Source organism: Aegilops tauschii, chromosome 4 (genome assembly GCF_002575655.3).
Source record: "Aegilops tauschii subsp. strangulata cultivar AL8/78 chromosome 4, Aet v6.0, whole genome shotgun sequence".
NCBI classification, from domain to species: Eukaryota; Viridiplantae; Streptophyta; class Magnoliopsida; order Poales; family Poaceae; genus Aegilops; species Aegilops tauschii.
Genome location: NC_053038.3, coordinates 397,893,617 through 397,965,705, shown reverse-complemented (window position 1 = coordinate 397,965,705; position 72,089 = coordinate 397,893,617). Strand labels below are relative to the sequence as shown.

At 45.2% G+C, this 72,089-nt stretch overlaps 2 protein-coding genes and 1 non-coding gene across 3 annotated transcripts; all 3 read right to left on the bottom strand.

The window, feature by feature from the left end:
• Window positions 1–39,836: 39,836 nt before the first annotated feature.
• Window positions 39,837–39,910, bottom strand: TRNAV-AAC (transfer RNA valine (anticodon AAC)). The gene has a single exon. It is a non-coding gene; the product is annotated as a tRNA-Val (tRNA).
• A 1,713-nt stretch (window positions 39,911–41,623) lies between these two features.
• LOC109737364 (cyclin-J18-like) lies at window positions 41,624–44,325 on the bottom strand. The gene is made up of 9 exons (XM_020296511.4): window positions 44,233–44,325; window positions 44,076–44,152; window positions 43,873–43,990; window positions 43,682–43,780; window positions 43,586–43,603; window positions 43,424–43,494; window positions 42,731–42,857; window positions 42,570–42,630; window positions 41,624–42,260 (listed from the first exon to the last, which is right to left on the bottom strand). Exons 1-9 carry the CDS (start codon window positions 44,323–44,325, stop codon window positions 42,142–42,144), a joined length of 783 nt encoding a protein of 260 aa, XP_020152100.2. The 3' UTR covers window positions 41,624–42,141.
• An 18,060-nt stretch (window positions 44,326–62,385) lies between these two features.
• On the bottom strand, window positions 62,386–63,290 carry LOC109737365 (uncharacterized). Its single transcript, XM_020296512.4, has one exon. It carries the CDS (start codon window positions 63,149–63,151, stop codon window positions 62,483–62,485), a length of 669 nt encoding a protein of 222 aa, XP_020152101.1. The 5' UTR covers window positions 63,152–63,290; the 3' UTR covers window positions 62,386–62,482.
• Between the last annotated feature and the right edge of the window lie 8,799 nt (window positions 63,291–72,089).

The following is a 72,089-nucleotide window of genomic DNA, read 5'->3' as shown; positions in this document are numbered from 1 at the left end:
TAATACAATTCTAGCATGAATAATAAACATTTACCATGATATAAGGAAATATAAATAACAACTTTATTATTGCCTCTAGGGCATATTTCCTTCAGTCTCCCACTTGCACTAGAGTCAATAATCTAGATTACATAGTAATGATTCTAACACCCATGGAGTCTTGGTGCTGATCATGTTTTGCTCGTGGAAGAGGCTTAGTCAACGGGTCTGCAACATTCCAATCCGTATGTATTTTGGAAATCTCTATGTCTCCCTCCTTGACTTGATCGCGGATGGAATTGAAGCGTCTCTTGATGTGTTTGGTTTTCTTGTGAAATCTGGATTCCTTCGCCAAGGCAATTTCTCCATTATTGTCACAAAAGATTTTCATTGGACCCGATGCACTGGGTATTACACCTAGATCGGATATGAACTCCTTCATCCAGACTCCTTCATTTGCTGCTTCCGAAGCAACTATGTACTCCGCTTCACACATAGATCTCGCCACGACGCTTTGCTTGGAACTGCACCAACTGACAGCTCCACCATTCAATATAAATATGTATCCAGTTTGTGACTTAGAGTAATCAGGATCAGTGTCAAAGCTTGCATCGACGTAACCATTTACGATGAGCTCTTTATCACCTCCATAAATGAGAAACATATCCTTAGTCCTTTTCAGGTATTTCATGATGTACTTGACCGCTGTCCAGTGATCCACTCCTGGATTACTTTGGTACCTCCCTACTAAACTTATAGCAACGCACACATCAGGTCTGGTACACAACATTGCGTACGTGATAGAACCTATGGCTGAGGCACAGGGAATGACTTTCATTTTGTCTCTATCTTCTGCAGTGTCGGGCATTGAGCCTGACTCAACTTCACACCTTGTAACACAGGCAAGAACCCTTTCTTTGAGTGATCCATTTTGAACCTTTTCAAAACTTTATCAAGGTATGTGCTTTGTGAAAGTCTAATTAAGCATATTGATCTATCTCTATAGATCTTGATGCCCAATATATAAGCAGCTTCACCGAGGTCTTTCATTGAAAAATTCTTATTCAAGTATCCTTTTATGCTATCCAGAAATTCTGTATTATTTCCAATCAACAATATGTCATCCACGTATAATATTAGAAATGTTACAGAGCTCCCACTCACTTTCTTGTAAATACAGGCTTCTCCAAAAGTATGTATAGAACCATATGATTTGATCACACTATCAAAGCGTATATTCCAACTCTGAGAGGCTTGCACCAGTCCAGAAATGGATCGTTGGAGCTTGCACACTTTGTTAGCACCTTTAGGATCGACAAAACCTTCTGGTTGCATCATATACAACTCTTCTTTAAGATATCCATTAAGGAATATAGTTTTGACATCCATTTGCCAAATTTCATAATCATAAAATGCGGCAATTGCTAACATGATTCGGACAGACTTAAGCATCGCTACGGTTGAGAAGGTCTCATCGTAGTCAACTCCTTGAACTTGTCGAAAACCTTTCGCAACAAGTCGAGCTTTGTAGGCAGTAACATTACCGTCAGCGTCAGTCTTCTTCTTGAAGATCCATTTATTCTCTATGGCTTGCCGATCATCGGGCAAGTCAACCAAAGTCCACACTTTGTTCTCATACATGGATCCCATCTCAGATTTCATGGCCTCAAGCCATTTCGCGGAATCTGGGCTCATCATCGCTTCCTCACAGTTCGTAGGTTCGTCACGGTCAAGTAACATGACCTCCAGAACAGGATTACCGTACCACTCTGGTGCGGATCGTACTCTGGTTGACCTACGAGGTTCGATAGTAACTTGATCTGAAGTTTCATGATCATCATCATTAGCTTCCTCACTAATTGGTGTAGGAATCATTGGAATTGATTTCTGTGATGTACTTCATCAAGTTCTACTTTCCTCCCACTCACTTCTTTCGAGAGAAACTCCTTCTCTAGAAAGGATCCATTCTTAGCAACGAATATCTTGCCTTCGGATCTGTGATAGAAGGTGTACCCAACAGTCTCCTTTGGATATCCTATGAAGACACATTTCTCCGATTTGGGTTCGAGCTTATCAGGTTGAAGCTTTTTCACAGAAGCATCGCAGCCCCAAACTTTAAGAAACGACAACTTAGGTTTCTTGCCAAACCACAGTTCATATGGTGTCGTCTCAATGGATTTAGATGGTGCCCTATTTAACGTGAATGCAGCCCTCTCTAAATCATAACCCCAAAACGATAGCGGTAAATCAGTAAGAGACATCATAGATTGCACCATATCTAATAAAGTACGGTTACGATGTTCGGACACACCATTACGTTGTGGTGTTCAAGGTGGCGTTAGTTGCGAAACTATTCCGCATTGTTTCAAATGAAGACCAAACTCATAACTCAAATATTCACCTCCACGATCAGATCGTAGTAACTTTATTTACTTGTTACAATGATTTTCCACTTCACTCTGAAATTCTTTGAACTTTTCAAATGTTTCAGACTTATGTTTCATCAAGTAGATATACCCATATCTGCTCAAATCATCTGTGAAGGTCAGAAAATAACGATACCCGCCGCGAGCCTCAACACTCATTTGTCCGCATACATCAGTATGTATTATTTCCAATAAGTCAGTTGCTTGCTCCATTGTTCCGGAGAACGGAGTCTTAGTCATCTTGCCCATGAGGCATGGTTCGCAAGCATCAAGTGATTCATAATCAAGTGATTCCAAAAGCCCATCAGCATGGAGTTTCTTCATGCGCTTTACACCAATATGACCTAAACGGCAGTGCCACAAATAAGTTGCACTATCATTATTAACCTTATATCTTTTGGCTTCAGTATTATGAATATGTGTGTTACTACAATCGAGATTCAACAGAAATAGACCACTCATCAAGGGTGCATGACCATAAAAGATATTACTCATATAAATAGAACAACCATTATTCTCCGATTTAAATGAATAACCGTCTCGCATTAAACAAGATCCAGATATAATGTTCATGCTCAACGCTGGCACCAAATAACAATTATTTATGTCTAAAACTAATCCGGACGGTAGATGTAGAGGTAGCGTGCCAACGGCGATCACATCGACTTTGGAACCATTTCCCACGCGCATCGTCACCTCGTCCTGAGCCAATCTTCGTTTAATCCGTAGCCCATGTTTCGAGTTGCAAATATGAGCAACATAACCAGTATCAAATACCCAGGCGCTACTACGAGCATTAGTAAGGTACACATCAATAACATGTATATCAAATATAACTTTCACTTTGCCATCCTTCTTATCCGCCAAATACTTGGGGCAGGTCCGCTTCCACTGACCAGTCCCTTTGCAGTAGAAGCACTCAGTCTCAGGCTTAGGTCCAGACTTGGGCTTCTTCACTTGAGCAGCAACTTGCTTGTTGTTCTTCTTGAAGTTCCCCTTCTTCCCTTTGCCCTTTTTTCTTGAAACTAGTGGTCTTGTTAACCATCAACACTTGATGCTCCTTCTTGATTTCTACCTCTGCAGCCTTTAGCATCGCGAAGAGCTCAGGAATTGTCTTTTCCATCCCTTGCATATTATAGTTCATCACGAAGCCTTTATAGCTTGGTGGCAGTGATTGAAGAACTCTGTCAATGATACTATCATCAGGAAGATTAACTCCCAGCTGAGTCAAGTGGTTGTGGTACCCAGACATTCTGAGTATGTGTTCACTGAGAGAACTATTCTCCACCAATTTGCAGCTATAGAACTTGTTGGAGACTTCATATCTCTCAACTCGGGCATTTGCTTGAAATATTAACTTCAACTCTTGGAACATCTCATATGCTCCATGACGTTCAAAACGTCTTTGAAGTCCCGATTCTAAGCCATAAAGCATGGCACACTGAACTATCGAGTAGTCATCAGCTTTGCTCTGCCAGACGTTCATAACGTCTGGAGTTGCTCCTGCAGCGGGTCTTGCACCTAGCGGTGCTTCCAGGACGTAATTATTCTATGCAGCAATGAGGATAATCCCCAAGTTACGGACCCAGTACATGTAATTGCTACCATCATCTTTCAACTTAGCTTTCTCTGGGAACGCATTAAAATTCAAGGGAACGGTAGCACAGGCCATTGATCTACAACAACATAGACATGCAAAAACTATCAGGTACTAAGTTCATGATAAATTTAAGTTCAATTAATCATATTACATAAGAACTCCTACTTAGATAGACATCCCTCTAGTCATCTAAATGATCACGTGATCCATATCAACTAAACCATGTACGATCATCACGTGACATGGAGTAGTTTTCAATGGTGAACATCTCTATGTTGATCATATCTACTATATGATTCACGTTCGACCTTTCGGTCTCGGTGTTCCGAGGCCATATCTGCATATGCTAGGCTCGTCAAGTTTAACCCGAGTATTCTGCACGTCCAAAACTGGCTTGCACACGCTGTATGTGAACGTAGAGCTTATCACACCCGATCATCACGTGGTGTCTCTGCATGACAAACTGTAGCAACTGTGCATACTCAGGGAGAACACTTATACCTTGAAATTTAGTGAGGGGTCATCTTATAACACTGGTGCGCGTCGGTCCTAAACAAACGGTTTAAAACCCCTTTCCGCGACGGCATTTGGAACCGTCGCCAAGTGAGTGTGTGCGATAGGGTGTCCTTCCCACACGACCCAGAAATCGTCGGGGATAGGCCCTCCTGGGACCCAGGCTGGGGCCATGTGCAATCGGGCGAGGCATCAAAACCCAATCATTTCCGTAGGTATGTACATCCCACACGGTGAATCCCAGAAATCATTTCCGTAGGTATGTACATCCTACACGGTGAATCCCAGAAATCATTTCCGTAGGTATGTACATCCCACACGGTGAATCCCAGAAAAACATTTCCGTTCGTATGTATATCACACACGGTCAATCCAAGGAATACGTTTCCGTTCTTATGTACATCCCACACAGTCAATTCAGGGAAAACGTTTCCGTTCGGATGTACATCCCACACGATTTTATGTATACGCTCGTGTGTGAAAGGTGTAACTATCACACACGCTCTGCCTTGGTTAACTGTTTGCTTTCATTAACTACATCACACACGATTTGATGTAGAAAATTGTGTGGCATTGGGCTATCCATCGCAAGCGCTTTTACTGCTAGAACCGTTTGCAAAGGTCCATGACCATCTGTTCTATTTTTATTTTTGCCTGTAATTTATTATTCTAATTGGAAATTTTGAAATACGAAACGTGCAATTCAAATTCTCAGCACAATGGTTCAACAACGAATCCATAAATAAAATTGCCAGTACAATATGTTCAATAACTACAGGATTAGGCAGCAATTAACTATGATGAACCGCAGTATTTAAAGGCGGTAAAGGTGAACAGACAAGTGTAAATCATTTTGACTGCCGACGGTATTGAAGAAGCGGAATGCCCATAATGTGACTTCCTGCATGCCATAGGCACGAACCACTTTTGTCCAACCCCTTGTGACGATCGCCCGCCCATCCTTCACCGCCTTTAGGAAGACTTCTAGAGCATTATCATGGTAGCATGAATTATATACTTTAACCTTAGTTGCCTCCACTCCAGTCATGTAGTTTGCAAGGTAATCATCAGTAAATAGCTTCGGAAGCCACTGAAAAGAGAAAAATGTCAGATACTGAGGTCTAATAGAGTAACTTGTTGTGGGCAGGGGGAAAAGGCAACACATTACTTACCATCCTAAAGTTCACTGTTGTCTTCGACAAAGTGTAAATAAAGAGCTTAATTTCAATCACCCGTTTCTTTCGCCTAACAATCTTTCTTAGTTTCCTCACTTGACGCTTGTTCATGAATATCTCATTCCCCCATACGCAAAAGGGATCAAAGTGTGGATCAGTACCCCTCATATATGTACCTACAAGCAACCAGTAAATGTTAGAAGCTAAACTGAGATTGCACAAATGATGTAAAATACAACTACCTATGTTCCTAAGTAGAAGTATTTTTTTTTTAGATTTCAATATGAACTACATACGGATGTATATAGAATTATAGATATAGTTTAGATTAGAATCTAGATTCACTCATTTTGCTCCTTATGTATTCTATATTGGAATCTCTAAAAATACTTATATTTAGGAATAGATGGTGTATAAGACATGGGATGCAGCTAACCTCGACGGCAAACAACAGCATCGCCCATTGTAGCCCTGTGTAAGTACATGGAAAGCCAATGTTAACTACAACAGGGTTAACATCCACCAAAAATAGCAAATGGTAATAAAACGACAGCATCTATAGTGGTATCTTCATTTCGAAAGAGTAGCACGGTAGCAAAGGGGCGGATTAAAAAATGGATACAACTGTTAATTGCAACAGGCTTAACAACATCCTAATTCATGTTTTGTAAGTTTGTAGCCAGTGAAATACAACTCTTTAAAAATGGATACAACTGTTAATTGCAACAGGCTTAATGGCCATTGAAACCGGTACTAATAAAAATGCAATTGGCAGAGTTAAACATCACAGGGCAGGTGCTGCCAGAGCAGATAATGGCCCAGTTGTCTATAAAAAGGTAGGGAAAATAGCACAAACATGTTAGGCATGTTTACTACAACATGCTTAATACATCGACAGTACAAAACATAGCCATTAATTGCAACTGGTATTGGTAAGATTGAACTGGTGGGTACATACTTGGTAAGTCCTGAGAGGTAGTTGCTGGGGCACTTCATCTTGGCCAGAGCTCGCCCAAAGTCAGCGGCGGCGGAGGCGAGCTGTTCCTCCGGGTCGAAGCGTGGATCGGTGCCACTGACATGTGTACCTACAGGCAACCAGTAAATTATAGAAGTTAAACTGAAATTGCACAAATGATGTGAAATACTGTAAGACATGGGATGCGGCTAACCTTGATGGCAAACAATAGCATCGGCCGTTATGACCCTGCGTAAGTAGATGGACAAGCATGTTAAGTACAACAGGGTTAGCATCCACCAAAAATAGCAAATGGGGCAGCATCTCTAGTATATCTTCATTGCGGAGAGTAGCATGGTAGCAAATGGACAGATTAAAAAATGGATCCAACTGTTAATTGCAACAGGCTTAACAACATCCTAAGTCATGTTTTGTAAGTTTGTAGCCATTGAAATGCAACTATTTAAAAATGGATTCAACTGTTAATTGCAACAGGCTTAATAGATATTGAAACCGGTACTGATAAAAATGCAATTGGCATAGTTAAACATCACAAGGCAGGTGCTGCCAGAGTAGAGAATGGCCCAAATGTCTATAAAAAGGTAGGGATAGTAGCAAAAATGTGTTAGGCATGTTTACTAGAACATGCTTAATTAATACATCGACCGTACAGAACATAGCCATTAATTGCAACTGGTATTGGTAAGATTGAACTAGTGAGTACATACTTGGTAAATCCTGAGAGGTAGTTGCTGGGGCACTTCATCTTGGCCAGAGCTCGCCCAAAGTCAGCGACGGCGGAGGCGAGCTGTTCCTCCGGGTCGAAGCGTGGATCAGTGCCACTAACATGTGTACCTACAGGCAACCAGTAAATGGGTAGAAGTTAAACTGCAATTGCACAAATTATGTGAAATACTGTAAGACATGGGATGCAGCTCACCTCGACGGCAAAGAAAAGCATCGGTTGTTATGACCCTGCGTAAGTACATGGACATGCATGTTAAGTGCAACAGGGTTAGCATCCACTAAAAATAGCAAATGGGCAGGATCTCTAGTGATATCCTAAGTCATGTATTGTAAGTTTTTTGCTAGTATTGGTGAAATTGAGATGGACACGGTAATATTTGAACATAACACAGTGTGTAGTACTGAAATAAACAAGGCACGAACATGCTTAATACATCAACCGTACAAATCATAGCCGTTGCAAGTGGTATTGGTAAGATTTAGCTGGTCAGATCTTACCTGTTAAGTCCTGGGGGGGTAGTCGTTGGGGGACTTCATCTGGGCCAGAGCCTGCACCATGTCGGCGGCGGCGGCGGAGGCGAGGTGTTCCTCCGGGTCAACACGCACAGCGGCCATCGCGCCATGGACCGCCATCAGCTCCTGGCGGGGGGTATTTGGAGGCATGAGGATGTTTCGCAGGCACCATTTAAGCAATCAGGCTGGGGACGTGATAGAGATCGGTGGGTTACCTGACTGGATCCGAGCAGAAGGTAGATGTGGTTGAAGCTGTGGTTGCAGCGGCGGCAGTTTGAGATGCCGGTAGGGGGAGGCACGAGGGAGGGGGATACTGAGGGGAAGGGGATGTGGTTGGAGGAATAAATTCTGAAATCGCGCGCCTAATGAAAATTTCGGTGCAAAATTTGAAACTTGGGTGGGGGAAACACGCCGCAGACGAAGCGCGTAAAATACTCGTGTGCGAGAAAAAAGAAAGTTGGCAGATCTCGTCTCCAAAAAATGTACACGTGTACTTGATTTTTTCGATCAATGGTACGCCTGGTTTATTAGGAAATATTGCACAGGTAACTGACTTATGGGTCATTAACGCAAAAAAACACAGACATGTACGGCATAGAAACCGTGTGTTTTGTGATCTTCTAATGATTAACGCAAAAAAATGCACACGGGCACACATGCTAATCAACGCTCAAAGCCCTCAAAGGATGCTCTTACCGACATTGTACGTTAATACTACAAACTTAAAGTACTACTGGTAATTTGCTCTAATACTACAAACTTAAACTACTTCTCACATGCTGCCATCAGGGCATGCTGGCCAGACGTTGGCGTTCTCTTTCCCGGCCTTGTAGGCGGCAGCCCACCGTGCTTCGATCAACACCAAGCTCTCCTCACCACGGCGTGCGGCCTCTTTTTTCTTGCGGCGGCGGGACTCTCTTTTCTTGACTGCTTTCTGCCTTTTCCGCTCCTTCTGTGTGGCTTTGGCCGCCTCTAGATCCACCGCCCATTCGGCCATGGCAGCCTCAAAGTTCGCCCATGTAACTGTCTGGGCGCCGGCGGCGATGAACTCGGCGCGGCGAGATGCCATCGTTTCCTTACCATGTGCGCGGTCGCGGGTGGCGAGGAACGCAGCGCGGCGGGATGCCATCGCTTCCTTACTAATTACTGTGCGCCGCGGTGCCATGGACGACGCCTGGAGAGAGCTCTGGGACAGAGGGGCTGGGCAGCCGTACAGTGCGGTGGTATTCAAGAGCTCAACCACAAACGACAACAGAAATTTGGCTTCCCTTACAATTTTGCTCGTTCATTATCGCACACGGTTCATCTCCGTCGCTTCCGGAAACAGTGTGCGCTGAGCCTATTGTGTGTTGTGTTATGATTGGCCGGAACCCCAGCCACGCGGATCGCGCGTGTGCACCGTTGGATGCGCCGCGATCAAACGGCAATCCACGTCCCTCACATCACACCCGTGCACCTGTAGCTGGATTGGATTTATATGCGCTAAATGCCTAGAAAATGCACATAATCCCCTAAATATGGTAAATGAGCCCGGAAAAATGCCAAATTTGAACACGGTGATTTCCAGGGTGTATGTTCATCGTAGAAAAAAAGTCCAGGGCAAAGAACGAAGAAAATTTGGATTCCCCTTCAATCTTGAGGATTTCCCTTTTGAAAGCATGGAACTTCCTCGGTGATGGTTCGATTTATGAAGGGCGTGCATGAAAACATAAGCCAAACCTTCTCAAATTTTTACCAAGGCATGGTGAGGTCATACTATAGCACCATGCCAGGCGTCATGTTTTTTAAGCATTTATTTCATTTTTTATAGTTGAAAATCCAACAAACAGACATCTATGGTTGACTATTGCCACACATTTCATCGAAATATCTGTCCATTCCTTGTAAAAGGCATGAGAATTTACTAAATGGCACAAGCATGGTTTTCTAGGCCCGTTCTTGTGGATCCTTCCATGCATCGATTGTTTGAACTTGAATTATGCGCATTAATGCCTAGGAAATGCACATAATCCCCTAAATATGGAACCCGGAAAAGTGCCAAATTTGAACACGGTTATTTGAAGGTTGTATGTTCATCGTAGAAAAAACTCATGGACAAAGAAGAAAGGAAATTTGGACCCCCCCTTCAATCTTGGTGATTTCCCCCTTGAAACCATGAAACTTCCTCGATGATGGTTCGATTTATGAAAGGCGCGCATCACGACATAAGGAAAACATTCTCCAATTTTTACCAAGGCATGGTGAGGCCATACCATGGCACCAAGCCAAGCGTCATGTTTTCCAACCATGTGTTTCATTTTTTGTATAGTTGTTAACCGAGTAAACGACGCATTTATGGTTGACTATTGCCACACATTTCCTTGAAATATCTGCCCATTCCTTGTAAAAGGCATGAGAATGTGCTAAATAACACGTGCATGGTTTTCTAGACCATTCTTGTGCACCTTTTCATGCACCGATTGTTCGAATTCGAATTATGTCCATTAATGCCTAGAAAATGCAAATAATCCCCTAAATATGGTAAATGAGCCCGGAAAAATGCCAAATTTGAACACGGTGATTTGCAGGGTGTATGTTCGTCGTAGGAAAAAACTCCAGGGCAAAGAACGAAGAAAATTTGGATTCCCTTCAATCTTGAGGATTTCCCTTTCGAAAGCATGGAACTTCCTCGGTGATGGTTCGATTTATGAAGGGCGTGCATGACAACATAAGCCAAACCTTCTCAAATTTTTACCAAGGCATGGTGAGGTCACACCATGGCACCATGCTAGGCGTCATGTTTTTTAAGAATTTATTTCATTTTTTATAGTTGAAAACCCAACAAATAGACATTTGTGGTTGACTATTGCCACACATTTCATTGAAATATCTGTCCATTCCTTGTAAAAGGCTTGAGAATTTACTAAATGCACGAGCATGGTTTCCTAGGCTGTTCTTGTGGACCCTTTCATGCATCGATTGTTTGAACTTGAATTATGCGCATTAATGCCTAGGAAATGCACCTAATCCCCTAAATATGGCAAATGAACCCGGAAAAGTGCCAAATTTGAACTCGGTGATTTCAGGTTGTATGTTCATCGTAGAAAAAACTCGTGGACAAAGGACAAAGGAAATTTGGACCCCCCCCCTTCAATCTTGGTGATTCCCCCCTTGAAACCATGAAACTTCCTTGGTGATGGTTCGATTTATGAAAGGCGCGCATCACGACATAAGGAAAACATTCTCCAATTTTTACCAAGGCATGGTGAGGCCATACCATGGCACCAAGCCAGGCGTCATGTTTTCCAACCATGTGTTTCATTTTTTGTATAGTTGTTAACCGAGTAAACGATGCGTTTATGGTTGACTATTGCCACACATTTCCTTGAAATATCTGCCCATTCCTTGTAAAAGGCATGAGAATGTGCTAAATAACACGAGCATGGTTTTCCAGACCGTTCTTGTGCACCTTTTCATGCACCGATTGTTCGAATTTGAATTAGGTCCATTAATGCCTAGAAAATGCACATAATCCCCTAAATATGGTAAATGAGCCCGGGAAAATGTCAAATTTGAACATGATGCATTTGAGGCGGTATGTTGATCGTTGGAAAAAACTGAATGACAAACTAGGACGGAAATTAGGATTCCCCTTCAATCTTGGGGATTTTCCCTCTCGAAAGCATGGAACTTCCTCGGTGATGGTTCAATTTATGAAGGGTGTGCATGACGACATAAGCCAAACCTTCTCAAATTTTTACCAGGGCATGGTGAGGTCATACCATGGCACCATGCCAAGCGTCATGTTTTTTAAGCATTTATTTCATTTTTTCTATAGTTGAAAACCCAACAAACAAACATTTGTGGTTGACTATTGCCACACATTTCATCGAAATATCTGTCCATTCCTTGTAAAAGGCATGAGAATTTACTAAATGGCACGAGCATGGTTTTCTAGGCCGTTCTTGTGGACCCTTTGATGCATCGATTGTTTGAACTTGAATTATGCGCATTAATGCCTAGGAAATGCACATAATCCCCTAAATATGGCAAATGAACCCAGAAAAGTGCCAAATTTGAACACGGTGATTGCAGGTTGTATGCTCATCGTAGAAAAAAAAACTCGTGGACAAAGGACAAAGGAAATTTGGATCCCCCTTCAATCTTGGTGATTTCCCCCTCGAAACCATGAAACTTCCTCGGATGATGGTTCATTTTATGAAAGGCACGCATCACGACATAAGCATAACATGATACATAGCTTAGTGCATGACAAACGACCTATAGCACCTTACTCGTTGTCTGAAAAGTCTGCAACATGATACATTGCAGCCCGAAAACGGGTCAGCACATGGAATACGCTGGCAATATAACACAGTAGAGCAATGAACAGATAAAAGCTATCACTACATGCATATATGGTTGGTGGAGGCTCTATGGTTATATTGTTTTGCGAAAAGCCAATTTTTTCCTACAACAAAGGAATATATTTTATTTAACTATCGTGGTGGTTGAAACATTGAGAATGGTACCCCCATCTCAATCCCAATTAAAAGTAATTATCAACCCAACAAATTAATTTAGAGTGATGAGATCAAATCAAAAATTCAAGTACCAGATACTCAAGATGTCCACAAGCGGGGACACGGCTAACCATGATTAGTTTGCACACTCTGCAGAGGTTTGCGCACTTTTCCCCACAAGACTCGATCTCCTCCGTTTGATTTCTCGCACTACATGGTGTTTGAGAAACAGATGACCGAGACACGGTCTTTCAGAAGCATTAACTCTAACCCCGGGTAGACAGTACCAACCTACATCCCCTACATCTGCTAGCCTACCACTGGAAGAGGTCACGCAACATACTCAACTATGCCAAAGCCCATAATGGCTTGTGGCTGCACACGGAAGTTTCTAGCATGAATAATCTTATGATCCCTTTGAGCCTGGGTGGCGAACCATAGGAGGATCACACGGTATAATCCCTGGATCTCCTAGGACAACACTGGTATAACCCCAGGTGCCCAAAACCAACCATCCACCCAGATGTGTATTAAAGTTGCCACCTTAAATTGAACCATTAATTAACAACTCACATCTGTCATGGATACACTCAAACCCAATCCACGTCTACGAGCATAGCATGGCAATATAAGCATAACATAGAAGTAACTCCCAAGGGTTTGATAATAAAATAGGTAATAGGTTCTACTCATCATCTACTTCCCAATACCCACAAATTAATCACATCCTAATCATGCAGTGTTTGAGGATTGTAACTAATGCATAAAAACTGGGTATGAAAAGAGTATGATCAATGTGTTACTTGCCTTGCTGACGATCCGCAAAACCTAGTGACACGTAGTAGCACGCTTCGCACTCCGGGAATTCTATCGCAAACAAACAATATCATACATAAGCACTCAAGCAAAGATGCACGGGTAAAACTCAAATAAGAAGATCTAACCAGAAAGTTCAACTGAAGAACTCCGGTTTGCAAAAAGAATCAAATCAAACGGAGCAACGAAACTCAAACTGCGAAAGAAACAAGGTCCGATTACTAATCTGGACTAAAGTCAAATTTTACAGTACCAAAATCTTGTTCAAGTTGGTTTAACAGAAAGAGGGTTTCGAGACGAAGAACTAGGCGCTTGTTTCACCTGATTTGGATAAACGAGCGAAAAGTTATACTAGCTCGAAGATTAGGGCAGAAATCGCGATCGAAAATAATCGCGGAAAAACCCTGGAAAAAGAAAAACTGACGAACAGGCTAACGAACGAACGTTCGCTGTCTGTGACTAACGGACGAACAACGTTCGTTAAAAGGAATGTACGGATGAACGTCCGCTATTTAACCGAACCAAGAAAAACCGAAACAAAACCGATCAATTAAACAAAACCGATCAATTTAAAAAAACTAGATCTAGGATTTTTTTTAAACCGAGCAGTTTTTCTAAGAAAACCGACGAACGGCGGCGGCGGCTACATCCGGCGAGGTTCCGGCGGCGGCGAGGGGCTCCGGCGGCGGGGCGGCGGCGCGAGCGGCGGGGCGGCGCTAGGGTTTCGCGGGCGGGGCTGGCGGCTCGATGGGCCTTGGGGTCACGGGGGCGCGGCTTATAAGGCCGGTCGGGTCAAGTGTCCAGATTGGACACGGCCCGGTAGGTCGGTGCGCACTTTTTTTTAAACGGATTTCACCAGAAAAATTGTAGTAAAATAAATAAAAATCTAAAAATACCAAAACAAAATTTCACCGTCTAAATAAAATATTTAGAACAAGATGAACATTTTCTTGGTCCTAAAATGCAATTCTGAAAAATGCACATTTTTTCTAATTCAAATAAAATTGCAATAAAATCCAAATAAAAATTATTTATTTGATTTTAATATATGTCCTCCAATATTTCATTTATTTTGGAGAAGTCATATTATCTCCTCTCGTATATTTTAATTCAAAATATTTTCGGAGAGAAAATTTATTTAAAACCAAAATGATCCTTGTTTCAATATTTGATAAAATTCAAATATGAATAACGTGAAATCCCCAACTCTCTCCGTGGGTCCTTGAGTTGCTTAGAATTTCGAGGATCGTGAAACGAAAAATGCAATAAAATATGATATGCATGAATGGCCGATGTATAACATTCCAAATTGAAAATTTGGGATGTTACAAACCTACCCCCTTAAGATGAATCTCGTCCCCGAGATTCGGGTTGGCTAGAAAATAGGTGTGGGTGGTCCTTAAGTAGATCATCCTCTCGTTTCCAAGTGGCTTCATTCTCGGTATGGTGGCTCCACTGAACTTTGCAAAACTTGATAACCTTGCTGTGAGTAACTCGGCTGGCAAATTCAAGAATCTTGATAGGTTTCTCCTCATATGTCAAATCACTATCCAACTGAATTGCTTCTAGAGGCACTGTATCTCTCAAAGGAATATCTGCCATCTCTGCATGGCACTTCTTTAACTAGGAAACATGAAACACATCATGAACTCCTGACAGTCCTTCGGGTAACTCCAACTTGTAGGCAACCTCTCCCATGCGTTCCAAAACTCGGTATGGTCCTACAAATCTCGAGGCTAACTTTCCCTTAACTCCAAAACGTTTAACACCTCATAGTGGTGACACACGGAGGTATGCTCTGTCTCCGATTTCATAGACTACCTCCTTGCGTTTTGAATCTGCATAACTCTTCTGTCTGGACTGAGCTACCTTCAGTCTATCTCGAATCAACTTAACCTTCTCTTCGGACTCCTTAATCAAATCCGGTCCAAACAACTGGTGGTCTCCAACTTCATCCCACATCAACGGTGTTCGACATCTTCTTCCATACAGGGCTTCGAAAGGTGCCATCTTCAAACTGGCCTGGTAACTGTTGTTGTATGAGAACTCCGCGTAGGGCAAGTTGTCATCCCAACTAGATCCATAATCTAATGCACAAGCTCTTAACATGTCCTCCAGAATCTGATTGACTCTCTCGGTCTGTCCATCTGTCTGCGGGTGAAAAGTTGTACTGAACTCCAGCCTGGTACCCAATGTCTGGTGCAGCTGGTGCCAAAACTTTGAAGTAAACGGTGTTCCTCTATCTGATACGATGGTCCTTGGAACTCCGTGCAGACATACGATCCTGGTCATATATATCTTGGCCAACTTCGCACTGGTATAGGTGGTTTTCACTGGGATACAGTGAGCTACTTTGGTCAAACGATCCACTACTACCCATATAGAATCATATCCCGATCGGGTCCTGGGTAATCCGGTGATAAAATCCATGCCAAGCTTGTCCCACTTCCATTCGGGTATCGGCATAGGCTGCAGTAATCCTGCTGGCTTCTGATGTTCTGCCTTCACTCTCTGACATACATCACATACGGCTACATACTCGGCAATATCCTTCTTCATTCCAGTCCACCAGAAACGCTCCTTCAAATACAAATACATCTTAGTGTTTCCGGGGTGTATCGAGTACGGTGAGTCATGGGCTTCCTGTAGTATCAACTTCCCGATCTCTGCATTATTGGGCACATATACACGGTCCTCAAACCACAAGGTGTCGTGCTCATCCTCACGAAAACCTTTGGCTTTTCCTTCCCTCATCTTCTCCTTTATCTCGGCAATTTCTTTGTCATCCTTCTGAGCTTCTCGAATCTTTCCCAATAACGTTGATTGAACCTCCAGTGCTGCAACAAAACCGCTAGGGACTATCTCCAAATGTAGCTCCCTGAGATCTTCTGCTAACTCCTTTGGCATTCCTCCGTTTACGAGGGTATTGGCATAAATCTTCCGACTCAAAGCGTCTGCTATGACATTGGCCTTTCCTGGATGATAGTGCAACTTCATATCATAATCCTTTATGAGCTCCAACCATCTCCTCTGCCTGAGGTTCAGCTCCTTCTGGGTAAAAATGTACTTCAAACTCTTGTGATCCGTGTACACATCACAACGGTTTCCAATAAGATAATGTCTCCAGGTCTTGAGCGCATACACTACGGCTGCTAACTCTAAATCATGTGTGGCATAATTCAACTCATGCGGTCGAAGTTGTCTTGAGGCATAAGAAACAACTCTTCTGTCTTGCATAAGTATTCCTCCAAGTCCTAAGCGAGAGGCGTCGCAATACACTTGGAAATCCTTGCGTATATCCGGCAGAATCAGCACTGGGGCTGTAGTCAAACGTTTTTTCAACTCCTAGAAACTTGCTTCACATTCTTCAGTCCAATGGAACTTGGTGTCCTTCTTCAACAATGCCGTCATAGGCTTCGCAATCTTGGAGAAATTCTCAATGAATCTCCGATAGTATCCCGCGAGTCCAAGAAAACTGCGGATCTCTCCAACTGAGGTGGGTGCCAACCACTCAGTGACTGACTGGACCTTGGTGGGATCCACTGCTATACCTTCTCCTGATATAACATGTCCAAGAAATCCAACTTCCTTCAACCAAAACTCACATTTGCTGAACTTGGCATATAACTGATGTTCCCTAAGCTTCTCGAGAACTAAACGCAAATGCTCCTTGTGTTCCTCTTCATTCTTCGAGTACACCAAGATATCATCAATGAACACCACGACAAACTTATCCAAGAACTCCATGAACACCTTGTTTATCATACTCATGAAATAGGCAGGGGAGTTAGTTAGTCCAAAAGACATAACCGTATACTCGTATAACCCATACCTCATGGTGAAAGCTGTTTTAGGTATATCCTTTTCTCGATTCTTCAGCTCGTGATATCCTGATCGCAGATCGATCTTCGAAAACACTTTAGCTCATTGCAGCTAGTCAAACAAATCATTGATCATCGGCAGTGGGTACTTGTTCTTGATCGTCGCTTCATTCAACGCACGACAATCAACAACCATTCTTAATGATCCATCCTTCTTCTCAACCAAAAGCACTGGGGCTCCCCATGGTGATGAACTTCGTCGAATGTAACCTTTCTCCAACAACTCCTTAATCTGCTTCTTAGTCTCCTCCAGATCATTTGCGGGCATCCGGTATGGTCTCTTCGATATCGGTCCAGTGCCTGGCAATAACTCTATCAAAAACTCGATGTCTCGATCCAGCGGCATTCCTGGTAGCTCATCTGGAAATACATCTGGGTAATCCTTCACTATAGGTACTTCCTCCTGAACAACTCCTGTGAGAGAATTTACTTGAGTCCTCCGAGGCGCATGCCTAGATACATACTTGATCCTTTTTCCCTCTAGGGTGGTGAGTAGAATAGACCTACTAGCACAGTCAATGTTTCCTCCATACTTCGATAACCAATCCATTCCCAGTATCACATCCAATCCTTTTGACTCTAGAATTACTATGTCGGAGGGGAAAAAATGACTACCAATGGGGTAACCGATCGCACCATCGGCTGGCCATATACTTTGCACCGGGTGAGCTTACTAGCAAGGGTGTCCTAAGGGCTAAGGTTGGTAACTTAAACTTGTCCACAAAACCCCTTGAAATGTATGAATGCGATGCTCCGGTATCAAAAGAACGAGAGCGGTAAATGACTTAACCAAAAACTTACCGATAACTGCATCTGGCTGCTCTTCAACCTCCTCCACGCTCACGTGGTTCACTTGTCCCCTATTGAAAGGGTTGGGCTTCTTCCCAGTGCTTCCATTTCCATTTCCGTTCTTCAATTCCGGAGAATCGTTGGCATAGTGCCCAGTCTTCCCGCACTTGAAACAGGTAATGTGACTTTGATCCTTCTTGGCGGGTGTGGCTGGTTTAGAGCGGTTCTGCTGCCTGCTCCATTTCCGTTTCCATTCTTGGGGCCACTGTGGTTATGCGAACTTCCTCCATTGTGAGTGTGGCCTCCATGGTTATGGGTCAATCCTCCCGAGTTCGGGGTGAAACGAGGCTTCTGCTGAGCTCCTGAATTGTACTTCCCTTGTCCATACTTCCTTTTGCGGCTCTCAATCTGCTGCTGCTTCCCTTCCATCATAAGAGCCTTATCTACCAGCTCCTGGTAGTTGTTAAATGTTGCCACCATCAACTGCATGCTCATCTCATCATTCAGCCCTTCCATAAATTTCTCCTGCTTCGCGGCATCTGTGGCCACATCATCAGGGGCATAACGAGATAGCTTACTAAACTCATCTACATACTGAGCCACAGTACGATTTCCCTGGCGCAAGTTGCAAAACTCACGCTTCTTCATGCTCATAGCTCCAGTTGAGACATGGGTTGTGCGGAATGCTTGCTGAAACTAATCCCAAGTGACATTGGCTATAGGGAAAGTGGCTGTGTAATTCTCCCACCAGGAAGCTGCTGGTCCATCAATTGGTGCACGGCAAAACACACCTTCTCAGCATCTGTGCAACCTGCGGTGGTCAACTCCCTTCCAATCTTGCGTAGCCAGTCATCCGCAACTACTGGCTCGGTGCTACTAGAAAACACCGGCGGCTGCAACCTCAGAAAACGGGCTAAGTTGTCAACTGAAGGTGGTGGTGGCGGGTTGTTATTGTTGTTGTTGTTGTTGCCTTGGTTCTGGACTAATATCTGCATCAAGGCATTCTGCTGCTGGATCAACTGGGTGATCTCCGGTGGGAAGACAAATCCGATGTCACATCTCGGAGGCATTTGATGGGTTTAGAGGGGAGAGATTAGAATAGAAATGAGGTCTAGTGAGAAAACACTACCCATATGCACATGAGACAAACACAATCATATCATATCACTCAATCAAGCAAGCAAGGGCATACAATCGGTCTAGAACTAACGTTACAAAAGTGCTCGGACTACTACTATATACATGGGAAAAGACTACTAATCATATGGTGGTCATTCTAGAAATTTTGATCGGTGGAAGACTCCATGATATCCGCTCCAGCTTCGTCTTCATAATCATAATCACTACCATCATGGTCGGAGTCGGCGTCGTTGATGATGATGTAGTCTTCAGAACGTATTTCCTTGGGTTCTTCGTCTTCTCCTCCTGGCGGGGGTCTCCCAGGAATAATCCTATCTTTCTTATCAAGTCATCATTCTTCTCCACGAGTATCGTCATTTCCTCCTCATATCCATCGCGTGTAGACTTGAGTTCCTCTTCTAGCTCGGTGATCCTAGTCATCGCCTTCTTTAAATCTGTCATGCTTGCGCACATCTGGTTCTCCTGGCGTCGAATGTGCTGGTTTAACTCCTGGATGAAAGCTGCAATGGACCTGTCCTTCCTGGCGCTGATCATCTCCCATTGCTCGTCTCGGCACTCACATATTTGGTAGATAGTATCCTTGAGATCCTTGTTGTAGACTTCGCCGATGCGTCCCATGGTGATGTGGGCTGCCATGCTCTTTCCTAGACTCCAGGTGGGTGCATCAAAGGAAAACTCTATAGGCTCCGTAACTGGCGTGAATGTTCTTCCTGGAACTTGAACTCGAATCATCCATCGCTCCTCTTCTGGTAAAGTGGCGGTGTAGGTCCCGGTGAAGCTTGGTATTCCGATGTTCAGGTACCTAGTGACTTCCTTCAAGTGCCGTCCAAAGGGTGTGTCTTCATCTGGTTGTGCAAACTTGTTCCTCGAGTCCGCCATCCTAAAGAGTAGAAAATGGAGAGGAGTAAGAAATGAGTAGAGAAGAGTGACCTATGGTTTTTCTTAGTGGTCGTGTCCTACATTCAGCATGTGCTCTGATACCATCTTTTAGCGATCCGACATCGGACGGTCAAATCTCTGTGTTCAGTGCCATCCCTGGATCGGTAATGCTGACACACACAGTACTCGAAGGATTTATAATAGAGTAGCAATCACACACTTATTACATCAAATTCTCAAAAGAGAACTTATTACAATAAATATGGCTTAAGGCCATCTAAATAAGATAACAGCGGAAGGCTTGGAAGATAAAGTGAGTCCATCAACTCCAACAGCATAGCTGAATGCATGATAAACAACCTATGGCACCTTACTCGTCGTCTGAAAAGTCTGCAACATGATACGTTGCAGCCCGAAAACGGGTCAGCACATGGAATATGCTGGCAATATAACACAGTAGAGCAATGAACAGATAAAAGCTATCACTACATGCATATATGGTTGGTGGAGGCTCTATGGTTATATTGTTTTGCGAAAAGCCAATTTTTCCCTACAACAAAGGAATATATTTTATTTAACAATCATGGTGGTTGAAACATTGAGAACGGTACCCCCATCTCAATCCCAATTAAAAGTAATTATCAACCCAACAAATTAATTTAGAGTGATGAGATCAAATAAAAAATTCAAGTACCAGATACTCAAGATGTCCATAAACGGGGACACGGCTAACCATGATTAGTTTGCACACTCTGCAGAGGTTTGCGCACTTTTCCCCACAAGACTCGATCTCCTCCGTTTGATTTCTCGCACTACATGGTGTTTGAGAAACAAATGACTGAGACACAGTCTTTCAGAAGCATTAACTCTAACCCCGGGTAGACAGTACCAACCTACATCCCCTACATCTGCTAGCCTACCACTGGAAGAGGTCACGCAACATACTCAACTATGCCAGAGCCCATAATGGCTTGTGGCTGCACACGGAAGTTTCTAGCATGAATAATCTTATGATCCCTTTGAGCCTGGGTGGAGGACCATAGGAGGATCACACGGTATAACCCCGGGATCTCCTAGGACAACACTGGCATAACCCCAGGTGCCCAAAACCAACCATCCACCCAGATATGTATTAAAGTTGCCACCTTAAATTGAACCATTAATTAACAACTCACATCTGTCATGGATACACTCAAACCCAATCCACGTCTACGAGCATAGCATGGCAATATAAGCATAACGTAGAAGTAACTCCCAAGGGTTTGATAATAAAATAGGTAATAGGTTCTACCTCATCATCTACTTCCCAATACCCACAAGTTAATCACATCCTAATCATGCAGTGTTTGAGGATTGTAACTAATTCATAAAAACTGGGCATGTAAAGAGTATGATCAATGTGTTACTTGCCTTGCTGACGATCCGCAAAACCTAGTGACTTGTAGTAGCACGCTTCGCATTTCAGGAATTCTATCGCAAACAAACAATAGCATACATAAGCACTCAAGAAAAGATGCACGGGTAAAACTCAAATAAGAAGATCAAACCAGAAAGTTCAACTGAAGAACTCTGGTTTGCCAAAAGAATCAAATCAAACGGAGCAACGAAACTCAAACTGCGAAAGAAACAAGGTCCGATTACTAATCTGGACTAAAGTCAAATTTCACAGTACCAAAATCTTGTTCAAGTTGGTTTAACAGAAAGAGGGTTTCGAGACAAAGATCTAGGCCTTGTTTCACCTGATTTGGATAAACGAGCGAAAAGTTATACTAGATCGAAGATTAGGGCAGAATCGCGATCGAAAATAATCGCGAAAAAACCCTTGAAAAAGAAAAACTGACGAACAGGCTAATGAACGAACGTTCGCTGTGTGTGACTCACGGACGAACAACGTTCGTTAAAATGACCGTACGCCGTACGGACGAACGTCCGCTATTTAACCGAACCGAGAAAAACCGAAACAAAACCGATCTATTTTTAAAAAAACTAGATCTAGGATTTTTTTTTAAAACGAACGGTTTTTCTGAGAAAACCGACGAACGGCGGCGGCGGCTACCTCCGGCGAGGTTCCGGCGGCGGCGAGGGGCGACGGCGCTGGCTCCGGCGTCGGGCGGCGGGGCGGCGCTAGGGTTTCATGGGCGGGGCTGGCGGCTCGATGGGCCTTGGGGTCGCGAGGGCGCGGCTTATAAGGCCGGCCGGGTCAAGTGTCCAGGTCGGACACGGCCCGGTAGGTCGGTGCACACTTTTTTTAAACGGATTTCGCCGGAAAAATCCTAGAAAAATAAATAAAAATCTAAAACTATGAAAACAAATTTTCACCGTCTAAATAAAATATTTAGAACAAGATGAACATTTTCTTGGTCCTAGAATGCAATTTTGAAAAATGCACATTTTTTTCTAATTCAAATAAAATTGCAATAAAATCCAAATAAAATTTATTTATTTGATTTGAATATTTTTCCTCCAATATTTCATTTATTTTGGAGAAGTCATATTATCTCCTCTCATATATTTTAATTCGAAATATTTTCGGAGAGAAAAATTATTTAAAACCAAAATGATCCTTGTTTAAATATTTGATAAAATTCAAATATGAAAAACGTGAAATCCCCAACTCTCTCAGTGGGTCCTTGAGTTGCTTAGAATTTCGAGGATCACGAAACGAAAAATGCAATAAAATATGATATGCATGAATGACCTATGTATAACATTCCAAATTGAAAATTTGGGATGTTACAGTTTCATTTGAGGCGGTATGTTGATCGTTGGAAAAAAACTGAATACAAACTAGGACGGAAATTTGGATTCTCCTTCAATCTTGGTGATTTCCCACTCGAAAGCATTAAACTTTCTCGGTGATGGTTCGATTTATGAAGGGTGTGCATGACAACATAAATCAAACCTTCTCAGCTTTTAACCAGGGCACGGTGAGGCCATACCATGGCACCATGCCAGCCGTCATGTTTTTCAATCACATATTTCATTGTTCTATAGTTGATAACCCAGTAAATGACGCGTTTGTGGTTGACTCCATTGAAATCTCTGCCCATTCCCTGTAAAAGGCTTGAGAAATTACTAAATACCACGAGTATGGTTTTTCCAGACCGTTCTTGTGCACCCTTTCATGCACCAATTGTTTGAATTTGAATTACGTGCATTAATGCCTACAAAATGCACATAAGACCCTAAATATTTTAAATGAACCCGGAAAAGTGTCAAATTTGAACACGGTGATTAGCAGGGTTTATGTTCATCGTAGAAAAAACTCATGGATGAAAGACAAAGGAAATTTGGATTCCCATTCAATCTCGGTGATTTACTATCGCACACAGTTCATCTCCGTCGCCTCTGCGAACCGTGTGTGTTCACTCACACATGCAAAAGGAAAAGAAAACCCTCGCCCACTTCGTCCCCACTCACTCGCCGCGGACTCCTCCGCAACTCTGCACCCTAAGCTCGACGGCTGTTGGCGGCGGCCGTAGGTCGCGCTCCAAACGACACCGGATTTCGCCTCCACCGCTTTCTGCCGTCTATCTGCACCAACATTCTAGACTCTGATCGACTGGGGTTTTCTGCGGGATTGGGCAGGGGATTTTTCTCATGGAGAAGGTAATCAACTTAATTAGCGAAATATTCACTCATCTCTTATCGCAGTCCGTCCGTCGCTGTTAATCAACCGGCAGAAATCGCCGTGGAATCATTTTTGTTCTAGCTGATTCGTGGGTGTTCATTCATGTGTGCACAGTGCGAGCACAAATCGGGCAACTGTGGTCATGGCTAGTCGAAAACGAAGTTCTATCTCACCATTCCGGATGACTTCAGGGAGCGCTCGGTATGTTCAATCTCAACCTACCATGGTCGGCATTGCCTAAATTTGTGAATATATACCGTCCGTTGCTACATTATCTATATATTTGCATCAAATCTTTGTTACATTATCTATTTTTAATTCTATATTTTTGTACTTTGCTTGCATCTATATATGGATATGGTCTACCAGTTACTCCCATATTTGCATCTTGCTTGGTTATTTCAATATATCTAATTTACGATCTTAATTTTCATTTCAAGCAGTACATCCCTTGCTTTGCAAGAACAGGAGTAGAAGGAAATCTTGGGCTTTACTTTGCTGATGACTCCCAGGATGTCATATTGACAACACCACATGGGTTTACAATGACGGTTAGCATAAAACTTGATAAAGATGGTCACTCCTATTTTAATGCGGACCTTTGGAGAAAAATTTCTAAGTGTTATGAACTGAAAGCTGGCAATAAAATTCTAGTGCGTGCACCACAGCCTGGTCTAATTAACATGGATGCTTACTTCCCCAACGTCATGAGCCGATCAAAGTCTGATCGAGGTTAGTGTCCTTTCAACTTTCTCCATGCTGTCATATTACTATTTAAGCAACCAATTGATCACTATTTAAGCAACCAATTGTGATATCATATTCTGACTCCGTTCCTAGGCAGTAACAAATTATGTTTACCAATTTATGCGCACTATATATTCTTCTGCCATGTTCTGAATAAATAATACCTTTCCACCTTTTAAGCAGGATATGTTGGATGCATAGTGAACGATCTGTACGTTACTAAGCGTACCAAATTTCACTGGAAGGACTTGAAGCATGTCATAAACTTTGTTGACAATCTGACAGAGATAGCACAACGTATGAATGCTGGATTTTGGATGGGATTAATTAGACCTATGGTGCACACACTGAAGAAGACCAATTGTGTGCACAAAGCGCTGCTAAAAAGTCTTATTTTAATGTTGATGCTCATAAACTATATATATCTTCAACGATATGTTACAATTGTTTTTTATTCTACATGTCAACAGAAATTGCCCCTGTAGCCATTCCTGGATCGATTTCCCGGCGTGGTCATACACTTGTGCCTGCTAAACGCCAAAGTGATTGCAAGGTACTGCATTTCCAGCAAAAATGGAACCATTAAAATTAACAAGTTCTCGCTTCTTGTGGCAATGCATCCATATTGGAAAATTGGAGACATTGTTCTACTCCTGCTCTACCAAGGCACAGGAGGGCTCTTCCTTTTCATTGACGAGATGTCGAGTCGCCGTGATCAAGCTGCTTCCAGTGGATAGTTGTGGTTGTTGGCCCTCAGCCTCTTAAAATGTGCTAGTTGTTACTATATATGTTAAGTATGTAGATATGGACCATATGGTTGTTGGCCCTTAGCCTCTTAAAATGTGATAGTTGTTACTATGTTAAGTATGTAGATATGGACCATATGGTTGTCAAAACCGTGTTACGAAGATCCTCCTTTTGTCGAATAGTGTAACCACTATATATGTGTTACTCAAATGTTGTTACCCAAGTTCATAAATTTTCATGGAAAGTATTAGTATCGTACACAGTTCATTGAGTTTAAGCGTGTGCCCGATGTCCAGAAGGCATTTGCATATTAACCGTCCATATTGCAAATTCACACACATGTTCACATAAGAAAACGTATGTGTAACATACTAATCATCGCACACGAGTACTCGCAGACGCATCGTGTGCGATACTCCTAGCCACCGCAAGCAACTAGTTTGCATTTTTCAAAGTTTTTTGTACACACAGAATCACACATGAAGTAACTGTATTGACCGTCTGTGTTGTAATTTCTCATCACAAACAGTTCATCCGAGTCGGCTGTTTGCCACATATCACACACATCTTGTTTACACGACTCGTTTGTGTTCTTTTGGCTCATCGCAAACAGTTCATCCATGTGAACTGTATGCTGCATATCACACACATCTTGTTAAGTTGAACCGTTTCTGTTGTGTTCCCTAATCGAAAACAGTTCGTCCGAGTTAACCGTATGCCATATATCGCACACACATTGATATGGCTGCCCGTTTCTGTTGTTCTACCTCATCGCGAACAGTTCGAATGGATTAACCGTGTGTCCTGCATCGCACACACATTGTTATGGCTGCCCGTTTCTGTTGTTCTGCCTCATCGCAGACAGTTTGAATGGATTAACCGTATGCCCTTCATCGCACACGCAACTAAAACCTGAACCGTGTTTGATGCATACATCATCGCAAATGTTTTGCACCTTTTTTGACGGGTTTATTACACCACCATTTGCGATTATTGCATCGCACACAGTTTCGGCAAAGGGTCTCTGATCGTAGTGTCGCGTTAACAGTCTCCTGCAGTAGTGTAATGCTACCGCTGTACTAAGCAAAATAAGATGCATAAAAGATAAACATCACATGCAATCAAAATATGTGACATGATATGGCCATCATCATCTTGTGCCTTTGATCTCCATCTCCAAAGCACCGTCATGATCTCCATCGTCGCCGGCTTGACACCTTGATCTCCATCGTAGCATCATTGTCGTCTCGCCAACTATTGCTTCTACGACTATCGCTACCGCTTAGTGATAAAGTAAATCAATTACATGGCGATTGCATTTCATACAATAAAGCAACAACCATAAGGCTCCCGCCAGTTGCCGATAACTTTTACAAAACATGATCATCTCATACAACAATTTATATCTCATCACATCTTGACCATATCACATCACAACATGCCCTGCAAAAACAAGTTAGACGTCCTCTACTTTGTAGTTGCAAGTTTTACGTGGCTGCTACGGGCTTCTAGCAAGAATCGTTCTTACCTACGCATCAAAACCACAACGATTTTTCGTCAAGTGTGCTGTTTTAACCTTCAACAAGGACCGGCCATAGTCAAACTCGATTCAACTAAAGTTGGAGAAACAAACACCCGCTAGCCACATGTGTGCGAAGCACGTTGGTAGAACCAGTCTCATGAACGCGGTCATGTAATGTCGGTCCGGGCCGCTTCATCCAACAATACCGCCGAATCAAAGTAAGACATTGGTGGTAAGAAGTATGACTATTATCGCCCACAACTCTTTGTGTTCTACTCGTGCATATAACATCTACGCATAGACCTGGCTCGGATGCCACTGTTGGGAACGCAGTATTTCAAAAAAATCCTACGATCACGCAAGATCTATCTAGGAGATGCATAGCAATGAGACGGGAGAGTGTGTCCACGTACCCTCGTAGACCGAAAGCGGAAGCGTTTAGTAACACGGTTGATGTAGTCAAACGTCTTCACGATCCAACCGATCCAAGTACCGAACGTATGGCACCTCCGTGTTCAGCACATGTTCGCACGATGACGTCCCTCGAGCTCTTGATCCACTTGAGGATGAGGGAGAGTTTCGTCGGCACGACGGCGTGGCGACGGTGATGATGAAGTTACCGACGCAGGGCTTCGCCTAAGCACTACGATGATATGACCGAGGTGTTAAACTGTGGAGGGGGGCACCGCACACGGCTAAGAGATTGTCTGTTGTGCTTTGGGGTACCCCCCTGCCCACGTATATAAAGGAGGGGGTAAGAGGCAGCCGGCCAAGGGGGAGGCGCACCATGGGTGTGGGAGTCCTACTAGGACTCCAAACCTAGTAGGATTCGGCCCCCCTCCTTCCATCTTACGGAGAGGGGAAAGGGGAAAGGAGGGAGAGGGAGAAGGAAAGGGGGGGCCGCGACCCCACCCATTGTCCAATTCGGTTTGGGCAAGGGGGAGGCACGCACCACCTCGTGGCCCTTCTTCCCTCTCTCCACTAAAGCCCAATAAGGCCCATCAAATTCCCGGGGGTTTCCGATAGCCTCCGGGTACTCCGATAAATCCCCAAACCTTATCGGAACCATTCCGATGTCCGTATATAACCTTACAATATATGAATCTTCACCTCTCAACCATTTCGAGACTCTTCGTCATGTCTGTGATCTCATCCGGGACTCCAAACAAACTTCGGTCATCAAATCACATAACTCATAATACAAATCGTCATCGAACGTTAAGCGTGCGGACCCTACGGGTTCGAGAACTATGTAGACATGACCGAGACACATCTTCGGTCAATAACCAATAGCGGAACCTGGATGCTCATATTGGCTCCTGCATATTCTACGAAGATCTTTATTGGTTAAACCGCATAACAACATACGTTGTTCCCTTTGTCATCGGTATGTTACTTGCCCGAGATTCGATCGTCGGTATCATCATACCTAGTTCAATCTCGTTACCGGCAAGCCTCTTTACTTGTTCCGTAATGCATCATCCCGCAACTAACTCATTAGTCACATTGCTTGCAAGGCTTATTATGATGTGCATTACCGAGAGGGACCAGAGATACCTCTCCGATACACAGAGTGACAAATCCTAATCTTGATCTATGCCAACTCAACAAACACCTTCGGAGACACCTGTAGAGCATCTTTATAATCACCCAGTTACGTTGTGACGTTTGATAGCACACAAGGTGTTCCTCCGGTATATGGGAGTTGCATAATCTCATAGTCAGAGGAACATGTATAAGTCATGAAGAAAGCAATAGCAATAAAACTAAACGATCATTATGCTAAGCTAACGGATGGGTCTTGTCCATCACATCATTCTCTAATGATGTGATCCCGTTCATCAAATGACAACACATGTCTATGGTTAGGAAACATAACCATCTTTGACTAACGAACTAGTCAAGTAGAGGGATACTAGGGACACTCTGTTTGTCTATGTATTCACATGTACTAAGTTTCGGTTAATACAATTCTAGCATGAATAATAAACATTTATTATCATATAAGGAAATATAAATAACAACTTTCTTATTGCCTCTAGGGCATATTTCCTTCAGGTTCCACCCTCATCGCCACGCGCGGGCGACCACTTGAGAGGTTCCCTGTCGGCGCGGAGAAGCCACCACATGACTGTGTCCCCAACCACGGCCACGGCCCACCCGTCATGGACCCTCAAGGCAAGCTACCGCTTTCTAGGCAGACCGGACAACACAGTGAGCCCCAAGGTAGTGCCCGCAGCACGCCACCGCGTAATGGACGGCGGAGGCCCTCCTATGCGGGTATGTTAGGGAACGTAGCATGCAATTTCAAAAACTTTGGGGTATGTTAGGGAACGTAGCATCAACTTTGGGGTGCCCCCTGCCCCCGTATATAAAGGAGGGGAGGAGGAGGCCGGCCACCAAGGGGGCGCGCCAAGGGGGGGAGTCCTACTTGGACTCCACTCCTAGTAGGATTCGCCCGCCATTTTCCTTTCTCATCGAAGGAGGAAAAAGAAGGAGAGGGAGAGGGAAAGGGAAAGGGGGCCGCGCCCCCTCTTCCTTGTCCTATTCGGACTCCCTTGGAGGGGGGCGCGCACCACCCCTTGCGGGCTCCCCTCTCTCTCCACTAAGGCCCATGTAGGCCCAATACTTCCCCGGGGGGTTTCGGTAATCCCTCGGTACTCCGAAATATATCCGAACCTTTCCGAAACCATTCCGGTGTCCGAATCATCATCCAATATATCAATCTTTACCTCTCGACCATTTCGAGACTCCTCATCATGTCCGTGATCTCATCCGGGACTCCGAACAAACTTCGGTCACCAAAACACATAACTCATAATACAAATCGTCATCGGACGTTAAGCGTGCTGACCCTACGGATTCGAGAACTATGTAGACATGACCGAGACACCTCTCCGGCCAATAACCAATAGCGGAACCTGCATGCTCATATTGTCTCCCACATATTCTACGAAGATCTTTATCGGTCGAACCATTATGACAACATATGTTATTCCCTTTGTCATCGGCATGTTACTTGCCCGAGATTCGATCGTCTGTATCCTCATACCTAGTTCAATCTCATTACCGACAAGTCTCTTTAATCGTTCCGTAATGCATCATCCCGTAACTAACTCATTAGTCACATTGCTTGCAAGGCTTATTATGATGTGCATTACCGAGAGGGCCCAGAGATACCTCTCCGTTACTCGGAGTGACAAATCTAATCTCGATCTATGCCAACCCAATAAAACACCTTCGGAGATACCTGTAGAGCATCTTTATAATCACCCTTTTACGTTGTGACGTTTGATAGCACACAAGTTATTCCTCCAGTATTCAGGAGTTGCATAATCTCATAGTCAAAGGAACATGTATAAGTCATGAAGAAAGCAATAGCAATAAAACTTAAAGATCATTATGCTAAGCTAACGGATGGGTCTTGTCCATCACATCATTCTCCTAATGATGTGATCCCATTAATCAAATGAAAACACATGTCTATGGTTAGGAAACTTAACCATCTTTGATTAACGAGCTAGTCTAGTAGAGGCATACTAGGGACACTTTGTTTTGTCTATGTATTCACACATGTATCAAGTTTTTGGTTAATACAATTCTAGCATGAATAATGGATATTTATCATGACATAAGGAAATATAAATAACAACTTTATTATTGCCTCTAGGGCATATTTCCGTCAGTCTCCCACTTGCACTAGAGTCAATAATCTAGTTCGCATCGCCATGTGGTTTACTACCTCTTGAGCATGCATTGGTTTTCCCTTGAAGAGGAAAGGGTGATGCAGCAAAGCAGCGTAAGTATTTCCCTCAGTTTTTGAGAACCAAGGTATCAATCCAGAAGGAGACTACACGCAAATCGCCTAGTACCTGCACAAACAATCAAGAACCTTGCAACCAACGCGATAAAGGGGTTGTCAATCCCTTCACGGCCACTTGCAAAAGTGAGATCTGATAAAGATAATAAGATAAATAATTTTTGTATTTTTTTTGTATAGATTGAAAAGTAAAGATTGCAAAATAAATAGTAAACTAGAATTATAGATCAGAAACTTACATGATGTAAAGTAAACCCGGGGGCCATAGGTTTCACTAGTGGCTTCTCTCATGATAGCATATATTACGGTGGGTGAACAAATTACTGTCGAGCAATTCATAGAAAAGCGCATAGTTATGAGAATATCTAGGCATGATCATGAACATAGGCATCACGTCCGTGTCAAGTAGACCGAAACGATTCTGCATCTACTACTATTACTCCACACATCGACCGCTATCCAGAATTCATAGAAGAATCAAATATTGTTCATAGATAATCTTGATCATAAACCCACAATTCATCGGATCTCGGCAAACACACCGCAAAGAGTATTACATCGAATAGATCTCCAAGAACATCGAGGAGAACTTTGTATTGAGAACCAAAGAGAGAGAAGAAGCCATCTAGCTAATGAATATGGACCCGAAGGTCTGTGGTAAACTACTCACACGTCATCAGAGAGGCTATGGTGTTGATGTAGAAGCCCTCCGTGATTGAATCCCCCTCCGGCAGATCGCCGGAAAAGGCCCCAAGATGGGATCTCACGGGTACAGAAGGTTGCGGTGGTGGAAAAGTGGTTTCGTGGCTCCCCTAGATGTTTTCAAGGTATAAGAGTATATATAGGCAAAATAAGTAGGTCGGTGGAGCTACGAGGGGCCCACGAGGGTGGGGGGCGCACCTACCCCCTGGGCGCGCCCTCCTGCCTCGTGGCCGACTCGTTGCGTCTCTGACTTCCACTCCAAGTCTCCTAGATTGCGTTTGTTCCAAGAAAGATCCTCGCGGAGGTTTCGTTCTGTTTGGATCCCGTTTGATATTCCTTTTCTGCGAAACACTGAAATAGGCAAGAAACACAAACTGGCACTGGGCCTCTGGTTAATAGGTTAGTCCCAAAAATAATATAAAAGAGCATATTATAGCCCATTAAACATCCAAAACAGATAATATAATAGCATGGAACAATCAAAAATTATAGATACGTTGGACACGTATCATGATTTAACACCAATAGTTCACATCTTTATGTGATTAACACCCATAGTTCACATCGCCATGTGACCAACACCCAAAGGGTTTACTAGAGTCAATAATCTAGTTCACATCGCTTATGTGATTAACACCGAAAGAGTACTAAGGTGTGATCATGTTTTGCTTGTGAGAGAAGTTTAGTCAACGGGTCTGCCACATTCAGATCTGTATGTATTCTGCAAATTTCTATGTCTTCAATGCTCTGCATGGAGCTACTCTAGCTAATTGCTCCCACGTTTAATACGTATCTACATTGAGGCTTAGAGTCATCTAGATCAGTGTCAAAGCTTGCATCGACGTAACTCTTTACGACGAACTCTTTATCACCTCCATAACCGAGAAATATTTCCTTAGTCCTCTAAGGATAATTTTGACCGCTGTCTAGTGATCTACTCCTGGATCACTATTGTACCCCCTTGCCAAATCCATGGCAAGGTACACAACAGGTTTGTTACACAGCATGACATACTTTGTAGAAGCTATGGTTAAGGCATAGGGAATGACTTTCATTCTCTCTCTATCTTCTGCCGTGGTCGGGTTTTGAGTCTTACTCAACTTCATACCTTACAACTCAGGCAAGAACTCCTTCTTTGACTGATCCATTTTAAACTCCTTCAAAATCTTATCAAGGTATGTACTTATAGAAAGTCTTATCAAGCGTCTTAATCTATCTCTATAGATCTTGATGCCCAATATGTAAGTAGCTTCACCCAGGTCTTTCTTTGAAAAACTCCTTTCAAACACTCCTTTATGCTTTCCAGAAAATTCTACATCATTTCTGATCAACAATATGTCATTCACATATACTTATCAGAAAGGTTGTAGTGCTCCCACTCACTTTCTTGTAAGTACAGGCTTCACCGCAAGTCTGTATAAAACTATATGCTTTGATCAATTCATCAAAGCATATATTCCAACTCTGAGATGCTTGCACCAGTCCATAGATGGATCGCTGGAGCTTGCACATTTTGTTAGCACCTTTAGGATTGACAAAAACTTCTTGTTGCATCATATACAACTCTTATTTAATAAATCCATTAAGGAATGTAGTTTTGATATCCATTTGCCAGATTTCATAAAATGCAGCAATTGCTAACATGATTCAGACAGACTTAAGCATCGATAGGAGTGAGAAAATCTCATCGTAGTCAACACCTTGAACTTGTCGAAAACCTTTTGCAACAATTCGAGCTTTGTAGATAGTAACACTACTATCAGCATCCGTCTTCCTCTCGAAAATCCATTTATTCTCAATGGATTGCCGATCATTGGGCAAGTCAACCAAAGTCCACACTTTGTTCTCATACATGGATCCTATCTTAGATTTCATGGCCTCAAGCCATTTATCAGAATCTGGACTCATCTTCACTTCCTCATAGTTCGTAGGTTCGTCATGGTCTAGTAACATGACTTCCAGAACAAGATTACCGTACCACTCTGGTGCGGAACATGCTCTGGTTGACCTACGAAGTTCGCTAGTAACTTGATCTGAAGTTTCATGATCATCATCATTAGCTTCCTCACTAATTGGTGCAGGCATCACTGGAACTGATTTCTGTGATGAACTACTTTCCAATTCAAGAGTAGGTACAATTACCTCATCAAGTTCTACTTTCCTCCCACTCACTTCTTTTGAGAGAAACTCCTTCTCTAGAAAGGATCCATTCTTAGCAACAAAGATCATGCCTTCGGATCTGTGATAGAAGGTGTACCGAACAGTCTCTTTCGGGTACCCTATGAAGACGCACTTCTCCAATTTGGGTTCGAGCTTATCAGGTTGAAGCTTTTTCACATAAGCATCGCAACCCCAAACTTTAAGAAACGACAGCTTAGGTTTCTTGCCAAACCATAGTTCATACGGTGTCGTCTCAATGGATTTAGATGGTGCCCTATTTAAAGTGAATGCAGCTGTCTCTAATGCATAACCCCAAAACGATAGTGGTAAATCGGTAAGAGACATCATAGATCGCACCATATCTAATAAAGTACAATTACGACATTCAGACACACCATTATGCTGTGGGGTTCCAGGTGGCGTGAGTTGTGAAACTATTCCACATTGTTTTAAATGAAGGCCAAACTCGTAACTCAAATATTCGCCTCCGCGATGATATCATAGAAACTTTATTTTCTTGCCACTTCACTCTGAAATTCTTTGTACTTTTCAAATGTTTCAGACTTGTGTTTCATTAAGTAGATATACCCATATCTGCTCAAATCATCTGTGAAGGTCAGAAAATAACGATACCCGCTGCGAGCCTCAATACTCATCGGACCACATACATCGGTATGTATTATTTCCAATAAGTCATTGGCTCGCTCCTATTGTTCCGGAGAACGCAGTTTTAGTCATCTTGCCCATGAGGCATGGTTCGCAAGTATCAAATGATTCATAATCTCAAGTGATCCCAAAAATCCATCCATATGGAGTTTCTTCATGCGCTTTATACCAATATGACCTAAACGGCAGTGCCACAAATATGTTGCACTATCATTATCAACTTTGCATTTTTTGGCATCAATATTATGAATATGTGTATCACTATGATCGAGATTCAATAAACCATTCACATTGGGTGTATGACCATTGAAGGTTTTATTCATGTAAATAGAATAACAATTATTCTCTCACTTAAATAAATAACCGTATTGCAATAAACATGATCCAATCATATTCATGCTCAACGCAAACACCAAATAACATTTATTTAGGTTCAACACTAATCCCGAAGGTAGAGGGAGTGTGCGATGGTGATCTTATCAACCTTGGAATCACTTCCAACACACATCGTCACCTCGCCCTTAACTAGTCTTTGTTCATTCTGTAACTCCTGTTTCGAGTTACTAATCTTAGCAACTGAGCTAGTATCAAATACCCAGGGGCTACTACGAACACTAGTAAGGTACACAATAATTTGTATATCAAATATACCTTTGTTGACTTTGCCATCCTTCTTATCCGCCAAATGTTTGGGGCAGTTCCACTGCCAGTGAGCATTTCCTTTGCAGTATAAGCACTCAGTCTCAGGCTTGGGTCCAGCTTTGGGCTTCTTCACGGGAGTGGCAACTTGCTTGCCATTCTTCTTGAAGTCCCCTTTTCTTTCCCTTTCCCTTTTACTTGAAACTAGTGGTCTTGTCAACCATCAACACTTGATGCTCTTTCTTGATTTCTACCTTCGCCGATTTCAGCATCGCGAAGAGCTCGGGAATCGTTTTTGTCATCCCCTTGCATATTATAGTTCATCATGAAGTTCTAGTAGCTTGGTGATAGTGACTAGAGAACTCTGTCAATAACTATATTATCTGGAAGATTAACTCCCACTTGATTCAAGCGATTGTACTACCCAGACATTCTGAGTATATGCTCACTGGCTGAGCCATTCTCCTCCATCTTGTAGGCAAAGTACTTGTCGGAGGTCTCATACCTCTTGACATGGGCATGGGTCTGAAATACCAATTTCAACTCTTGGAACATCTCATATGCTCCGTGGCGTTCAAGACGTTTTTGAAGTCCCGGTTCTAAGCCGTAAAGTATGGTGCACTAAACTATCAAGTAGTCATCATACCGAGCTTGTCAAACGTTCATAACGTCTGCATCAGCTCCTGCAACAGGTCTGTCACCTAGCGGTGCATCAAGGACATAATTCTTCTATGCAGCAACGAGGATAATCCTCAGATCACAGACCCGGTCTACATCATTGCTACTATCATCTTTCAACTTTTCTCTAGGAACAAATCAAAAAAAATATAGGAGCTATATCACGATCTATTGATCTACAACATAGATATGCAAATACTATCATGACTAAGTTCATGATAAATTAACTTCAATTAATCATATTACTTAAGAACTCCCACTTAGATAGACATCCCTTGAGTCATCTAAATGATCACGTGATCCAAATCAACTAAACCATTTCCGATCATCACGTGAGATGGAGTAGTTTTCAATGGTGAACATCTCTATGTTGATCATATCTACTATACAATTCACGCTCGACCTTTCGGTCTCTAGTGTTCCGAGGCCATGTCTATACATGCTAGGCTCGTCAAGTTTAACCTGAGTATTCCGCATGTGCAAGACTGTCTTGCACCCGTTGTATGTGAACGTAGAGCTTATCACACCCGATCATCATGTGGTGTCTCGGCACGACGAACTGTCACAACGGTGCATACTCAGGGAAAACACTTATACCTTGAAATTTTAGTAAGGGATCATCTTATAATGCTACCGCCGTACTAAGCAAAATAAGATGCATAAAAGATAAACATCACATGCAATGAAAATATGTGACATGATATGGCCATCATCATCTTGTGCCTTTGATCTCCATCTCCAAAGCACCATCATGATCTCCATCGTCACCGGCTTGACACCTTGATCTCCATCGTAGCGTCGTGGTCGTCTCGTCAACTATTGCTTCTACAACTATCTCTAACGCATAGTGATAAAGTAAAGCAATTACATGGCGTGTGCATCTCATACAATAAAGAGACAACCATAAGGCTCCTGCCAGTTGCCGATAACTTTTACAAAACATGATCATCTCATACAACAACGTATATCACATCATGTCTTGACCATATCACATCACAACATGCCCTGCAAAAACAAGTTAGACATCCTCTACTTTGTTGTTGCAAGTTTTACGTGGCTGCTACGGGCTTCTAGTAAGAACCGTTCTTACCTACGCATCAAAACCACAACGATGTATCGTCAAGTGTGCTGTTTTAACCTTCAACAAGGACCGGCCGTAGTCAAATTCGATTCAACTAAAGTTGGAGAAACAGACACCCGCCAGCCACCTGTGTGCAAAAGCACGTCGGTAGAACCGGTCTCATGAACGCGGTCATGTAAGGTTGGTCGGGCCGCTTCATCCAACAATACCGCCGAATCAAAATAAGATGTTGGTGGTAAGTAGTATGACTATCATCGCCCACAACTCTTTGTGTTCTACTCGTGCATATCATCTACGCATAGACCTGGCTCTGATGCCACTGTTAGGTAACATAGCATGCAATTTCAAAAAAATTCCTACGATCATGCAAGATCTATCTAGGAGATGCATAGCAACGAGAGGGGGAGAGTGTGTCCATGTACCCTCGTAGACCGAAAGCGGAAGCGTTAGTTTAACGCGGTTGATGTAGTCAAACGTCTTCGCGATCCAACCGATCAAGTACCGAACGTACGGCACCTCCGAGTTCAGCACACGTTCAGCTCGATGACGTCCCCGAACTCTTGATCCAGTAGAGGGTCGAGGGAGAGTTTCGTCAGCACGACGGCGTGGTGACGGTGATGGTGATGTGATCCGCGCAGGGCTTCGCCTAAGCACTACGACGCTATAACCGGAGGAGTAAACTGTGGAGGGGGCACCGCACACGGTTAAGAGAACAACTGTTGTGCTTTGGGTGCCCCCTGCCCCCGTATATAAAGGAGGGGAGGAGGAGGCCGGCCACCACGGGGGCGCGCCAAGGGGGGAGTCCTACTAGGACTCCACTACTAGTAGGATTCGCCCCCCTCCCTTTCCTTTCTCATCGGAGGAGGAAAAAGAAGGAGAGGGAGAGGGAGAAGGAAAGAGGGCCGCGCCCCATCCTCCTTGTCCTATTAGGACTCCCTTGGAGGGGGCGCGCGCCACCCCTTGCGGGCTCCCCTCTCTCTCCACTAAGGCCCATGTAGGCCTAATACTTCCCCGGGGGGTTTCGGTAACCCCTCGGTACTCCGAAATATATCTGAACCTTTTCGAAACCATTCTGGTGTCCGAATATCATCATCCAATATATCAATCTTTACCTCTCGACCATTTCGAGACTCCTCGTCATGTACGTGATCTCATCCGGGACTCTGAACAAACTTCGGTCACCAAAACACATAACTCATAATACAAATCGTCAGCGAACGTTAAGCGTGCGGACCCTACGGGTTCGAGAACTATGTAGACATGACCGAGACACCTCTCCGGTCAATAACCAATAGCGGAACCTGGATGCTCATATTGGATCCCACATATTCTACGAAGATCTTTATCGGTCAAACCATTATGACAACATACGTTATTCCCTTTGTCATCGGCATGTTACTTGCCCGAGATTCGATCGTCGGTATCCTCATACCTAGTTCAATCTCGTTATCGTCAAGTCTCTTTACTCGTTTCATAATGCATCATCCTGTAACTAACTCATTCGTCACATTGCTTGCAAGGCTTATTATGATGTGCATTACCGAGAGGGCCTAGAGATACCTCTCCGTTACTTAGAGTGACAAATCCTAATCTCAATCTATGCCAACCCAACAAAACACCTTCGGAGATACCTGTAGAGCATCTTTATAATCACCCTTTTATGTTGTGATGTTTGATAGCACACAAGGTATTCCTTCGGTATTCGGGAGTTGCATAATCTCATAGTCAAAGGAACATGTATACGTCATGAAGAAAGCAGTAGCTATAAAACTTAACGACCATTATGCTAAGCTAACGGATGGGTCTTGTCCATCACATCATTCTCCTAATGATGTGATCCCGTTAATCAAATGACAACACATGTCTATGGTTAGGAAACTTAACCATCTTTGATTAACGAGCTAGTCTAGTAGAGGCATACCAGGGACACTTTGTTTTGTCTATGTATTCACACATGTATCAAGTTTCCGGTTAATACAATTCTAGCATGAATAATAGATATTTATCATGACATAAGGAAATATAAATGACAACTTCATTATTGCCTCTAGGGCATATTTCCGTCAGGGTACTCTAGCATTTTTATATGAAGAATATTATATCACATTAATTGACGTGATTTTATCACCATATCTTGGAGTTCTTTCCTTATACCCCCAAAGCAATTCCATAGGTGGCATCCTGATGAAAACATGCCAATAGAGGTGCCTGAACTCAGTAAAACCGATAAAGCCTACTACTAAAGAACAAAACAAAAAGTAAAAACAACATATATTTTGGACTCATCATACAAAAGTGAAGATGAGGATGGTGATGGCTAGGAAAGGGAAAGGGTGCCCAGTCCCACTCCCGCGTGTAGCATGGGTCGACCCGACGAGAGGAAGAGAGGAAAGGAGAAGTTCAAGAGAGAAGTTGAGGTGGAGGTGATGTAAAAAAGGTTGATGAGTTGATAAGGACAAGGAACTAGTTTGCGGAGAAGAGTAAGCAAGAAAATATAGAGATGGAGGAGAAGAAGATACAATAGAAGAGGGTGGTGAGATGGGATGCTATGCAAGAGAGTTGATGGCATCATGAAGAGATGGAGGTGACTACGCCAAAAATTCACATGTATCAGGCGAGACTAAACAGATAGGTCAGGATAATCGGTTCATCATATTGGATCTGGACTCCTTAGATCTAGTGATGGGCATTTTATGGATGAAGAATGTCGATCGAATGCTACAAGGACCTCAGAGAGGGAATAATGGATACGCAGGAGAAGAAGGGGACGCTGCACTCGTCGACAACATGTAATTTGTACATGTCACGAGTTAAATGCTTTTTTTGCGGGGTACCAGTTACATGCTTTTATTCGTGCAACTTATCAAAAACTACGTGTATGTTTACTTAATTTGCTAAACTTTTAAATTTACAATCGACGTGTTTGAATGAGGAAAAAAATTAAGGCTAGCATTTGACTACTATGAGCATGCACATTATCTGATTAGCCTCCAAATGCATATGGAGCGCCGTTCATGTACATTATAATAACTACAGATATGACACTCTAGAGTTGCTTTAAGAGAAGCACGAAAAGAGCGACAAGTCAACGGAAGAGGAAAAAGCGGTAAATGAACTAAGAGCTATCCCCCCCCCCCCCCCCTCTAAGTAAAATGCTTTTTTTGCGCATCTAGATAACTAATTTCATCATCAACAACAAATGGAACTCAGACTGTAAATAAAATTACAATATACCATGAAAAACATGCTCTTTCAATTATATTAAATAATTAACACCATCATTTTTTGTTAAAAATTAACACCATCATTAATAGCTCAGTTGGCAAAATATAGAGAAAAAACAAAGAGTAAATAAATTTGGAAAAAAATACCAGGTAAACACACACACACCCTTTCAATTATTTTGGGTAATTAACAACTCAGTTGGCAATAAGAGAAAGAGAGGCAAATCAAATAATAGAAGATTCATTTCAAAAAAAGAAGAAGAAGATTCCCCCGAAAAAGAGGAAAATACCATGTAAAAAACTTTGGCGTCGCCCGGATTTGAACCGGGGATCCTCAGCGTGTTAAACTGATGTGCTAACCAACTACACCACGACACCTTATATATTTCTATTGCTACCTTAATATTTTTATTACGAAAACATTTAGTTGGCTGATTATGACGTCATCTAGAGATCCCCCGGCTGGCTGATCATGCAACGAGGCAGGCATACACACACAGGGGGCGATGCGCATAACCCCCTGGGCCCTGGCCGTGATCGAAAACCACAAACCGTAATACTCATCTTCTGTAGTACCCCGTACCAAAAAACGTAGGGTCAATGACATTTTCCTTTATTTAGTGGAGGTGCTAAAACAAGGCTAGTCAATTCTGAGATCAACTTCACTTTACTAAGTCTACCTTCCAAGCTAACATGAGCTTATTCTGTCTATCATTAGGCATATAAAAGCATGTCAAATCCTAAGGCTAGGCTACTAACTAGGTCGATCACGATGGTTTACTCTTCCCTCAAAACAAAGCGCACACTACAGTTTATTTTAGTAATAAAAAGAAAATGCTGTTTACATCAGACAAACATCACTGCACAGAACCAAACCCTGCTGTTTGACTGGTAGCTGGGCTAATTCGGCATGGAGATCAAGTGCCCAAGGCACGTTATTGGCAGGGCAGCAGTAGTATAAGAAAAGCACGCACGTGTGGCCCGTCACGGCGAACCGCCGGCAGCCGGCGGGTTCCCATTTCTCGAGGTGACACATCGCGGTCTCACGGCAGGAATCATCATCGGTTCAGAGGCCCCTTTTCTGTCCCGTCGAAGCGTCTCCGGCGAAGTGCTCCGGTTGGTGATGATCTCATCCCAGTTTTAGGCAAAACGGCAAAAAATGCGGTTCGATTTGATGTAGTAATAGTTGTGAGGCCAACCAACGACCGACGAAAAGGTTCCGGAAGAGACATGTAACCAACGGACTAGCATTATTTTGTAGCGGCAATTTTAAATTTTGCCTTGGTTTCTGTTTGTTCTTGGATAGTAGTGCTGCATACATGCAATTCATGCATGGAGCAGGCTGCAAAGATTGGTGCCGACGCATTAAACAACCGCAGTTGCATAGCAAGTTGCACGCTTGGACACTGACTACGCAACAGATGTTCAGAGTAATGTACGTGTTTATTGATTTGATACGGTACGGAGAGACAGAAGACATGATTGGAATTGTTTGATGCCTGATATGATGATCAATAAAGCTCAAGCCGAGGGCATGTCGGCTTCCTTTTTTTTTCCTTTCAGCTTGAGAATATTGACTTCTGTCCATTCAATTCAATTCAATGGCTTGCGGAAGCGGTTGCAAGTAGCAACACTCCTACCCCTACCGAGCACCTACTCCTGGGCCCCCATAAATATGATCTTTCATTCTATATACTTACGTACTTTCTTTGTTTTAGTTATGGAAAAGGGAATATCTTCAGCTCTTTTTCCCTTTCAATTATGGAACAAGGAGTATCTTCAATATGAGAATATCCCATCAACTCTTTATCAACTCCCATGAAGAGTTGAGAGGTCATGCTCGTCATGATATGCTGAATAAGTCGTTTCGTGTCATATTTTGCAATTGCACCAAGACAAAAGCCATCAAATGTAAAGAAAGTTGATGGCTTGTGGAGGCGGTTGCAAGTAGCAACACTCCCACCCCTGCAGAGTACCTACTCCTGGGACGCCATATATACTGTTTTTCATTCTTCTATTATATGAAGTTTCTTTCAATTATGGGAAAATGACTTTCAATAATAGAAAAAAAGAACGTCTTCAAATCATTCTCCTTTCAATTATGGAACAAGGAGTATCTTCAATATGAGAATATCACATCAAAACTCATGAAGAGTTGACGGGTCATGCTCGCCATGATACGCTGAATAAAATCGTTTCATGTCATGTTATACAATTGCAGGAAGACAAAAGCAGAATCCAAGAGTCTGATGCCACCATAACCATCAAATGAAAAGGAAATTGGTGAGTGCCACATGGACGCGAGGGAACATCATTCCGTTGATAAACTCAAGGAGAGATGTAGCATCACTGCATTAGTGATTTAGTCATCTCGGCTGAATTGTCATGTACTCATGTGGCAACAATACATTCAGCAACCTTTCTTTTAGAGATTTAATTAGCGCCCACGGTTCATCAGTCAATTTTGGAAATCTTAATCCCACATTGTGGATGCAAACAAGCTGCACTATCTTCTACGCAGTTACTTGGTTGGACGGTGTTAGTACTTACCACTGGTAAAATTTGGACACAACTACTTTTGTTCTACACATCAGCAGTTTGCGTAAGCCTCATATACTGAACTCTCTCTTGTTCTTCTCTTTGATTTCATCCGGTTTGAGTACATGCATGAGAATTGTCATAACAATCTTCATGATCTCTTCTTCAGCATATGACGTGGTAAACCGGACTGCAAAGTGCAGATATTGTTAGAAAGTGTGTATTGATTGCCAGAATAACCTTACTGATTTAGCAAATCAGTGCACTAGACGCACCACAATTCTTACATATGTAGGCCTAATCTATCTAAAGGCATGCTGTTCATACATTAGTATATGACCACAGGGAAGAGCAAGTCTTAAGTGAACAAAGTAGAAACATTTCAGTGCTCACGGTTCCACTAGAGATAAAGCATCACATAGACTAAACCAAAGAAAGTTAAGGAAGTTCTTTGTTGGACCATGCAAAAATAAAGTGAAGCACGCTGCTAATGGCTTACCCCAAGGAAGGATTGGAAACTCCCATGTCTGCTTAGGAACTGACATAACATATGCAGTAACCTTAAGAGAATAGAGAGAGACAATATTAGACACAACATTGTCACACCTCTATCTAGAATGTTTTCAATGTCAGTGGGAATGCTACATTCAAGGAGCATACAAGAGTTGAAGCAGCAAGTGGACAGGGAAAGTCGAAAAGCCATGAGGTATCTTCGGTCTCGTAAAGAACATCCAAAATTTCCATGCACACATCCATACTTAAAAGATCACCCAACTTTGATATTTCCCTGTCAGTGAAGAAGAAAATAAGCAGCACGTTATTTTAAATTCTATACTTACGTTTCACATGTATTGAGAAATCCAGAACCATAAGAACATATGAGCAGCATATGTTCATGGTCTAATACTTTCTACACATCAGCAAAATTATTGTAGTGCTAAGCACTAGCAGTGTAACTTCGTGGGATTGGTAAAACAGATGGTGGTGTGATACTGTGTTTGTGCACCAAGTAAAAACTTACAAAGAGTCAAGTGGACTGCTCAGGGGGGAGTGAGAAACTGAATGCAACAGATTCTAATTCTAGTGACTAATTACTGCACCTGCCTGGTGTGTGGTAGGAGTACTGTTGTTTCTCATATAATGCATAGGCAGCATAGCCCAATATAAATGGATGTGTAGAACTTCAGAGTTACAAGATGATACATGTTCACCAATCACCACTAACTAGTATAATTCAGTAGGTATATAGCGGTTCTAAAGGCTATAACAATTGCTCCTAACGAAAGTATTAACAAGTGGAGTATTGGTAGTATTGGTCGGTAATTAGCGAATGAATTAAGCAATTTGATGAACCTGAACTGAATGAGAAGCTCCTCCAGGTATATGAAAGCAATGTTGGAACACCCAACATTATAATCCACTACCTACAGACCACTCAAAAAACAACAATTTCATAGTGTGGGAAGACGAAAGCAATACAAAGCAAACATTCCAGCGCTAGCCCAGAGGCTTTACCTCCATGAACACCAGCTCCTGTGGCATTACAACAAACACCTTGAGTCCGCATAATCAGGAACCGAAATGAAAGAGAACAATGCACCATGAACTCACAGCATCGGCGAAATCACGGCATGTGAAATGCTGGTCGGCGATGATGCGGTCGCTGAGCGCCTTGAGGCTCTTCACCGACAGTGGCCTCATCTCATGGATCTGAACAGAAAACGGCACGAAAAGGAAGGTAATGATGCTCCCCCCATGCCATGGCATGCACACAGAGTTTGCTGAGATGCTCATGGTATCACCTTGCTGGCGATCCACACCGCGACAAGCGCGAAGAGCTCCAGGTTGCTGTCCCTCAGGGGCTCGATCAGCCACGACCTGACGGCCCGCCCACTTCGTGCGCCGCAGAACCCCATCTTCCTGCCACGAACATGTCAGGAAGAAAAAAATCGCCCCAGCCAAAAACAGAAATTGGGTCTGGGAGTGGGAGATCGACCGCCATCACCTCGGAAGCGCGGGGAGGAAGCGCCCATCGAAGAACGAGAGCACGGAGTACTTGACGATAGGCCGGAGGTCGAGCCGCTACAAGGAAATCACGGACGGCGGCAGGTGAGACTGAGTTCGGTCGGGGTCTCGGGCAACGGAGGGAGATGAATGCTTACGTTGGAGGCATGGAGGAGGAACTGGAGGAGGTGGCTGCGGCGGGAGGAACCAGGCCACCCGCTTGCCGCCGCCGCGTCCTCCACCATTTCCATGGTGGCGCGAGTCGGGGAGGGCGGTGACAAACCCCTTTCTTTTCGGGTTTCCTTTTCGGTTTGCTTTCTGTTCATTCCCACTTTTCTTCTTTTTTTTACTTCTCCCTCTTCCACTTCTGTTTTTCAGGAGAAGAAAATATGTAAGAACTTCTAAAAAATCACATGAAGATATGAATATGGATTTTGTACTACTTGTACACATGGTTACATTGACTATGATCTCGAGATGTGTGCACATCTTTTTGAGTTCTTCTATTCTTTTCATTTCACTTACGGCTGTAGTGTTGGGAACTCTTTCAACACCAAATTGCGATCACAAGTTCGCATGGTTTCATCCAGGTAGTATCACATACGTGACGTGTTGAGGAGGAAGAATAAAGAGGAATATACACACGAAGCCATTGTTGCCTTGTTTCATCCTAGCCGAGATGCCCAATGGCATTTTAAGTGGTTGATGTTGTATGGCTCTCTTTCTTGAGTTGAAACATGTAGGTGGCCCACTAGGGTCTATGAATTGATGGCTACACTTCTTAGCTCGAGTGGGGCGCAGCTAAGAGAGAATCAAGGGGAGGGTGGGAGGTGGGAGGCAGAGAGAAAATATGCATCATTGGTGGGGCCAAATGACTGCACTCTTGAAGCCTCTACTTTTTCTTTCTTTCACTAAATATCCGCGGGTGCGTGGCGGGGGGGGGGGGGAGGAAGGGACAACGCCCCCTTGGCAATGCTTGTAGCTCTACCACTAGCTTTCGAGGCCCATTGTCTTCCTTGTCCCTTCGTGCATCGACATGTGAGACTGGTCGATAACACCCTCTTCGTTCGAGGCGTGTTGTCCCTAAAATGTTGTCATCGGGAATCGACGTCGAAAATCTTTTAGATTCTTCCAGATTTCTCGAGTTGCTTGAGAATCACCTTCAATGAATAAGGCATTGTTCTTTCTTCTTGAGTGCACCTCACTGCCAATGCCTATCCACAGCCTTGAGAGGAGTAATGGTGGCATTAATTACGAAAGAAAGACCAGAAGAACTCGAACCTGGTGTGAGTATTTGTCGCGGCTAGGACACATGAAAGACTGGGTGGCTGGCAACTACAATTCATAGGACACCGCAGCTACAATTAAAAAACAAAGCGTATGGTAGTCCAACTTTTTTAGACAACTGTATAATTTTTGTACAAAGTATATAGAATTTGCATTTTTTTTCCGAAAAACTTCCAATCTATTTATCTTTAATCATGACAGTACAAAGAATAACAAAGGTAATAAAAATTACAACCATGTCCGTCGACCACCTAGCGACGAGCACTGGAGTGAGCTGAAGGCGCGCCGCCATCATCACCCCTCCCTCACCAGAGCCGGGTAGACCTTGCTGTAGCAGACAGTTGGGAAGTCGTCGTGCTAAGGCCCTATAGGAACAATGCACTAGAGCAACAACCATCGCTGGTGAAGAAAGCCGTAGATCAGAAGGATCAAACCTGTAAACACTCAAACGAAGACGAACGAAGACCGGATCCAAACAATTCACCGAAGACCAGCACCGATTGAATCCCGCGAGATCCGACGAAGACACACCTCCGCACACCCTCCGACGATGCTAGACGCACCATCGGGACGGGGATAAAACGTGGGAGACATTATTCCTACGGCTTGGGACAACACCCCCTTGGCAGTGCTTGTAGCTCCGCCGCTGGCCTTTGAGGCCCATTGTCTTCCTTGTCTCCATCATGCATTGACATGTGAGACTGGTCGATAACACCCTTTTCGCCAGAGGCGTCCTGTCCCTAAGGTGTTGTCATCGGGAATCGACGTCGAAAATCTTCTAGATTCTTCCAGGTTTATGGAGTTGCTTGAGAATCCTCCAATGGACAAGGCATTGTTCTTTCATCTTGAGTGCACCTCACTGCCAATGCCTATCCACGACCTCGACAGGAGTAATGGTGGCATTAATTACGAAAGAAAGACCAGAAGAACTCAAACATGGTGTGAGTATTTGTCGCGGCTAGGACACATGAAAGACTGGGTGGCCGGCAACTACAATTCATAGGACACCGCAACTACAATTGAAAAACAATGTGTATGGTAGTCCAACTTTTTTAGACAACCGTATAATTTTCGTACAAATTATATAGAATTTGCATGTTTTTTATTTAAAAAAACTTCCAATCTATTTATCTTTAATCATGACAGTATAAAGAACAACAAAGGTAATAAAAATTACCTAGCGACGACTACGAGCACTAAAGCGAGCCGGCCGCCGTCGTCGCCCCTCCCTTACCGAAGCCTAGTAGACCTTGTTGTAGTAGACAATCGGAAAGTCGACATGCTAAGGCCTCATAGGACCAGCGGACCAGAGCAACAACCAACGCCGGTGAAGAAAGCCATAGATCAGAAGGATCAAACCTATAAACACTCAAATGAAGACGAACGAAGACCGGGTCCAAACATATCCACCGAAGACCAGCACTGACTGAATCCCGCGAGATCCGACGGAGACACACCACCACACGCCCTTCGACGATGCTAGACGAACCATCGGGACGGGGATAAAACGTGGGAGACAACATTCCTACTAAGGGACATCGCCGCCGTCATGCAGCCCAAACCAAGACGCTGAATTTGCATGTGTTTGTTCATGTTATACTCAGCGTTCAATCAGGAAAACTCTAATGTCTATTGACATGTAAAAGAAAAATTATCTCATGTCGATGGTTTGGTCTTCCTTCTCATATGCACACTTTTACGCACATGCACACCCCATCGCCACTACACGCACACAAACACACCTAAAGAAAATGGAAAGAACGACCAAGCTGAAGAGAGCTCCTGCTCGACGCTCGTGCGCGTCAAAATGAAGACCTTCCGATGAAGGATTCGCGGGAACGGGCCGGCCCATTACCAGGCGACAAGCGAACGCAGTTAAAAATGTCACGAAAATTGCAGCGATAGATAGATTCAAACCCGCAACCTAACCCTAGATAGTCGCGTCGCCAACCGCTGCAGCTAGTAGCCTCTGAGTTTCTCTTAAATTACAACGCTAAACTAAAAGTACTATGTTCAACAGCAGACCCTTTTTTAATCATCCTTAAAAAAAATGAATAATGTTTTCTTGAACAAATTTGAAACTCGAACAAACTTTTGAAACCTGATTTTTTTAAACATGAAGAATTATTGAAAATGTGAACAAATTTTGAAAACCCAGACATTTATTGAATTTTTATACATACGATGAACAAAGTTTCAAATATACATTGAACATTTTGTAATATACGCTGAACAATTTTGAACTACACAGTGAACATTTTTGTGATATATGCTGAACAATATTTAAAACCCATTGAAAATTTTGGTGATATACAATGAACAAAATTTAAATATACATTGATTTTTTTGTAATATATGATGAACTATTTTTAACTACACATTGAACAATTTTGTAATATATGCTGAACAAACATTTAAACACACATTGAATATTTTGTGATATACGCTGAACAATTTAAATTGCGATCAAATTTTAAAAAGAGAACAAAATTTGGGATTTCAAAACAATTTCTTGATACAAAGTATAAAAATAAAAACGAAAAATGATAAAGTGAAAGAAAAGAAACTGGGAAAAACATAAACAAAAAAGGAAAAAGAAACTAGGAAAAAAGAAAAACCGGCAAAAGAAAAAAAACGTTCCAGGGAACCTACTAGAAGGTTCCCAAAACAGGGTGCTCGCTCGAAGTGGGCCGGCCCGCGTCGCCTCAATCGCTCGCTTCGCTTGAGTGAAACAACAACGATTGGACGCCCACGGGCGTCATATAGGATCTACCTAAGCTGAAATCGGTCATGTAGACTATGCCACAGAGAACATACTAGGTGAGGTGACCAAACCTGCAAGGCTCATAATAATGGAAAACATCAGGCACAAAAAGCATAATTGACTTAAAACGAAGAAGTCAACTGAAATAACAAAATCACTAATTAAGGGGTGTCCACTACAAAGCTCAATCCCACCCCCTTGGACATGGATCCTCTGATGTACTACAGTGTGCAGTTAGGCCACTGACATGTGGGTCCATATGTCAGTGACCCAACTGCACACTACAGTATGTCAGGGGAGTTGTATCGCACCTCCTCCGGTGGTGATCAGATTAGTGATTTTTGGTGAGATTTATTCCCATGAGAGGTGGGTGGATTTGTTTGTGCTTTTTCAATAGGTTTGATTTTCCAAAACAATTTATCTCTCGAACCATGCATCTTAAGCATGAATTGTTTTCACCGTTACGTTTCTCGCGTGAGATCTTCAAAACTAGAGCTCATGTTGATAGGTTTTGATGATTTTTTTGTTGTTGAGAAATCTGTGCTTCAAAACTATTTTGAAACTGTACTAATCCCTACTTGAAAATTGTGCTAACTCTGCTTTACTTTTGTGGAAACGTATTTTATGCTTTAACGTGAGAAGCACACACACGTGTGAAAGCACAAACTCAGCTTACTCAAAAAGTGAAGTACAAGTTTGCTTTCGTGTAAAGCACGATGCATTTACACAAAAGCACACATGTGCTTCAATTTTTCAGGAAGTATGGTGCTTAATTTCATGCAAGAGGTACAACTGTGCTTCACACAGAAGTACATCTGTGCATCATGTTTTGGGAAAATAAAATTATGCTTTCCCACGAGAAATACAACTATACTTCACTCATTGTGCCCTTGCACTCCTAATAAACAAGAACCTAGAAAACCAAGAAAAAACCCGAAAAACTCCATAAAAAAGTTGATGGGCTAAGTGCCCAACGCTTGCGCGCCACATGGTGCGCTAGGGCACTCCCGCGCTAGCAACTCCTATCCCTTCCTTCAATGTCTACTCGGATCTGGCTGCTGGTGCCCTTGGCGGCGCGGCGTGGCGAAGGCTCGGTGATGTCCCCGCTCAGCGCCGGTGGTGGTGGGCCGCCTGTGGCCGGGGATGCTGCCTGGACGGTCGGTGCAGCCTGTGGCTCAGGGTCCCCTGGCTGGATCTGGGTGCCGAGATTCGGGTTGTGGCCGCTGTTAGGCGTGGTGGGGAGTTGTCTTGGCCCTGCTGCCGCTGGGTGCTGGCGGATGCGGTGTCCCCGGTGAGGTGGTGCACATGGCAGGAGGCGTGTTGTAGAGGCGGTCCTGGCGAAGGCGACTAGCAGTGTGTGTCACGCCCTACTCTCCACCCGATCAGGCAGGAGAGCATGCGGACAGCAAGGCACCAGAGGTGCAGCCGCGTGAGGAGGAAGATCGGGGCCCACGGGCAGAGAGCATGGAAAAGTCCTTGGTAGGTTAGTGTCTATGTCAGGTGGGGCCTGTTCCAGAGAGTGCTATAAGTGTGGGCGACAACAGAGACTGGGTCATGTCTTGTAATTGAATATTCAGATTTCTCCATCTATCTATTTTCTCCGGTTCCTCCCCCTTTCTTCTTCCTCAAGCTCATCCCCTCTCTGATTTCCTCTCCTCCCCTCTGTTCGATCCGTGAGGGTCGTTACAACTTGGTATCAGAGACTGGTTCCGATCCGCCACTGCGCCTCAATCCCTCGATCCGGCCGTAAAATCCACCGCAAAAGGTGTTGGGTTGCTCCGGCGATCCGACGCAAAATCCTGAGCGGGGTAGGCTTGATTTGGGGCGGCAGCGACGGCACCGTCTTCGACTCCGTCTGCGCAGACCAAGTTCGTGCTCCAAGCCATGGAGGGCGTGCAGAAAACTCTGGAGGAATTACTGACGAAATTTTCGTCGCTGTCGACCGAAGTCCAGCAGCTGAGTACTCAGGTGGCCGATTTTGGCGAGGGGTTGGATGCGGTCAAGCGTACCCAGGCCATGGATGCGGCGGTGCGGACGGCTCCTTCGTCCTCCACCACACACCCCGCGGCAGTGTTGGTCAACAAGGGACCCCCACTCCTCCACGTTCCACCACGGCCACCACCGCCGCCTGTTCGTCGCGACGCACACCCGGACCGCCAGGCCTCACCACCACGGTCCCCGCGCGACACCTACCGTCACAAGCCGCCGAAGCACGATTTTCCCCGGTTCAGCGACGACGCCCCGCGCCTCTGGTTTGACCTCTGCCACACCTATTTTCAGCTCTATCAAACGCCACCAGAGCACTGGGTTTCTACAGCTGTGTTGTATATGGACGGCCATGCCGCGCTATGGTGTCAGGCATACAAGCGTCTGCATGGTCTGGGTGATTGGTTTTCATTCATGGAGGCAGTGCAGACTGAATTTGGGCAGGATGAGTTTGACGGCTTGCTGCATCGTTTACATCACCTCAAGCAGACTTCTACTGTCGCTGAGTACATGCTCTCGTTTGAGGCTATTATGTATCATCTCATTGCGCTGGATCCGTCCTTGAATCAGAAATTTTTTGTCTCTCAGTTTATCATCGGTCTCTGGGATGAGGTCCGCACAGGAGTGCGCCAGCACGCGCCGACGAGAGTTTCCAGAGCAGCGGCACTTGCCCGGATTCAGGAGGAAGAATCTGAACACAGCAAGCCGCGGGGTCGCCCACCGGTGTATACTCGCGCCATCCCTCCGCCGCCGGTGCCTGCAATGGCTCCTGGACCAGTACAGCCACGCATCGATGGTGCTAAGCGCGGCCCGGATGATTTTGGCCGCGAACGGCAACTGCGTGAATTCAGACGCGCCAATGGATTGTGTTTCAAGTGCGGTGACAAGTATTCCAGAGAACATAAATGCAACAGGGTTGGTCAGCTCCTAACCATTGAAGTGGGCGATCATGGTGAACTTTTGTCTGATGATGCCATCCGTGCGCTTGAGTTGCTTGATGACAATCCAGAAGAAGCTGCAGCTTGCTATCAAATTTCAGTCCATGCGGTAGCAGGAACAGAATCGTCAGGTACCATGAGGCTACGAGCATTGGTTGGCAACCAGGTAATGCTATTGTTGGTAGATTCTGGCAGCACGCATACATTCGTGAATTCCACGTTTGCGTCGCGAGCCGGTTGCACGGTGCAGGAAGCAGAACCGGTGACAGTGCGTGTGGCTAATGGCGAAACACTGAAATCCACACAGCAGGTCTCTCAATTGAAATGGTGGTGTCAGGGACATACTTTCAGCACTGATATGAGATTGTTGGATTTAGGGGCATATGATGCTGTCCTTGGAGTTGATTGGCTGGCCCAATTCAGCCCCATGAATTGCCATTGGGGACTGAAGACCATGGAGTTCCGCTATGGCCTGACAAATATTCAGTTGCAAGGGGTACGGGCACCTGGGGAGCCAACACTGACTGAAATACGAGCAGAGCAACTGTCGAAGTGGATTCAGGGCAATGAGGTTTGGGCTTTGGCAGTTATCCAGCCTGCAGATTCTGTTACAAACAACACCAAGCCACTGCCACTATCTTTGCAAGCTCTACTAGAGGAGTTTGCTGATGTATTTCAGGAACCTACCACACTACCACCACATAGATCGTTTGATCATGCTATACACTTGGAACCCGGCGCCACTCCTCCCAATGTTCGGCCGTATCGATATTCTCCTCTTCAGAAGGACGAGATTGAGCGTCAGGTGACTGAAATGTTAAAAGCTGGGTTGATCACCAATAGTATTAGTCCATTTGCTGCTCCTGTCCTGCTAGTCAAGAAGAAGGATGACACATGGCGTTTCTGTGTCGATTATCGCCGACTGAATGATATCACAATTAAGAATAAGTTTCCCTTACCAGTGATTGATGAACTGCTAGACGAGTTGGCGGGAGCTCGCTTCTTTTCTAAATTGGACTTACGATCGGGTTATCATCAAATCAGGATGCGCCCAGAGGATGAAGCCAAGACAGCATTTAAAACCCATCACGGCCATTTTCAGTTCCGAGTAATGCCGTTTGGTGTCACAAATGGGCCACCTACATTTCAGTGTTTGATGAATTCTGTCTTGGCACCTGGTACCAGGAAGTATGTCATAGCATTTTTGGATGACATCTTGACATACAGTGAGTCGTTTGATGAGCACCTGCAACATTTGAGACTGGTTCTTACCACACTTCGGCAGCATCAGTTATATGCCAAATTTTCAAAGTGCACTTTTGCCCAGTCTTCCATCAATTACTTGGGCCATGTGATTTCAGCAGAAGGGGTTGCAACAGAATCTGACAAAACAGAGGCGATCCAAAACTGGCCACAACCTTCTTCACAAACAGAACTGCGAGCATTTTTGGGCCTGACGGGATACTATCGCAAGTTTGTCAGGAATTACAGTATAATCACAAAACCCCTGACAACTCTTTTGAGCAAGAAAGGTTTTGTTTGGTCTGTTGAAGCCACTGAGGCCTTCCTGAAACTGAAACAAGTGATGACTACTACACCAGTGCTCGCTTTACCAAATTTCTCACTCCCATTCACTGTAGAGACGGATGCTTGTGACACTGGGATCGGGGTTGTTCTCTCGCAGCAAGGTCACCCAATTGCGTTTCTCAGTCGCGCGCTCGGGGTCAATAACAAGAAGTTGTCGGTGTATGAAAAAGAGTTTCTCGCAGTGATGATGGCGATCGACCGTTAGCGACCATATCTTCAGCGAGGTCAATTCACCATATTAACGGATCACAAAAGTCTCTGTACACTAGGGGAACAACATCTGGGCTCGGAGCTTCAACGGAAAGCAATGGCAAAACTGGGAGGTCTTCAGTTTAAGTTCAAATATCGCAAGGGCATCGATAACACGGCCGCAGATTCTTTGTCACGTGTTGGGCATTTGTTCACTGTCACAGCCACATCAACGTGTCAGCCTTCATGGATTCAGGAAGTGTGCAATTCTTACCGCACTGACGCCAAGGCAACGGAGCTTTTGCAGGCATTGACGATTTGCAGCCCAGACACTCATGGCCATGAACTAGACAGAGGCATGATTAAGTACAAAGGACGCCTCTGGATTGGGAATAATGCAGCATTACAAACTAAACTGATCAGTGAGCTACATACAGCTGCGGTGGGAGGTCATTCAGGTATCCGTCCAACTTATTTGCGACTGAAGAATTTGTTCTTTTGGCCTGGCATGAAACTACAAGTTGAGGAGTTTGTCAAGCAGTGCAGTGTCTGTCAGCAAGCGAAACACGAACATGCACATCCGTCGGGCACATTACAACCCTTGCCGATACCTGTTCGAGCCTGGGGCGAAGTAACGATGGATTTTATTGAAGGGTTGCCGCGTTCAGAAGGGGCTGATGTGATTCTGGTGGTAGTGGATCGATTAACTAAATATTCACACTTCATTCCACTCCATCACCCATTCACAGCTCTTCAGGTTGCTCGTGCATTCCTCGACAACATTGTCAAATTGCATGGTGTTCCAGAATCAATCGTTTCTGACCGGGATAAGATCTTCACGAGTGCATTTTGGAGGGAACTATTTGCGCTCGTCGGCACCAAGCTTCTTTACACTACCGCCTACCATCCACAGACGGATGGCCAGAGCGAAAGGGTGAATCAATGTCTTGAGCATTATCTACGTTGTGCTGTTCACGACACACCGTGTCGGTGGAAAAGATGGTTACCAATGGCAGAATTCTGGTACAACTCGAGTCATCACAGTGCGATCGGGTGCTCGCCGTTCAAAGCCTTATATGGAGTGGATCCGAACTTTGGTGCCCTGCCTAATCTATTCAACACAACGACTCCGGCATCACTGCATGAGCTGGCCGTAGAGCACCAACAGTTCACTGAAATGCTAAAAGAACACCTACTGCATGCACAACACAGAATGAAACATCAGGCTGATCGCAAACGCACAGAGAGGGAGTTCAGTGTTGGTGATCAAGTGCTACTCAAACTTCAACCGTATGTGCAATCCTCGGTGGTCAACCGGCCTTGTCCCAAACTGGCATACAAATTCTATGGCCCGTACAAAGTCACCAGCCGCATTGGCACTGTTGCGTACAAGTTGGAGCTGCCCCAGGAGAGTAAAATTCACCCAGTTTTTCATGTTTCGCAGCTTAAACCCTTCACGGCGGACTACTCGCCAGTCTTCAATCAACTGCCCGCTCCACCGGACCTCACTGTCGGCGATCTGGTTCCTCAGGCAATTCTGGAGCGCCGCCTCGTCAAGCAAGGGAACGCGGCAATTCCTCAAGTCCTGGTGCACTGGCGCACGCTTTCGCCGGCCAGTGCAACCTGGGAGAACTACCATGTGCTTCAACAGCGATTTCCGGGCGTCGACCTCGGCAATGGCGCTTCGACTCAAGGAGGGGACAATGTCACGCCCTACTCTCCACCCGATCAGGCAGGAGAGCATGCGGACAGCAAGGCACCAGAGGTGCAGCCGCGTGAGGAGGAAGATCAGGGCCCACGGGCAGAGAGCATGGAAAAGTCCTTGGTAGGTTAGTGTCTATGTCAGGTGGGGCCTGTTCCAGAGAGTGCTATAAGTGTGGGCGACAACAGAGACTGGGTCATGTCTTGTAATTGAATATTCAGATTTCTCCATCTATCTATTTTCTCCGGTTCCTCCCCCTTTCTTCTTCCTCAAGCTCATCCCCTCTCTGATTTCCTCTCCTCCCCTCTGTTCGATCTGTGAGGGTCGTTACAGTGTGGTGGTGGTGGACAGGCGCGATGGCATGCTGGAGGCGATGGCGCGAGCTACTGGCCAGGTTTGGTGGCGGCGTTGTGATGGCTCGGCTAGGAGGGCGTTCTTGGCGAGCAGCGAGGGCCGGTCACCTGCGGTCTGTGTGGCGAGCGACGGCCGTCGCGGGCGGTCCTGGCCCTCGCGCTGGACGGCCGTTCCGGACCCTTGGTGTTGGGGACGTCCCAAGGCCGTCCCTTGGAGCGGGCGACGGCCGTCGCAGGCGGTCCTGGCCCTTGCGGTGGACGGCCGTTCCGGACCCTTGGTGCTGGGGACGTCGCAAGGCCGCCCCTTGGAGCGGGCGACGGCCATCGCGGGCGGTCCTGGCCCTCGCTCGATGTGCGGAGTGGCTATTGTTCTTCTGCTATGTTGAAGGTGTTGGTTGGGCCGCGATTCTCTCTGTCATGTGATCTTAGGCTTTGCAGCTACGACGGCGAGGTGCTGCGGTGGCGGCGATGCGAGGCTATTTGGACAGTGCTGCCCAATTCCTTCGCTGTGTGGTGAGGTGCAACAATCGGATGAAAATCTGCACGGCATTTGCCGGGCCGGCGGCAATGGCGCCCGTGGGTGTCGTCCCCCTCCTTGGAGGCATCGTCGAGGTGTGTTTGCATTCTCCCTCGCCCGTTCCGAGTTGGTGTTGTCTCCGGGCGAAACCCTCGATTCGGTGTTGGATCGGCATGATGGCGGCATCCTCGATGTCGCTCCTCTGTTGGGAGCATCGTGTTTGGAGACATGGCTTGGCTCCTTCTAGTTCTCCTCCGGTGTCCGCCGTGGTCCTATTTTGAGCTCCGGCGACGCTATGTACACCCTTCGACGGTGTCTTCAAGATGGTGTCTTCCTCGGTTCTGATCAAGTTCTGCCATTCACGTGCCACCTCTTCTTAGGCATCAAGGGTGATGGTGCGTCGACGAGCAAAGTCCAGGGGGTGTCGGTGGTTTTCAGTGGTGCTTGGTGTTAGTTGTGACGCGGTGTTGTTCTCACTTAGGACATGCTCTTTTGCTTGTAGTTGTGTTTGATGTAGGTGGTTGTATTTGGTCTTACCGGGATGTGGTGTTCTTGCTGCGCTCGTTGTAGCTCTCTTGTAATTGTTTTTCTGCCTTCTATAAAGCTAAGGTACGACTAGACGTATTTTTGAAGAAAAAATGTAAATTTCATCCGGAATTTCAGATGATGTTAATATGAGGTTGATCATGATTGTCGAGATGTAGATACATATGTGTATTTCTTGTACAACAAACCCTCCTCCTTCCATGTATAGTTGAGGACGTGGCTACCCTTTGTACTTATATATACGTGCATATAGCACCCGATCAATATATCGTGAGTTGCATAACCTTCTACATGGTATCAGCCTTCCTCCGATCCTCTACCCTAGCCACGTCGCCGTCGCTTCCCAGCCGCCGCCGCTAGTTCCCTCGCACGCCCGCGCCGCCGACTACTCGCCGCCGCCGTGCCACCTTCCCCACTGCTTCCGCTCCCACCCCCACGATCACCTCGCGCCCCTCCCACCCGCTTCTCTCCCACCGCTAGCCGCCGAACCTCTAAACCCTAGCCACTACAAACCCTAACCCGCCCCGGCCGCACCTAACCCTAGCTCCTGCCATGTCGGGATCCAACCTCTCCGACCGGTCCGCCGCCTCTACTCCTCCGGTCGTGAAGCCACCAAATCCCTTTGACTCTTCCGCCGGCTCCACTGCCGCCACTCTTCCCGATCCTACCTACATCTGTGATGTTCCCATCGAACGTCGCGTTCCGGTCATCCTCTCCCACAAAGAGGCGAATTTTTATGCTTGGAAGACATACTTCAATCTCCTCTTTCGTGAGTATAACCTGCAGGACCACATCAACGGCACAGCCAACCTCTTCGTCCTGAACCGTGACGCCGACTGGCTAGCGATCGACGCCACCATCATCAGGTGGCTCTTCCTCACCGTGTCCAAGGACATCTTCCACACCGTCGTTCGCGACAAGGATGATGCATGCACGGTGTGGAACAAGATCGTCGGCCTCTTCACCGACAACAAGCTCCAACGGATCGTCTTCCTGCAGCAGGAGTTCTTCGGGTGCCATCAAAACGACTCCTCCGTCGACGCCTTCTGCATGCGTCTCAAGACCCTCTCCGACGAGCTCAATGACATTGGCTTCAAGGTGGGCGACGAGTTGCTCCTCTCCACCCTCACCCCCGGCCTCAATGAGGATCTCGGCAACGCCCCCTCCAACCTCACCCTCATGGCGAACCCTACCTACGAGCGGGCGGTGGCTTATCTTCGTCTCGAGGAACGCCGGTTGAAGCATCTTCGCTCCCGTGCCGTTCATACCGCCTTCGCCGCTGGCTACTCGCGCGGTGGCCCCGCGCCCTCAGGCGCGCCTCCCGGCTTCCCAGCGCCGTACCAGGCGCCCCGGCCACCGGCGCCTTTCGCGCCGCAAGGCGCCTACGGCGCCCCCTACCAGCAGCGGCCACCGGCTCCTCCTGCGGCTCTTCCTCAACAACCGCCGCAGCAGCAGCGCCAGAGGCGCCGCGGCCGCGGCAAAGGCCAGACGCAGCAGCAACAGCCGCGCCCCGGGCCTGTCCAGCAGCAGCCGACGCCGCCTTGGGGGGTGGCCACAACCCCTGGACAGGGTTTGTGCACGCCTACACCATGCCCGTGCCCCGCCCACCCGCTCGGAGCCTCCTTGGGCCCGGTCCCTCCAGCCATCAGGCATTCTTCGCCGATCCGCAACCCGGTCCGGTCGCTCCAGCGGCCTACTACTCTCCTGCTCCGGTTGGCTATGGCGGGCCAACCACCAACACAGGCGTGACCGGCTCCTCAGGCTATCCCGCGCCGGTCTCTTATGATCCGGCCCTACTTGCTGCTCTTCATCAGCAGCCTCCGGTCGGGGCTTATTCCGGCGGTGGCGATTGGTTTATGGACACCGGTGCATCTTCGCACATGGCCGCTTACCCGGGTAACCTCTCTTCCGCGTCTCCTATTCACACTTCTTCTCGTATCATTGTCGGTAATGGTGCTGGTCTCCCTATCACGCATATTGGTTCTACCAGTTTTCCTTCGAACTCTAGACCACTTTATCTCAATAATGTTCTTGTGTCTCTTGAACTCATTCAGAATTTAGTCTGTGTTCGTAAACTTTCTCGAGATAACTCTGTAACTGTGGAATTTGACGAAGTTGGTTTTTCTGTTAAGGACGCCCTCACCCGGATGGTTCTTCACCGCTGTGACAGTCCCGGCGATACATACTCCGTCCAGCCTCCATCATCTTCACATGCTGGACCAGTTGCATTCTCCGCCGGCGTTGATCTTTGGCACGCCCGTCTCGGTCATCCTAGCTCCACCGCTCTTCGTTAAATTATTAGGGATTTTTCTTTTACATGCAATAAAAAGGATGCGCACTCTTGTCACGCATGCCGTCTGGGCAAACATGTTCGCCTTCCCTTTAGTGCTTCATCCACGGTTGCGTCGTTACCTTTTGAGTTAATCCATAGTGATGTCTGGACCTCTCCTGTTGCTAGTAATACTGGATTCTCATATTATCTTGTTATTTTGGATGACTACTCTCACTTTGTGTGGACCTTTCCATTACGTAAGAAGTCCGAAGTTGCTGCCACCCTTACGGCCTTCTACTCTTACGTGTCTACGCAATTTGGTCGTCCCATTCTAGCTTTGCAAACTGACAACGGAAAAGAATTCGACAACACCACCATCCGCAATCTTCTCTCCACACATGGCACTGTTTTTTGTCTTACCTATCCATATACTTCACAGCAGAATGGTCGAGCGGAACGCATTCTTCGCACTCTTAACGATTGCATCCGTACCCTCCTCTTCCACGCATACATGCCACCTCGCTTCTGGCCCGACGCTCTCGCTACTGCCACCCTACTCATTAACCTTCGTCCCTGTCGCACCCGGTGGAACTTTACACCTCACCACCTCCTCTTCGGGTCTCCTCCTTCATACGACGGTCTTCGTATTTTCGGTTGTCTTTGTTATCCTAGTATTGCCGCCACCTCTCCTCATAAACTTGCCCCTCGTTCCCTTCCGTGTGTCTTCCTCGGTTACCCGGCTAACACCAAGGGCTATAGATGCTATGATCCGGTTTCCCACCGTGTCATCACATCCCGACATGTTTATTTCGATGAGTTGTGTTTTCCTTTTAAACAGGAACAGCAGGCGGCTTCTTCATCGGCGCCCGGCCCCTCTTTGGCCGACCCTGTCCACCCTGGCTGTCGGAGTAATTGGCCACGGGTAGCCTAACCGACTACCCCTGGCTCTTCAGAAAATTTATCAGGCCTTTGGGCCTTCAAACACTCCAAGCATTTGGGCCGCCTTCCCCGGCCGGCTACCACTAAAGCCGACTCCCGGAAGGCGACCCAGCCTCACCGACTCCAAGAAGCCGGCCAAGAAGAACGCCGACTCCTAGAAGCCGGCCGAGACCACAACCGCCCCTACATAACGACGACCTGACGGGGCATGGCCACAGTGCGGCCCACGACCCCCGAAGCCCGAGGCAGGCATGGTTACAGGAGGCCGTACGGGAGGGATGTCTCCCGTGCGGCCGGGCACTGTAGCCACGCCAGCTACGACGTCATCCATGACCCACTCCTGCACGGCCCAAGGACTGCGGGCCCCTTCAGCCAGAGGGAGGCGTGAAGGCGGCCCGGCCTTTCCTAGTCGGCCAGGAGCATAGCCGGCCTCCAGAAGCCGGCGACTCCCTTCCTCGAAGCAGGAGCCCATTTAAGGAGACAAGACGAGGTGAGGCTACAGTGATAGCCCCCGACGCGGATCACTGTAGCCACTCTTACGTCGACAAAGCCCTCATCATCAGAGGCGCGGCTACAATAAGCAGCCGCCGACAAGACCCTAGGCGGTGGGGCCGGCCTGCCGACCGAGTAGCCGGCAGCCGGCGGGACTCAGCAGCCGGCGGAGGAGCCGGCAGGCGTAGACACTGATGGCTGGGGCCAGTTCCCAGTCGGATTACCATTGTACCCCCGGGGGGTAGGCCTATATAAACCCCCCGGAGCACCCATGCAAAGGGTTGGCACCTCTGCATGTTTGGCTTTCAAGCATAGCACACGCACGCACACCATAGATAGAGAGAAGAAAGAGCTAGCCTGGTTCTTCTTCTCCCTTGATCCCATCAGCTCTAGGAGCGATTGTAGCTACTCTTTATCGAGCTAGTGATCATGCGGAGACCCCGCAGAGCAGGACTAGGGGTGTTATCTCCTCGGAGAGCCCCGAACCTGGGTAAGATTCGCCGGCGTGCATGTCTTCGCCTCATCCCGTTTCCAGGCACCGGCGACGTTTTATTGGCTCCCACAATGATAAGCCATCCTTTGGCATATGTCGCACCAACCACCCGACACTGGCTTTGCCCCACGGCGTAGGGCGCCCCCTGGACGCACGGCACTCCGGCTCCTGCCCGCTGCTTCGCCAGGCTCACCGGCATCCGAGCCGGCCTCCACGTCGGCCTCCACGCCGGCCTCCCCGGCTGCTTCATCGCCGGGCCCCACGCCGGCCTCTGCGCCGGCCTCTCCAGCTGCTTCATCGCCGGGCGCCGCGCCGGCTTCTTAGCCGGCCTCTCCGGCCTCTTCTTCGCGGGCTTCAGCGCCAGCCTCGCCGGTCTTGCCGGCTGCTGTGCCAGCTCGCCCGCCGGGATCGCCCGCTTCTCCCCCGGCTTCTTCGCAGACAGGCGTGTCGCCGGCCTCTTTGCAGCCGGGCGTGTCGCCGGCTTCTTCACCGCCGGGTTTGGCGCCGGCCCCGGTGTCTGCTGTTGTGCCACCACCCGCTGGCCCTGTCACTCGGTCGCGCCTGGGTGTCCATCGGCCGAGCACTCGCTACCCTCCGGATGAGTACACCTGCGTGGCTTCGACGTTTTCCTCGTCACCGTCACCCCTGCCGACCTCCGCCCGTTCCGCGCTTCGTGATCCCATGTGGTTCGCCGCGATGAAGGAGGAATTTGACGCATTGCAACGCAATCACACTTGGCAGCTCGTTCCCCGTCCCCCTCGGGCCAACCTCATCACCGGGAAGTGGGTGTTCAAGCACAAGTTTCATCCGGATGGTACTCTTGACCGACACAAGGCCCGTTGGGTCGTTCGGGGTTTTCGTCAACAAGCAGGCGTTGACTTCACAGACACTTTCGCCCCGGTTGTCAAACCTGGGACGATTCGGACTGTCCTTTAGCTAGCGGTCTCTCGCTCCTGGCCTGTGCACCAGATGGATGTTTCGAATGCTTTTCTTCATGGGCATCTTGAGGAACAGGTGTTCTGTCAGCAGCCGACTGGGTTCGTGGATGAGTCTTCTCCGGATCATGTGTGCTTGCTCTCTCGATCTCTGTACGGGCTCAAGCAAGCTCCTCGCGCGTGGTACCAGCGCATCGCAGCATTTCTTACTCAGCTTGGCTTCCGCTCCACTCGCTCCGATGCTTCACTATTTGTCTACCACCAGGGTGATGCTACTGCTTTTCTGCTGCTTTATGTCGACGACATCATTTTGACAGCATGCTCGACTGCCCTTCTTCGACAGCTCACGGATCGTCTTCGTGCTGAGTTTGCCATTAAGGACTTAGGTCCTCTGCACTATTTCCTCGGGATCGAGGTTATTCGTCGAGCAGATGGCTTCTTTCTTCATCAGCGGAAGTATGCTCATGAGCTTCTGGACCGTGCCGGGATGCTTAATTGCAAACCGGCTGCCACACCTATCGATACGAAGGCCAAGCTCTCTGCCACAGATGGTTCTCCTGCTTCAGATGCTCCGTTCTACAGGTCGATTGTTGGTGCTCTTCAGTACCTCATTCTTACTCGTCCGGAGCTCCAGTACGCTGTTCAGCAGGTGTGCCTTCATATGCATGCTCCCCGTGATGCTCACTGGACCGCAGTCAAGCGCATTCTGCGCTATATCCGTGGCACCTTGGATCATGGGCTGTCACTTCAGGCTTCATCATCTATGGATCTGACGGCTTATTCTGACGCCGATTGGGCCGGCTGCCCTGACACGCGCCGCTCGACCTCTGGTTATTGCGTCTATCTTGGACCATCACTTATCTCCTGGTCGTCCAAGCGGCAGCCCGCTGTCTCCCGCTCCAGTGCTGAAGCGGAGTACCGCGCCGTTGCCAACGTCGTCGCCGAGTGTTCCTGGCTTCGTCAGCTTCTGCATGAGCTCTTGTCTCCGGTTGACAAGGCCACGATTGTCTACTGTGACAATGTTTCTGCGGTCTACCTCTCTGCCAACCCGGTTCATCATCGATGCGCCAAGCACATTGAGATTGATATCCATTTTGTTCGCGAACAGGTAGCTCTTGGTCATGTACGCGTGCTGCATATCCCTACGTCCCAACAATTTGCTGACATCATGACAAAGGGCTTGTCTACCGCGTCTTTCGAGGAGTTCCGATCCAGTCTTTGCGTCGACCATGGTGCCGCTTCGACTGCGGGGGTGTTGAGATGTAGATACATATGTGTATTTCTTGTACAACAAGCCCTCCTCCTTCCATGTATAGTTGAGGACGTGGCTATCCTTTGTACTTATATATACGTGCATATTGCACCCGATCAATATATCGTGAGTTGCATAAACTTCTACAATGATCCTCTAATTCGGAAGGGAAAGAGATCGCTCGAACTCGGCGTCCATGAGGACCCCCGCCATGACATGCACCACGGTCTCGTCCCTGACGATATCGACGCACTCCGACCGCACGCCGTTGACGACGAGAGCCCCGTCCACGTCCCTCCACGCGTGCACCTTCAGCCCGGACACGGAGTCCAGGTCCAGCAGCCGCGCCGTCCCGCGCAGAGCCACGTCCCCGGAGCGCAGGCGCAGAGGGACGGCGGAGAAGCCGAGCACGCGAGAGACGACGGCGTAGGTGTCGTCGCTGGCCTTCAGCCCCGCGGCGCTGTCGTTGTGCCGCAGCCCGAGGACGCGGCGGAACGACTCCGGCGAGGGCATGAAGGCGGTGAATGCGAGGTCCCTCGGGAGCATGGACACCATCATTTCGCCGAACTCCCCCAGGCTCGCGCTCATCGCGCCGCAGTGAGCGGGTGGACTAAGCGCGGTCGTGGATGTCGTGTCGACGCCGTGGCGCCGGCGGGATGGCGGCGAGGAGGAGGCGGGAAGGGAGGAGAGCAGGAGGACGATGGAGAGTAGGGTCACCGCGAAGGCGGCGGCGAGGCCGGCAAGGAGAGTGCGTTGCCGCGAGAGCAGCCGCGGCCTGAGAGGGATGAGCATCCTCCTGCTCCCTGCCGCCATCATACTACTCATCTGCTGTGCTGTCTGATGAGTGGGGGGCTTGCATTGGGGGGCTGCACGCTGACATTGCGTTGCGTCGTGTAATTAGCCAGTGGTGCAGTGCAAGGTGAAGGGGGTGGAGGACGTACAAGGGCCGGCGTTGGGGTGGGCGCGGCGCCGCCGTACATGACGGATCTGGCCAGCCCCCGACGCGACGCTGGGAACTGAGCGCGGTAACGTAAACCTTGCTGCAAACTTTAGACGAGAAGAAGAAACGTGAAATGTTGGGCAGGTCAGCGCAGGATGGAAATGGGCTGGGTCGGCCCGCCGGGTCGCTGATCCGACCTAAAAATTCAAGGCCAGTGGGTCATGTGCGTTGGTCTCAAACAAGATTTGGGTCAACATAGCCGGCACTAGATGACTCACTCGGTCAGTCAGGTCGGCCTACCTTATAGTTTTATATCTCACAACAACTTCAATCTTCATCGCCCTCGCGCCGTCGTTGTTGTAGGACCCAATTTTGCGACGCGGTGTGTCGCATAATTTCCGACAAATGCTCGCATATATGAACAACAAAATTATCATGATATGTTTCGGCAAGAGGCGGAGCTACAGACCCACAAGCAGACGACTTGATTTTTTCTATTAACCAGATTTTTTTTCTATTAACCCTTGGCCTCACAAATTAGCCTTGGGCCATAGTGGCTGAGTCCAAGGCTAGCTCCGGGCCGGCTCATTCTCATCCCGATGGTCAGGCGCGAGACAACCCGCGCTTTGGGCGGGTGAGGTTTCTCACGAGAGTTTGCGCGAACGAGATGTGTGTCGATTTCCATGTCCCATACGGCGTTTGATAACCGTTTTTTTCCGCCGCAAGCCAAGGCAGATCCCTTTTTTTTTTTGAAATTGCCAAGGCAGATCCCTAGTTGGTGCGTAGATAGCCAAATAGGACAGATCCTATTTGGCGCATAGGTGGCAGAATAGTGACCTAGTGCGTAGGCCCTGCTCCCCCTCTGCATACACTTGAGTCGGCCCAGCTAGCTCCTTTCCTATCTTGAGAAGGTTCTTGAACCTTTCCTAACCTATTCTGTGTGTTCTTTCGGTTTTTCGGCCTTTTTCATTTTCATTCTTTCCTTTCTTTTTCCATTTTAGTTTTTTCTTTCTATTTTCTATTTTTATCCTTTTCTATTTTTAAATATTTTTCGTGTTTGTTTTCCTCATTTATCTTTTCCTTTTTTTCCTGTATCATCTACATTTTGCGGTCTCTCTCAAATTTCAGAATTATTTTTTGAAATCATGACAATTTTATGAAATCATGAAATGTTTTCCAAACCAGGAACATTTCTCAAATTCACAAATATTTTTTTCAAATCATGAACATTTTTATACTTTGCAAACAATTTCTAAATTGTGAACTTTTTCTGAATTTGCGAACATTTTTCACAAATTCACGTGTTCTTTTTGAAATTCTGAACGTTTCTTTTGGAACTCGTGAACATTTGTTTTTGAGACTGCAAACTTTTTCTGAAATTTGTGGATAATTTTTGAAATTCACAAAGATTGTTTTGTTTTCATGATTTTTTTTTCAAATGCAAGCACATTTTCCAATTCATGAATTTTTTGAATCAGCAATATTTTTCGAAGCAATGAACCCTTTTGAAATTCCTGAAGATTTTTTTAATTATGTGAAATTTCTTTAAAATTCATGAACATTTTTTGATATCACAAACATTTGTTGGAATTCACTAACACTTTTGAATGCGCTACATGTTTTTTCAAAAACATGCACTTTTTTATTTCTTGGATACATTTTTCAAATCTTGAACATTTTTTGATATGCAAAAATCTTTTAGAAATCACAAACATTTGTTGAATCTGTGAACGTTTATGATTTCCCAAAATATCAAAATCAGGAATACCTTTCGAATTCACGACCATTTTATGATTTTTTATAAAATATTCCAAAATTCACAACTTTTTTTCTTGAATTTCGGAATTTTTTCAGATCACGGATTATTTTAAAGGAAAAAGCAGAAATTAAAAATATAAGCAAAAAAATGAAACAAAATAGCTGCCCTCCCGGCCCTATGTGGGCCCGCCCAAAAGGAAAAGCGGGAGGGGGGGTCCACGTTTCGCATCTTTGCGGCGCGCACTGAATGGACGAACTCCTATTTACCGCGTTTGGTCGCCCGATAGTGACCGCGTGTGTACCCTCCGTCTCCCCGCTGCCTACATCGAACCGGGTTTTCTTTTTTTTTTCTTTTTTCCTGCATTTATTTTTCGTTCTTTCCGTAATTTTTAATTTTCATTTTTAATTTTTATATTTTTTATTCCAAATTCACGAATGATTTTGGAAATTCGATTTTTCGAAATGGGGAGCGCTAGGCATCGGCCGGTGGATAATAAGAAAAGATCCACCGCCTCTCCAGCCATTGGATGTACACGCTAATGGTCATCCGATCTATACACGTGAACAACCACCGTTTGCAACAAGAGTGGTGTTGCAGAAGGCCCTCTGCAAAAAGGGTGGTGTTGTGATTTTTTTTGCAACAAATGCCTTCTTGCAATTTTTTTTCCTCGGTCACCTTTTTGCAATAGAGATCGTGTTGCAATTTTTTTTGTAACAAAGGTCATGTTGCAGTTTTTTTGGTAATAGAGGTCTTGTTGCAATTTTATTCCTTTTCACCTTTTTACAATGGGGATCGTGTTGCAGATTTTTTTGCAACAAAGGGCCAGTTGCAGAAATATTTTGTTAGACGCGGCACTCATCGATGATGCACACACTTGCAAAAAATAGAGAAGAAAACGAGTGGATGGGAGAGATCGTGAAGGGATAAGGTTGGGAAGGGATAGATTGATGGATCTCACGTGGGACACGTGTTGTTCACAGGAGACAGATGATGCGTTTGAGTTTTCCGCCAGCTGAACCTAAACTTTTCCCTTTTGAAATGGGGGTTGAACATTTTTTGAAATTCAAAATTTATTCATAAAATTTGAAAGATGTTTATTGAATTCAACAAATATTCTTGAATACAGACAAAAGATACTCATCAAATTCAAACAAAGTTGAATTTTAATTTTGTTCACGAAAAATTCTATTTTTTGTCCGACAAAATTCCAAAATCTTCATCCAAATAAAAAAACATTCATGTTTTGGTATTTGTATTTTTTTTAATTGTGAACATTGTTTTCTGTTAGTGAACATTTTTTACATTATAATATTTCGGGTTCAACGCTGGGGTGGGAGCCTGGGGGGTGCGCGCTGCACCTTTTCCCGAGCGCCCCTATATGTGAGATGGGCCGGCCATGGAGCATGGAGGCCACAGCCTCCTTTTTCGTCTTTATTTAAGTTTTCATTTTTGATTTTATTTAATTTTGGTTACACTCTAAAATATTCTGTTATATATTAGAAAAAATACTCTATGAAAAATATTTGAAAAATGTTGACCAAAAAGTTTGAAAAATGTTAAATGTGATAGATAAAATGTTTATCTCGTATATGACAAATGTATAAAAATGTGTATAAAAACTTGATCATGTATTGGAAAAATATTAATCAGAATTTGTAGTTTCGTTGAATAATTATTTGTAAAATGTTGATCAAGCATTTGAAAAATGTTAAATGTGTATATAAAAAATATTGACTATGTGTTATAAAAGTGATGAATTTTTTATCGTTTAAATAGTACATTGAATAAGAATTTTAAAAATGGTGAATGTGTATAGAAAAAATATTGAGTATGTATTGTAAAATGATAATTTTTTTACCACGTATACAAAATGTTAATCAAGCATTTGAAATTTTTTGAACAAATATTTGAAAATGTTGATTAAGTATTTGGAAATATTAAAGGTTTATAGAAAAAATGTTGACCATGTATTAAAAAAGTGATGAAATTTATTGATCATTTATATAAAAATGTTAATCGAACATTTGAAAATATGTTGAACAAGTATTTGAAAATGTTAAGGTGGAATTTAGGAAATGTTAAATGTGTATAGAAAAAACTTTAACCATTTATTAAAAAATGATGAATTTTTTTATCATGTATATTAAAATGTTAATCAAGCATCTGAGAAAATGTTGACAGCAATTTGAAAAAATTAATCAAGCATTTGGAAAACAAATAATGTGTATAGAAAAAATGTTGTCCATGTTTCAAAACATGTTAAACTTGTATTTGAAAAAACAAGGAAGGAAGAAAGAAAATCAAAGAAAAAACATGAACAAAATAAAATAACACCTGAATCCGAGAAAGAAACAAAGAAAAACAACGATAAAAGAAAGAAAAAACATTGAAAACAGGGAAAAACTGAGAAAACCCGGTGAAAAACAAAAACACCAAAAACCGGGAAACACAGTGAAAAACCAGCTCGTTACGCCTAAAGTAGGATGCATCCAACTATCTTCTTACAAAATAGACGCGAACCGAGTGGCTACCAGCTCTCTTGCTCATCCCAGAGACTAGTGTTCAACCCCTACCCCCTTTTCTTCCCGATTTTTTAACTCTGCGCGCGCTAAATGGGCCGGCCCAATACTGTTTTCGCTCGGCGCGAGACAACCTACGGTCTCACTTAAAGCGAGATATAGTCGCAGCGCCTTTCTCCAGCGCAGAGCGCACGTAATAGGAGCTCCCTGCGCGGAATAGGATCTCCCGCAAGCAAACCCACCTACTAGGAAGGCTGATAAATATTGCTCTAGCGTGATATTGTGGCTAGCTAGCCCATGGGCCAGGTGAGAGGCTTGATGTCCCTAACAAAAAGTTAGTACATAAACGAGAGACTGACTGTGCATCATCACTTAGTCACGATTTTTTAACTCTGCGCGCGCTAAATGGGCCGGCCCAATACTGTTTTCGCTTGACGCGAGACAACCTACGGTCTCACTTAAAGTGAGATATAGTCTTGGCGCCTTTTCCCTGCGCGGAGCGCACGTAATAGGAGCTCCCTGCGCGAGAAAATATCAGGTGCTACGGGAGCACATAAGTTTAGATGCTCTAGGAGCTTCTCAGTCGTTTGATCTGAAATCCAAAGGTTAAGGAGAGAGCTCGTGCATTTATTCAAAAAACACCCCCTAGGAGTCTGTTATTACAACTAGATCCAGCGCATCCATAGATAACCATTGAATTTTAGATCCAACGGCTGAGAAACTCCTGGAGCACCTATACTTAGGTGCTCCGTAGCACCTGATATTTTCCCCTCCCTGTGCGGAATAGGATCTCCCGCAAGCTAACCCGCCTGCTAGACAGGCTGATAAAAATCGCTCTAGCGTGATATTGTGGCTGCCTAGCCCATGGGCCAGTTGAGAGGCTTGACGCCCCTAACAAAAAGTTAGTACAGTAAGGCCTTGTACAATGCTAGGTGCTTAAGGAGGTGCTTAGAGAAATAAACTGGATTTTTCTGAAGCACCAGTGCCTATTTCTACAGGAGAGACGCCTAATTAAGCGTTTACCCTGAATAAATAAACACCGATGCTTAAGAAAAGTCTGGTTTATTTCTTCAAGCACCTCTCTTAAACACCTTGCATTGTACAAGGCCTAACGAGAGACTGGGTGTGCATCATCGCTTAGTTCTCTATCTATCTGTGGATCGTGTGGTGCGGTGCGCCGACGCAAGTGGTAACTTCGATGATCTTACCCTAAAAAACTCCAATGACCTGACACGGCAGAAGATCCGGCGTTACGTGGAGTGCGACAAGAGACGGAATCAGAAACCAATCGATATCTATACAAAAAAATTCAGGAAATTTGAAGGGTAGCACACGGCGGTGGAAGCGACTCTCTGAGCGACGGAACATCATTGTAGGCTTACAGCTACTCGGGATCATTGCCTGAGCCATTATCAACATAATCCATTTCGGTTGCAACATAGCGTATCATCTAGCCAGTAACTTAAAATGACACGTGTAACTTTATGCAAAGTACTCCACTAGTATTGGTCATGTCCCCGCCTTATCCACCTACTCTACACACTACCAGAACGGCCGTAAAGGATCAACAAACTTTTTTGCTTGGATATGAGGGCAGTACTGTGACGGCCACAGTACATTATTGACGATATATGACCATGCTGATCGTTCAGAATGGGGAAAAAAAGTCGAGGCTGCCATGGGCCCAAAGTGACACTTGTACATGCCATTTGCCTTCAAAGTTACATATCGTTCAGTCTTATGGTAAACTACACAAAGTTACATATCGTTCTGATCAAATTTAGAAGGTCCACCACTTAGCTTTGAGTTTGTTTTTGTCCCTAAAGCTTAGCATATATTGATGCTGCAACTAGCAGGATATTCTCCCGGAATGGAAGAGAAGAATATGGATTTCTCTAGACTACTTCCTTCTTTGCCTAACACTGTTCCTTTGCTTGCTCATGCATCGCTAAAAGTGGTTGCGAGGCAGTTGACCTAAGAGCCACAATGGCACCATGAACATATGCAGGGGGCCTACTTTCATCATCTGACAGGAGTATTATTTCCAGTAAACTTTTTTTTTTTGCATTTGACCGTGCGTTTGTGCAATTGGATGAAAGATGGCATTTGTCTTCTACATGCTCTTCCATGCGATAGAGGTTAAAACAAGGAAAATGAATGTAACTTTCAGAAAAACTAAAATAAAGAATGCAAGTTGTTCATGAGCTGCTCATCTGATATGTTGATGTGATTGTTGTTGAGAATATGTGCATTTTTATGAATTTTAATCCAGAAATACAGTAGGTAAAATATGATGAACATAGTAGACATAATATTTGGATCACCAAAAGTACTAGACGAACTAGACAAGTAATCAAGTATGTAAGACAAATATAACATGTCCATATCGATTGCTAGTACCAAAGTTCTGAAAATGATCCCTCATAGAAGGGATAAGAGCACATAAAATTTGGTGGATGAATATACGTTTGCAGTGACAACATTGTCGGAGGTTGACATGTTGTGATGGTAGTATTCGTCACCAAGGAGGTAGTCTTCGCTGGGTAAAGTAGTCCCACAACAACGGTTCGCGGCAATGGTTCAACTTCTTTCACGAGCAAAAAAAGACGAGATACATGATGCATAGGTCGTGGCCCATCTTGCCTCGGTCACGAACCACTGATGCGCGGGCAGACACGAGGCTTGGAAAGTTAGGTGTCAGAGAAGTGCGTGTGTATGTGTTCTCTTCTCATGTTCCTAGTGTGTATAGAACATCCAACCATATATGTTTGTCTAACTCACACTTCAACCACTAGCAAAGTGAGAGTAAACTTTAACACCCCTTGTGGTGCATGAAGGAGCTAGGTGGGCCTAGGAATAATTTGACATTAATAATGTGCTAAGCCCAAATAATTCCAACAATTGTAGCGAAGGGAATGCGATCTCCTAGGTGTTGTAACCATGGAGCTGCATAGATTCACCCCGCGACCACTCGATGAACTCAAGAACTGGTAGCCGAGGTTCAGTTCTGATGTTTCAGGTGCTTGTACGTAGGATATCAACACTTTGGTGTGCTGCACTCTGAGGATGATTTGGCTAGAGAGGAATAGCCGCGTTTTCAACAGAGTGGCATCCTTGCCCTCGGTTGTTACCTTGCGAATTCACAATGAGTTTTTCCCTGCGGATGTTGGCCAGGGTGAGTGGATCGCTGGACGATAGTACGAGTAATGTGTCGTAGAGGTTCTGTGGGTTGGTGCTAGCCAAAGTGTGATGCACCATTTGTATCATCCCGTCAATGAGATCCAGACGGTGCTTTGGGGTGTTTTTTTTTTCAAGTTTGGGCAAGTGCATGCTTACACTTTATGTATTGGCCGGTGTTCATACCTTCATGCCTCCCTGGTAGAAGAGCCAAGTCTGCCCCAACAGTAAACAAACTTGCATGCCAGGGATGGAACTTGGCAAAGTGTGACCTGTTAGCCTATAAGTCGGTACAGTGACGAAGCAAGTGTTGCTCACCAGATAAGGTCGTATGAGGTCACAATTTACCCAACAGGATCATATCTGAGGTGAACAAGTACTATTGGGGATTTGAACATGTACTAGTCAATTTTGGATCCGCTGCAACGCAAGCCCACTTTGCTAGTTTTAATTAATGGATAAAGTAGTCTTTGTACTGAATGGTCGCCTTTCCCTGAACAAACTGGCACTCGAAAGTTTGATCATGAATGTAATTTGGAAACATTATCTTGCTACTAATTCTTATATCATCATCAGCGGCGCTCTGTTGTTATGGATGTAATGATTTCACGATCTTCCCCAAATAAAACTGGACCCATATGGTTTAGCAGGTGTTAGATGGTGATATAAGATGATTGGTTATCATAAAGGACAAGGGTTTCATGTGGGTTATCAAGTGAGACATCATCTATGGTCCAGTCCAATGCTATCGTAAACTAGCACTTTCTTGTTTTATAAGGAATCCATGGTTGATTTAATTTTGGGGGGTGCCGGAAAGAATCTTCAGGGCTGCCCTTGTTTAGGACTAACCATACATTAATCAGACTGCATTGCAGTGACGAAATTTCTTTAGGAGTAGACGACAACACGTACTATTCACGAGGACGGTCAAGTGTTCACACATGCATTCCGATCAACCCCGAGTTCGGGCTTCTTCGCACCAAGACCAATTTTCATATGTTGTCACACTGTGAGCCTTGAATAATCATTTGCATATCTTAACGAATTTATTTCACCTGACCCGACCGGCCACCAAAAATAAACCGCAACCACAAATACATTGGTCACACCACACCATACAATCATACAGAATAAAAAAAAACACATGTGGCCCGATGCCGATGACAGGCACGCGCAAGATGATCGACCGTTGCCTCGCAGCTATGCAAGAGCATCGCAACTTGCATGGCAAATTGGGCAAATTGGCGACAGCAACCTTATCCTTGGGCGCACTTCATCCGCTCTGCGCAATGCTGACAAGCAGAAGGAACAAGCAGCAGAGAACAACAAGGAGGGCAGACAATCTTAACAGAGCCCTTGAATTTAGGC

Excerpts from the sequence above, each read along its gene's own strand:
- LOC109737364 (XM_020296511.4), bottom strand. The coding sequence starts at position 44,325 with ATGGAAATGGTGGAGGACGCGGCGGCGGCAAGCGGGTGGCCTGGTTCC. Across the intron at positions 44,153-44,232 it reads TCCTCCTCCATGCCTCCAAC|CGGCTCGACCTCCGGCCTAT; the intron begins GTAAGCATTCAT and ends ATTTCCTTGTAG. Across the intron at positions 42,858-43,423 it reads GAGCTTCTCATTCAGTTCAG|GGAAATATCAAAGTTGGGTG; the intron begins GTTCATCAAATT and ends CTTCACTGACAG.
- LOC109737365 (XM_020296512.4), bottom strand. The coding sequence starts at position 63,151 with ATGAGTAGTATGATGGCGGCAGGGAGCAGGAGGATGCTCATCCCTCTC.